This window comes from Euleptes europaea, chromosome 11, assembly GCF_029931775.1.
Source record: "Euleptes europaea isolate rEulEur1 chromosome 11, rEulEur1.hap1, whole genome shotgun sequence".
Lineage (NCBI taxonomy): Eukaryota > Metazoa > Chordata > Lepidosauria > Squamata > Sphaerodactylidae > Euleptes > Euleptes europaea.
The window spans coordinates 5,746,254-5,817,912 of record NC_079322.1 but is presented as its reverse complement, the minus strand read 5'-3'; the positions used below and the strand labels follow the sequence as shown (position 1 = coordinate 5,817,912).

General features: G+C 45.5%; 1 protein-coding gene across 1 annotated transcript; it reads left to right on the top strand.

Moving 5' to 3' along the window:
* Positions 1–30,611: 30,611 nt before the first annotated feature.
* Positions 30,612–61,051, top strand: SLC20A2 (solute carrier family 20 member 2). Its single transcript, XM_056857387.1, has 10 exons — positions 30,612–30,989; positions 38,779–38,919; positions 42,687–42,772; positions 44,868–44,964; positions 50,521–50,637; positions 52,004–52,207; positions 52,748–53,339; positions 55,129–55,314; positions 55,895–55,979; positions 60,879–61,051. The coding sequence occupies exons 1-10, from the start codon at positions 30,701–30,703 to the stop codon at positions 61,041–61,043; spliced, it is 1,962 nt and encodes a 653-aa protein (XP_056713365.1). The 5' UTR covers positions 30,612–30,700; the 3' UTR covers positions 61,044–61,051.
* The last annotated feature ends 10,608 nt before the right edge of the window (positions 61,052–71,659 follow it).

The following is a 71,659-nucleotide window of genomic DNA, read 5'->3' as shown; positions in this document are numbered from 1 at the left end:
GGTGGTGGTGGTGGTTTTTGCTTTGTTTCCTTTATTTTTTTTCTAGTCTGGCCAGTCTTTGTGGTAAATCTTCATACGTGGTATAGTGGTTAAGAGTGGTAGACTCTAATCTGGAGAACCGGGTTTGATTCCCCACTCCTCCACATGAGGCTGGTGAACTGGGTTGTGAGAGCCATTTTTTTTTACTGGAGAGATAATCACATCTATTGGAAGCCCTGATGGCAACTCTCCAGATTTCTGAGGAGGATGAAAAAGAAGAGGAAGAAGAAGATGATGATGATTTGGTGATATTGTCCAAAGCACAGTATATGGCTGGTATCCTGCCAGGACATCATATCATGGCAATGACTCCACACAAGGCCACCGTGAAGGCTATTTCTCCCCTTTCTGATACAAATGGCAAACTGCAACAGCACCTTGTAACCGTCCTATCCAGCCTGCACAAGGAACTTTCAGGTGGTGAACTCAGGACAAACTGACCCAAAGATCCCCTCTGAGACTCCTCTGTAACACTGGTCTCAGCAGGTACCAGCTTGAGTGGACGGGGGAGCCCATTCAGTATCAGTGGACATCCATAGAATCCCAGATGTCCATCAGTCACTTAGACCTCAAGACAATTACCTGAAGGAACTTCTTGGATTGCAAGAACATGTTGCAGAAACTGACAAATTAACACATATAGAAAGCATGTCAGCCACAGTGTATATCAGTTGAGAGAGAATCACCCTTGAAGTCTCTTCATGTCATTGTGACTGAGATCACAGAGTGGGCAGAACAACATCTACAGAATCAAGGCAGTACGCATAACCAGGGCATCAAATTCAGCAGGAAAACTGGATCAGCCCCACTGATGATGGCACTTCACGGTCTTTCAGGAAGGTGACCAGTGTGCATCCCCAAAAAACCAGCAAGTGGTGAACTTCTCAAGGTTCGTATCCAGTCAGGTTCAAGGCATCAACACTCCTATGTGTAAGTGGCCTCAAGGTCTAGGCAAACGTTTTTGTCCCAAGCGTTGAAAAACGCACTTTGCAACCTGGGAAGATGGTGGCATGCTGGGAAACAAAATTGGAGGGTGAGGAAAGGGCGAGAGATTAGGACTGTACTTGAAGAGATGCTTGGTGCAATCCAGGCCCCGGTGGCACTGCAAGCATCTCCTGGATTTGCTGGGACTTGGCTTGTCCAACCAGATCTCCTACAGAGGGTTGCCTCCATTCTTTCTCAATCAAGCTTGTATGTGAGAATAGGACTGGCAGTGTCTGGATGTTAACAGAGCCCTCAGTTTTTACAAGTTTTAAGACCAATGAATTCAGGAAACCTGAGAAGGTTTGTATCTTTTAGGAAATCTTTATTAGCAACCTGTGTCAGACTTGACACTAGGCGGGTGGCTTAGGAGTTGTAAAATCTCTGTTTATCAGTCTGAGAGAATTCTCACCCATGCTCTGAGGGAGCAACTACCCCTGGGGCACTACCATCAGTAGATTCTGTATGTAAGGCAGTCGCCTGGAAATTAGTTCATTCTTTTGCCTTTGCCTCATCTGATGTGGCATTTGGCAGAAGGGTTTTACAGCATGCAGTTCCCGTTTAAATTTCTCATATTCCCACCCTAGAGGGGAATGGCTTTCCCATGTCCCAAAAGTACAGACTGCCTCACCTCTGAACCAACCAGAGAAAGGAAAATTTGTCTATGAGTTTCCACTCTTGGTCATTCTAGGGTGAGGCAGTCCCTATATCCTATTTTGCTGCATTTAATTGGTGCTTCAGGAAAGATAATTGTGAGAAGGTTGGAGGTGGCTTCTGTAGGGATAGCCTGCATAAATCGGGGGATCCTTCAGTAGTTTGAGTCAGGGGAGATGTTCTTCTGTCATCTTTTCAACATTTAGCTTTTTTATTACTGAATTTCCTAAAATAATAGCTTAGGAATGTTTAGTTGAGATCTGGAAGCATTAAAGGAAGTCCTTCTCATTAGGGTTGTGTGAGCCTAGCAATTTTGCTGGGATCAATGGAAGGTGCTTTCCCAGGAGTACTGGCTGCCTGACCCCAGAACCACTAAGTATGGATGTTCATGGTATACAAACAAGTTTTCCTATATCAGCTTTGATCTTGAGGGGTTCAGATGGACAGGTAAATTTGTGTCATATCCAAAGGGATATTTTCTTGTATTAATGGCCATAGGGTAGTCAGGCAACTAATCCATTACCTGTCCCACTCTGATCTAGCCACTGTGATCCATGCCACGGTCTCCTCCAGACTGGATTACTTTAACTTGTTGTACTCAGGGCTGCCCTTGAGATTGCTCTGGAAATTACAATCGGTTCAGAACGCAGCTGCATGGGTCCTTATGGGAACCCCATGGAGAGCATATATACGACCAGTGGTTCACCAGCTGCACTGGCATCTTGTGCAATTGAGTACTGGATCAGGTTCAAGGTGTTGGTACTTACCTTTAAAGCCCTAAATGGTCTGGGACCTTAATATTTGCAGGACTGTCTCTCCTGATATATCCCCCAGAGAGCCTTGCACTTGGCTAGAAACAACCTCCTAGTGATCCCTGGCCTGAAGACTATCTGGCTGTCCTTGACCAGGGCCAGAGCCTTCTTGGCGGTGGCCCCTGCCAGGTGGAACTCACTGTCCATAGAGACCCAAGTCCTATGGGACTTAGCCCAATTCTGCAGGGCTTGTAAGACGGATATGTTCTACCAGGCTTATGATTGTGTATAACGATGGTGTCATACATCGGCTGGCCTCCCTTGCCAGACCTTCCCTTGGACTTCCCCATTTCTCCTGAAGTCTCCTCTAGTAATCTTACTGTCACCATCACCACTACATGTTAGGGTTTTATTGAGTCCTGCTGGAAAATATTGATTTTAATATAATATGTGGAGTGAAATTTAGATACAGGCCCCGTTTTTAATCAGGTTTATAATATATGGATACTGATATTAAGATTGATTGGTATCTATTTTTGTATGTTTTATGCACTTTTATCTTACACTTATTGTATTATTGATTGTTGTAAGTTGCCCCTAGCCTGGCCTAGGCCAGAAAGGGTGGGATATAAATCTAATAAAACAATAATAAAAGTTCTGCAGACAGAGAGCCAGGGTGGTGTAGTGGTTAAGGTGTTGGACTAGGATCTGGGAAACCCAGGTTCAAATCCCCATGTGCCATAGAGGCTTGCTGGATGACCTTGGGCCAGTCACACACACTCAGTCCTGCCCCTGGCTAGATTTTGGATGACAGACCTCCAAGGAATACCAGGGTGATGATGTGTAGGCAGGCAATGGCCAACCTCTTCCCAACATCTCTTGCCTTGAAAACCCGATGAGGTTGCCTTGAAAACCCAATGAGGTTGCCATAAATCAACAGTGACACGATAGCAAAAAAAAAAAAAAGTTCTGCAAACAAGCTTGTTGGGAGAGGAGAATTTATTTGCTTGTGAAGTTCAGCATGTAGTACAGTTTAGAGAGTATGCTCTGAACAGTGGCATCTCTGGTTCCATTCTTGTCTCAGTTCTCGATCTGCAGTATCAGGGCATTGCTGACCTGGGTGTTGAGATTTGCAGAGATATTGGGGGTGGATCCAGACTATAAATTGTCAATTTCCACCAATTTCCCCCTTTCCCTATATTGTTCCTCAGGCCTCTATCCTCCAGGAGCGCCATTTTGGGGAGATCAGTAGGCTGCGGTGTGAGGGGAGAGGTAGGAAAGTTCCATTCCACTAACAGAAATATTATGTAGTCTTAGTATATGAAGCGGTTAGGCGAACTAATGCAAGTTACAAAGAGACGTAAAGGTGTGAAAAATTCTAACTTTTCCGAAGAAATAAAATGCTATGGGAGAGCTGACTAAATGTCACCCACATTATTCCAAAAATAGAGATTGCATTGGGTTTTTGACTGTGCGGGTAGGGTGTCAATTCTGAGTTCCTGAGTCAGAAAGATGCATGCTGGCTGTGCGCGGGTTCCATGTGACGCTATTTATGGAGCTTATCTCAGATGTTTCCCAGAATAGACCAGCTGTCATGAACTTTGACCGGCTTATAGTAACAAATTGCTTGGGATAGGATATGAATCTTGCAGTATTTGGGGAAGTTTTGTTGGCTGTGTGAACTCACAAAGCCCAACTATTTTGCGATTTTTGTTTCTCATGGTGAAGTTTTGGTTGTCAGCAAGCTGGTGACCCTTAACCTGTGCTTTCCCTCCTTTTGTAGATTTTACCATTGTAGTGAGAGCAGGTCATATATAATGGCTTGTTTTTAATGGGCGGGTTTCTACATTGTTTTTAATTGTAAGCTGTCTTGGGCAGGACTCTAAAGAGGCAGCATAAAAATATCCTAAATAAATAAATCTTAAGACCCTCCTGATTCTGTCACACAAACATATTTGTCACGGCAGAGTAAATCTTTATAGAAAGAAGTTTAAGTTTCATACTGCGGCGGAAGCAGTTACAACTATAGATACCCATGCTGTGAAGTGCATTGACTCTTGGGTTAGGCAGATATGAGTTTAAATGAGCCCTGTCTGTCACCTCAACAATCCAGGGATGGTTTAACCCACTAAGTTGATGGAGCAGCAGCTTAAACTAACACAGTTGTTGGAATACAGGGTGAAAGTGGCCATTTAACTTGCAGGGAAACTGCAACGTGGGCTGCTGCCCTCAAGGACCGCTGCCAGCTAGGAGCGAACAGAGCCCAGCCCCACTCCCTGTGCCTCGGGGGTGATTTTTCTATGAGCTTTTAGTGGCTGTGGTGATCAGCTTCAGCTCACCAGTTGCCTCCTCCCGCGCTGCCGCCAGTTTGTCGGAGGAGACAGTGGCTGCTGCCGAACCACGGGGCCCTGCAGTGCTGGCTTGTTGTACTACAGTACTCAGCTGGACTTACTCCACAGCCTCTTTGGTCAGGGATAAAATGGAATCAGCTACATGTATGCCACCCTAAGCTCAATGGAGAATAAACAGTATGACGTAATAACTTGTAATTTCTTATTTGAATGTATTGCATTGGTTCTAAGGAATATTCAACAGCTGTGATGGCTGGAACTGTTTTTCTTGGAGGTGTCCACATATAGCAGCATAAACGGTAGCATAGTTGGCATAGCCATATGCATGATTACAGTTTGATTAACTTTCAGAGTTACTACATTGTATTGGGAACGCTGCAGCAGGGTCTGTGAGACCACTGACTATTTGGGTGGCTGCTGTGACAGTGGGGGAGCCGCAGCATCTGAGTGGAGGTGTTTCGGGGGCTGGGCAAAGTGCAAGGCCCTGGTAGTGCCATGGGAGCAGCCTGAATGGTGCCCGAACTCTTAATGAGAAGGGAAGCTACTGTGAGAGGCTGGAAGGCCTGAGGCGGCCTGCATGGTTTGCAGAGCTTTTGTTCTAAAGGGCCTGTGAAGAAGGGGCAGAGGGGTCAGTCACCCACTCTAGGCTGCACGGATGGAGGAGAGTCAACAGGAAATATGGGCTGAGGGAACCTATGAGCCCCCTCTGCTCTGTGGGACCAGCCAAGGCAAGAGAGGGGCAGGTGAAGAGGGCAAGGCGTCGACACCCCTCCCCACACACACATTTTTATTATGGTTAACATGACCAGTGTTTGTTGCTTAGCAAAGAAGAAAGGGTTTCTAGAGACTGTTGGATCGGCAAAATCCTAGTAATGGCCAACAAAGCAACTTCATTGCAATGTGTGGCATTGGTAGCCGCATCCTTGACAGTAAGTTTCAAAATAATGGGTAACTTTTATGTAACTTCTAATATGTTCTAATATGCATAGGATCAGTCCATGTGTCTCTGGATGTGTTCATAGTTAAGCAGGCTGCTATCCTCTGCATGCTGACTTTCCGCATGTCTCAGTATTCCCCAGCTTAAAATGGTATTCTCTGATTTAAAATGCTGATGCAACTTGCTTTGCCTTAAAAATTGCAAACGAGAAAAGAACGATCCATCATGGATTCCGTGGCTGGCCTTGGCTGAACAGGCCCTCAGAAGCAGCTTGTTTCTTAGTTCTGAGTTTGTCCCACAGGGAAAACATTGAGCTTAAACTTCTGTTGTTTACACACACAAAAAAGGTTTAAAGAATTATTTTCCTCTTTAGCTAGCATTATTAAGCACAAGGTCTGCTTAGCCTAGGAAGTACCATGTTGTTACAGATAATATTGCAATGGGATTGGACTTTAATATAAAGGTAAAGGTAGTCCCCTGGGCAAACATTGGGTTGTTACTGACCCATGGGGTGACATCACATCATGACGTTTACTAGGCAGACTATGTTTACAAGGTGGTTTGCCATTGCCTGCCCCATTCATCTGTTCTGTATCCCCACTTTAACTTTAATATGGGCTTATACAAAATAAAGTCCCCATGCCCAGCCACAATTTGCAGACCTGTGGACGTATGTACTTTTATGATAGTAATTAAAATTAGCTTGCTATACATTACTCTCAAACATGAGATCCAGGTAGGGTGTTTTTTGTAAGTGGGACTTAAATAGCTGAGGATGTAAATGAAAAACTAGCAACTTTAATGCACCCTTGTTTTCTCTTTGTTAAATACCTACTGCATTAAGTACTTTCACACATTGGTAGAAATATCAGAAAGGCAATTCAAAGTCTCCTTTAGTGTTTTGTTTAAAACTGTCTTACTGCTTCCTGTCCCAGTAATATTAAGTGGATGCTATATCTGTGTGGTCCAGTGTTCTGGGAAACTGACTCAGACCCATGTATAGTTCTGGTAACATCTTATCCCTTTATATGTTATTTGGAATAAAGGTTTATTTTGCGACTGCAAGACTAGTTTAATCGAAGGCCAGAACAGTATTTTTTCTTGTTATGATGCTAATCTGTACTTCATGACAAACAATTTGGGGGGTGGGGGTGGAATGTACCGTCTGGGCATAGAAATTAGTGTAATATTGTCTCTACTTCTCTCATTACTGTGGCTAACATGTAACATTTGCCTTCATAATCACGCTTCTGGTTTTATAGCAGGACCAGAACCAGAAATCTGATGATCCTTTGTGTTGGCGCTCTAAAAACATGGCCACGAAGCCAGGCACGTTACGTGCTTGGCATGCTCGCCTTTCCATTTTGTTTTCACTGCTTGCAGAGAAATAACGAATAGAAGGGATCATACAGAATCTGGGTCCTGTTCAAAAGTAATATGTGGGGCTGGGTTAAGACAAGCTCAGCTGTGCCCCAGAGCATTAAGCCTCAAAACGTGTAGTGTTCTAGTGGTGGTTATTTTTAGAGGCTCCTGAATAGAGGCCCTCAGCCGTAGCTCGCTTAACTTGTGTGTGTCTCCAGCTCTGGCCCATTCCTTGGATGACATGTGAGCCTTAGAGATGTTCTAAAGGTTAGTTTAGAAAGGGGATGTGGTAGGACATCTTGGGGGCTGAGGAATCTGCTTTGGGCTGTGTGTAGCCCCCCCACTTTTAAGTTTATGATTGGTGCAGTTCCAGAGAGTGGACAACTATACTTCAGGCCAAATTTAAGTCATCTTGTATTGAGGATTCTTAACATAGAGTTGCACACCTTATTGTAGTGGCTGCCATGGGGGAGGGGGGACTCACTGTATGGCAACTGTAAACATGTGGGAACCCAGTTACTTGTATCCTCCCACTGCAAGATAATTTAAGGTGGACAGCCAAGTTAGTCTGCTGAAGGACAGCAAGATTCTGGTCCAGAAGCAACTTAAAGACAACACAATTTCCAGAGTATAAACTTTTGAGAGTCTAATCTCCCTTCTTCAGATACTGCAAGTGGATTAAAAGATACACTAGTATGCCTCCCTGTATTCTTGAGCATTTATGGGAGTGTAGGAATACTCAGCCTTCCATGTAGCCAGAGTGTAGACTGTTAGAGCTGGAATGCTTTTAGGTGCTTGTTGTATGATGTGGTTTCCTTCCTATGTCTTACATGATAGCATTAAGGCCTCCCTCTTAAAACGGCTGTGTTACTCATAGTATCTCACACCCTTTTGCTTGGTACCCAGGCCCAGATCTCTGCCTCAGCAGCTGAGGCACTGGCAGCACTGTTGTGGGAGAAGGCAAGAGGCATGTCTTATGCCCATTGTCCCCTCCCAGACCCACATGGCTGTCAGCTGAGTCCAAGATGAATCGATTAACCACTGGTAGCTCTGCTATGGCGTGGCTGTCTCCAAGCATGTCTGGCCAAGTACTGCCTTAGTCTCCCCCCCCCCCCCCCCGTTTCTGGTGCACTGAATTTTTTTGGTACTGGAGCAAAACACGTTGCCCACCTCTTCTCTATGGCAACCTCAAACTACATTCAGTAGCATTCCTGTAGTTTTTGGTTGTTTTGTGGCATGCGGGAGGCTTCCTTTCCTGGGGCTTCAGGAGGACATCCTTCCGCACTGGAGAGTAAGAGTAAAATCCTTTTGCACAGCAACAGTGAGGATGGAAACTCAGGTTAGGAAGTTAGTAGTGAATGTTAGAAGTGTGGGGTTCACTTTATCGTTATCTGGAGATCTTCAAGTGAAAGTTAGAGATTTTTGCAAGAATTCAGAAGAAAACTATTATCCAAACTTCACTCCTGTGATGTTTCCTATTTTGCTTCTTGAGATACAGGTGTCACGATGGGGAGCACTTCTGGAACAAGTTGGACTGAATCAACAAAATATCAAGATGCTGGTCAAGCAGTTGTTATTCACATGGGCTATCTCTGAGATCGGTGTGAGAGGAAATCAGCAAAGTAGAGCTATATAACTCCAGTCTCTGTGGGTTGAAGGAGCAGGGACTTCATGATTTGAGACACGGCACCATCTTCAGTGGTGACATTTCCCTGAGCATTCTAGAAGACTTAACAGCTGTCATTCCATCTCTGCTCTCCGTACAATCATTTGTTTCATCCACTATTGCTTCGGGAAAAAGTATCAGCTGTTTCCTTGTATATGGGACCTCTTATGCAACACACTTCGTAAATCTCTTATTAGACACATGCAGGATCCAGAGAATTTCAAACCATCCCAGTTACAGATGCAACCTGAACATGTGTACAAGCGATAAAAGACATTATGATCCAAATGATTAAATCCACATCAAGAGCTGGAAGCATAACTATGTGGATATTTTGCAAGTGCTGTGTGTATCTTCAGAACTCATGATTATATGGTTCTCAAGCTTCCGTTAACAGACTGTTAAACAATGGAGCTTATCAGCTGCCTGGACAACCCTGAAATAACAATCAGCAATTCTTTTATTTCTGTATTATTGTGTGTGGAAATACTCATGGCATTAGATCAGGGCATTAGAGCTTTAGACATCTGTGTAAAAACAATTGCCAGGGCTCCAACCTTCAACAGAATTTTACTTTTTCTAGTACCTTTTCTGATACTGTGTTACTTGTGGCATAATATTGTGGTCAGCTGATGTATTAGACCTAACCCTCTAGTCTAGAAGTAGAAAGGACACATCAGGTTTAGTAGACAATGCGCTCGCCATCCAAACCTGTTGGAACTTTTCTGTTGATAATAGGGGAAATATCTAACATTATAACACTGAATGAAATAACCACAGTATCCTGTAGCAGGAGTTATGATCAAAGATACTGTAGCTCTGAGTGTTTAATAATGTATGGAAAAATAAGGTTTTGTTGAAGTTGGGAGCCCTAAAAGATTTTCCAAATGCAGTAGCGTAAGCTTAGATTTTTAATACCTGGATTGCAAATTTATTTTTGAAAGCTGGGTTTTTTCTCCTGTGGAATTTCTATGTGACGTGTTATATTTTGACTCTGGGTACGTTTACCAGAAGCTTTAAGTAAAGCTGTTATTTATTCAGTATGTGACTGGACGGCTGTGTATTTTGCCTGTAATGTCTTGCACTTGGCATCTAGAGGCTAATTTTCTTCATATCAAGAATTCAATTTCAGAAAAGGGTATAATTGTTAACATACAAATATATTTATTGAGGTACCTATACAATTAGTAACTGATGGTACCTTTGCACGGTACTATAAAGGGATAGATATTTTGCATGCATTGTGAGTTTGGCATATGTTTTGACTACTACTTTTTGATCCGTGAAGACTGTGAAAATTACCCTTTGTTATGTTCCAAAATCAGTTTTTGAACTGAAGATATTCAGGCAATTTAGCAGTGTAATCCTACTTCAGTCTGAGCCTCTTAAAATGAATGGCCTTAGATTGGAATAACTCTCTGTATTTGTTGGCACTTTAAGTCTGTTTTACTTGTTACACATTCATGTTAAACATGTAGGGTTGTCAAAACCAGGAATGAGGATCTGATGCTTTTTTTCTTTTTTACAAAGTGGCTTTGTACACTGGAAGTAGTCTATAAAGATGGCTCATCTTGCCTTGAAGATCAAAAACCTGCTCAAAATGTTGTTGGGAATAATATAACCCAGCTGCGGCTACACCAAAAATATTTAATTTGTTTGCTTACAGTTTGATGTTTTGATCTGCCATTAGTTTCATTTTAAAAAACACACTAATTTGGTTATCTATCTGGAGTCCTCTGCAATACCTGTGCCTTTAATTGTTCCATTCTGCTTGTGAGAGGCTGCTAACTTTTTTTTAATAATAATTTTTTTATTTTCTTCATTTAACATTATTAACAATATCCAATACTAGAAGTAATAGTAATAATAAAAAGAAAAAACAAGTAGTATCACTAATTTAACAATAAAATAACTTCCCCCTCTCCCCCTTCCATCTAAAAATAAATTGTATAAACTTTTGCTAACGGAACTAATTCCAATATTATTTTAATTAACCTGTTCTTATCTTATCCAACATTGTTAAATCAAAACCTAATATAAAATTAATACAAAGTATAAATAAGGGATTAGATCAAAGAGTATCCTTTAAATGGTCCCATTAAAAATTGGTTTTCACAGTAGATTCTCCACGCCTCCCATTCCCCCCAAAATTGTACATTATCATTCTGGTTTATCAAAGCTGTAAGCTTCGCCATCTCGGTCAGTTCCAGCATCTTTTTTGTCTGGCATCTCTACTGTCTTCCATTTAGCTGCATATATCAGTCGTGCAGCCGTGGTGGCATAAATCAAAAAAGTTCTATGAGTAAAAATGGTATCCGGTATCATACTTAATAGCATCATTTCAGGCGTTTTAGGGATATTTTGTTGTAAAATCAACCTTATTTCATTGTATATCATCTCCCAAAATTTCTTAGCTTTTTCACAAGTCCACCACATATGATGAAAAGATCCTATTTCTTTATTACGTTTCCAACAGTTTGGTGACATTGAAGCATATGATTTTGCTAATTTCTTTGGTGTTAAATACCATTTATACATCATTTTATATACGTTTTCTCTTAGTAATTGTGAAGATATAAGTTTCAGATCTCTCGTCCAAAGCCCCATTTTTGTAACATTATATCATGACCCAACATTTGTGCCCAGCTAATCATGGTAGGTTTTATTTGTTCTTGTTCACAATAAAGTTCTAACAATAGTGACAGGCTGCTAACTTGAATGTGCTTGAATTGACCTGTTCTGTTTTGATGTGCAGTTTTGTCTGTGAGGAGTGTGAACATCAGAAGAACCCTGATGGATCAGACCAGTGGTCTATCTAGCCCAGCATCCTCTTTCACGCAGTTGCCTGCCAGTTGCCCGGAAGGGCCAAAGAGAGGACGTAGAGGCCAAGGCCCTGTTATTGCCTCCTAGCACAAGTATCCAGAGGCCTCTGAATATAGAGGTTCTCATTAGTTGTCCTAGCCAGCGATGGACCTTTCCTGCATGAATCTGTTTAATCCTGTTTTAAACCTATCTGCTCATTATGTCTGCTGGCAGTGCATTCTGCAGTTTGTTTACTTGTTGAATTAAAGAAGTATTTCCCTTTGCCTGTCCTACATCTGATGACCATCAGCTTAACTGGGTGCCCTTGAGTTCTAGTATGGGAGAGGGAGAAAAAGTTATTTCCATCCACTTTCTCTACTCTGTGCGTAATTTGATCGCCCTCTGTCATGTTGTTGTCCCTGTTGTCTGTCTTTGGTAAGCTGAAAAGTCCCGAACTTTAGCCTTTCTCACAGGAAAGGTGTTTCTGTTCCTTAATCATCCTCTTTGCCCTTTTCTGTACTTTTCCTAGCTCTGCGATATCTTTTTCAAATACAGTGACCAGAGCAGTACATAGTATTCCAAGTGAAGCAACACCATAGATCTATACAAGGTATTACAGTATTGACCAACATTTAGATTTGGTTCTTGTAGGTTATCCGGGCTGTGTGACCGTGGTCTTGGTATTTTCTTGACGTTTCACCAGCAGCTGTGGCAGGCATCTTCAGAGGTGTAACACTGAAGGACAGTGTCTTCAGTATTACTCCTCTGAAGATGCCTTCCACAGCTGCTAGCGAAACATCAGGAAAGAAAATACCAAGACCACGGTCACACAGATCGGATAACCTACAAGAACCAATGAACTCTGACTGTGAAAGCCTTCGACAATATTTAGATTTGGTTCCTGAAGTATCCCTGCCTGTTTCCCTAGTTGTCAGCCTAAGCTGCGTGTGTGGAAGCTGTGCTAAGGGGGCAGTAGGACTTCCTCATAGCTCCCTTCTGTGGATAGGGGGGTGGGGAGGAGCCTGGCTCCTCCACCCCCTGTTCAAAAGGGCACTTGCATGTGAACCACTGACTAGGCATTTGCTGCTTCTTCATTTACATTGCATCTAGAAATGATATTGCTATATTTTCTGTGAAGTCTGTCACCAGTATCACCAACTACCACCATAACAATGGGTAGTTTATGACATGAAAGTATATGCTGTGACTCTTGTTGACTTTTGGTTACTTGAAAATGGTATATCATTATGATATAAATTTCCCAACAGTTAAATTTACCAACATTTAAAGTTGATGGACAAGATTATCAGTTGTTGATTACTGTTTTTGTACGTTCCCTTTAGTGGCAAACTTGATCTCTGTCTTCAGGTTATGTTGCTGGAAATTGTTTTCCCATGTCTGGAGGTCCATGATAATGATAAACATCTAAAATATTTCTATCCCCTGTTGCTCTTTGTTTGTTTTTTTGTTAGCATGGGCATGTAATAATTTAAGGATAAACTAACCCTTGATAGCTGTTCTCTGTGGGAACTTCTGAAAGAGCCTTCTTTTCATACTGCTATTAGAAGACTAAGAGGATTCATGTGGCTGAAAGTTGTCTTGTTTGGTTAACAGTAAACACATCCTTCCAAACCAAACAAATGTTTTTCTGATAGCACAGTCTCCTGTGGTGGCTGATTTAGTTATTAGGTTTAACTATCAGATGGGTGAGTTGGGGGCTGTGGGAATTTAAGGTCAGGATAGGGCTTTCTCACTCCCCAGATGGAAGGGTGATTCCATCAGGGATTTAGAATCAACTTAGAAAAGTTGGATAACTGTTTTCACTTCTTAGCAGGTTCAAGCCTAAAGTCTATAGAAGAATCAGTACAGTATTTCTGGTATTAAAACACACACACACACACACACACACCATATACCACAAAGTATTGGTTTTGAGTTTGTGTGTAGCAGCCTCTAAAATGGTCATCCCAACAGCTCTCCAACCTTGGAATGCAATCTCAGAACATACTTTGATAACTTCTGCATCATAAGAGGAAATATTGGCATGAGTATCTCTCTGCAGTGCAGTGGTAGGTAGGTAAAAAATTTATATGGCTAATAAAAACCTTACAATATAACAACTGCCCAAGCAGTGATACATTAAACAATAAAAGCACAATAAAATTGAAAGTTTTGGGGCCAAAACATAACATACTAAATATTGAGCAAAGATTTGGTGTGGATTTTTTTAGCAGCCACTAGAGACATCAGAAGGAACATGCTGCTAGTCATCAGAATGAAGATGTCATGGTGCAGGCAAGGAGTGAGGGCTGGAAGCATAGTCTGGGGAACAGTCCAAGGTCATTCACAGTTCAGGCAAAGTCCAAGATCTCAGTACAGGCAAGGGCAGACCAAGGCGTTAGTCAAAGTCGGTCCAAGAAGTCAGGATACCAGGAATCCAAAAGGGAAACAAGGCCGGTACACGAGGTTGGCGACAAGTTGCTTGCACAACAGCCGAGCCTAACTGATGGCTTAAATCCCTTCTCCTGCTGCTGTAGCAGAGCCAGCTGATGCTGATGAGGCTGAGTTCACAGGTGGTGCTTCAGCCCTGCTCTTCTTCATCACTGCTCCTGAGGAGGTTCCTCTGTAAAGCTTTCAGTCTAGCACTCTGCCGTCTCTGCTGCATTGCCAGATGGACCTGTTTTCTTCTCTGCTCCAGTGGCCTTGGTGAGGCCTCTGGAGACACTGCATGTTGCAAGGGGTCAGGTCCAACTGGAGTCCTTGAACTGGCAGGCTGCAGGCATGGTGAGTCATCTCCTGACTTTGGCCGATCCTCTATTCTGGCAGGCTGTAGGCCCTGTGGTTGTTCCTGCGGGACTTCTGCCTGAGGATGTCCCTCTGTTCTGGCTTCTATTTCCCCTTCGTCAGAGGAGGTCTCTGCAGGCTGACTAATGACAGAAGATAACCACTAAGTGTGAAGCTAGCCGGGCTGAAATGGTTGCGAGAAGCTTGGACCTGGAAGCCGAGTAACAATGGCCCAACAGGACGTTGTGTGGGAAGTCCTCCTGTTCTAGAGCTCCACAAAGACACTCTCACTGAAAGACTTTTTGCAAAAAGCAGCCGGCAAATGTGACAGCTGGCATTGCTTGAAACCGAATGACAGGAAAAGCTTCTCTGAGTTTATGAAAGTTGAAGCTAAACAAGTCCTGCTTGATCAGTTTAAACCAAAAAACAAACAAACGAGTTCATGATAATTCACCTGTCATCAGTGGCATCTATGTTAAATATCTGGTTGTTCTTTTTAGGACCGTCCGAAGAGGGAGTCAACTGGTACCAAGTAGTGCCAAAAATGCTATTATAACCAGCGACCCAGGGGGTCTTTCTGTGACTGGTTGAAACACAGCCTTGATAGGTGACTAGATGGAGAATTCTTCAACTTTCTCTATTAGCTAATTAAAGCAATATGGGCATGAGCCCTAACGGAGGGCAAACCAACTGTAGCCAGCAGGAAGGCAGCTGGCATATTGAGAGGCAGAGTCAAAATTCTCCTTAAAAGAGTTCTGCATTATCTCCAGACTCGTAACTGTGCTGCCATCCCAGCCCCAGATCTCAACCCCGTACAGAAGATGAGCAGTAATCTTACTTTGGAACAGTTTCAAAGCCAGATCTAACAGGCAAGCACCTTTTGGATTAAAATAGCCCCAGTCATTCTCGTGATGGAAGCCTTCGTTATTGCCCGATGGACCTTCCAGGAAAGGGTTTCAGAGAACGTTACCCTGGGGTACTTGAAACTACGACACTGGTCTGTATGCTGCCGGAACTTAGGAGACTTCTTCCTGAAAACCATCAGTCTTAGAGTAGTTGATACATAATGATTCTTTTTTACAGAAGCTGCTGAAGCCTATTTGACATCCTCATGAGGCCAAATTAAGTAAGACAGTAGAACCAGGTCAGCAGCATTCTATGAGAATAAATAATTTATATTGACCAAGTGAGGGCAGAAAGAACTTTAGGCCTGATGATCTCATTGCTGTATTGTTGATGTATAGATGGAAAAGCAATGGAGCTAGAACACACCCCTGTTTTATCCCTGTGAACATTGGGATTTCCTCAGTTGGGGATCCAGAGGTGCCCCTGAGACTGACTCGAAGACTCCAGCTGGTACAGAATGCCATGGCTCGGCTTCTTACTGGTACCTTGCCGCAGTCATATATTACGGCAGTGCTCTGTCAACTGCACTGGCTCCAGCTGGAATCAGGTTCCAGGTGCTGGTTTTGACCTTTAAAGCCATACATAGTCTGGGACCGTCGTATCTATAGGACCGCCTCTCCTGGTATGTTCCCCGGATAAATTTACATTCATGTAATACCAACTTACTGGTGATCCCGGCCCAAGGAGTATCTGGCTGGCCTCGATCATGGCCAGGGTTTTTTTGGCCCTGGCCCCTGCCTGGTGGAGTAGCCTCCCTAATGAGATCCGTGGGAATTCCGCAGGGCCTGCAAGACGGAGCTATTCCGCCAGGCTTATGGTTGAGGCCAGCGACGGTTCTCATTATAAATACTGGCCTCTCTAATCCTTCCCCCTCTCCCGCTGCAGAGCACCATCCCTGCTTATACCATCTTGTGGGTGGTCAGATTCATCGACCGGCTGCAGATGGCTATTTTTTGGATTTTAGCACCATCAGGGGCATCATTGTCTTGTTTATTAGATTAATTTGGGCTATTTTAAATTGTATTTTAAAATGTTTTACTGTTTTTATTCTGGATCATGTAAGCTGCTCTGAGCCTGACCTTCCGGTTGGGGAGGGTGTGCCAAAAATGAAATAAATAAATAATGAGGCTAATCATGTGGTAGTTGCTGGGACCTGTTTATTACCATTTTAAAATATTGGGATCACAATACTGCACTTCTACCCAATGAGAAAAACCCATATTCTGTTGGTCTGTGTAAACAATATGCCAGGACTGGAGCCCACCAATCAGGGCAATATTTAAATATTTCTGGGGGAATCATATCCTTCCCTGGCACCTTGCCAGAGGAAAGGGAGGCAGTCAGACCTTTGATCTCAGAAACTGATGCAGGAGGCCACTGGGGCAAGGTGGGTGAATCAGTAGGAGGAACCTTCTCAGGGGACACATTAGCAGAAGCAAAAAGGGTTCCAAAGATCTGACTAATGAGTGGGTGCCAGACTTTGGCTGAGACCTGGGCCTCCTACCCAAAAGCCTCCAACAGAGTGGAGACTTTACTCAGAACTTTCTATGATGGCCAGACCCAGCTCCTGCTACTGAAGTTTGGCAAAACATGCATCTTTTGCCTTTGAAGCTTGTAGGCCTGACCCAAGAAAGAGAGGGAGGCTCCACTTTCATGGTTGCATACCTGTCGTGCTCAGAGGGCAAGCTCATTCCAAGCTACTCTGCACTGTGGTTGAACCAGCCTGTAGAAGTTTGTAATTTAGATTTTAAAGGTCTATAAACTAGAGGACAAAGGTCGGAGATGACAGACAATTTTTGGTGTAATGATTGAAAAACACCATCCTCCAGGGTTTGTGCAGTGGGAGGATACTGGCAGATTTATCATCTAATTTGTCTTGCTACCTCTGTTGGACCCCTTCCAGAAGGTTATTAAGAAAATTGCATCTTGGAAGGCCAGGCTTAAGAGGCAGTGATTGCTCTCAGGATGGTTTCCTACCTCAAAGCAAAGAATGTGTTGTTATAAGATGATGAGGCTGAGATGTAGCACGGGCATTCTGGGTAGACATAAATGTTTTGGTGCCATTAGAGGCAATTAGAGGCAATGTAGGGGATAAGAGGGAAGTATTTCTCATGCCAGACTTATTTAAAAGCTTATCCTGGGATGGCTTAGCCAGATGACATACATGTAAAGCGACCTGGTTGATTGCATTCATTGAATCACCAAGAGAACCAGTCCTGGCCCTCGCATTAAGGTCTCCACATAAAACAATATGGGAGTTGGGAAGCTGGGAGTCAGGGTGGACTGATTGACCCGGATGATATCCTAGCTCTTCACCTTGGAGATTTTAGGTGGGATATATATATCCACACAGGAGGAAAGGTCTAATGTGTTTGCCTTGAAATCTCTACCAGGTGGTTATAATGTTGGGTAGGATACTACTGAGAGACCCTAAGAGTGACAGAAACGGAAGTTACAATACTCCCACTGGCACAGCCTTCCATGTGGATTTTAACAGCAGGCACAACTTATGCACCATGCCCCTGGAGAGCTGTGGGGCTGGGCTCCTAGGACCGGGTTTCCTGCAGGCATGTTATGCCAGGTTTTTGCAGAAATGAGAAAAAGGCTGAATCACAACATTTATTCCCCTGTCCCATGAGGTTCCAAGGAAGTAAATATAATTGTCAGTCTGTTGTCTCTGTTCTTTCCAGTTCCCTGTTGGTGCCTTCTAGAATGGATCTGTTCTCAAATAGTGGCACTGGAACTAAAATAGAGGCATTGCCAGCACCCCCACGGGATGAGGCCCTACTGTACCGAGCTCAAGGTCCTCTAAAAACCAGTTTAAAAGCCCTTCCTTGGAAATCTTTGGTTTGCTAAGGAGCTGGGTAAAAATATCCACTTCATTAGAAATCGCTTCTGGGGGCCTAAGAGTTCCTAGAGAAGACTGAACTGTTGAAGGTTTTCTTAAAGCCATCTCTTAACTGACTACAATTGTAAAAGAAATAGCGGGAATGGGGCTGGTGGCGCAGCCTGATCCTCAAGCATTCCAGCCTGTTGGTGATAGATTTTTGCTCGTTGGCTGGTAAAGCTTTAAAACAGAGGGTGTTGCAGTTTTGAACACACATGAACACATGAAGCTGCCTTCTACTGGTCCATCGAAGTCAATATTGTCTACTCAGACTGGCAGCAACTCTCCAGGATCTCAAGCAGAGGTCTTCCACATCACCTACTTGCCTAGTTCCTTTAACTGCAGATGCCGGGGATTGAATCTGGGACCTTCTGCATGCCAAGCAGATGCTCTACCACTGAGCTACAGTTTTGCTATCCTTTTCCCTGACATGAGCGGAAGTGAGCACTGGGGTGGTTTATTTACTTTGCTTATAAGCCACATTCTCCATTACAATATTCTCAAAGAATCTTCTAACACAATCAGTATTTAAAATGTATGGACTGCTGAAATTACTCAATATATTGGTGAAAAAAATCAACAGAGTAAACAGCAACATGAAAGGCTCTTTAGAAAAACTCAGTAGCACCAGTCAGTTGAATTAAGCATATACCAGAAGCAAGGTAAATTAACACTGTGCTACACAGTCAGTAGGATGCCAGGGTTGATTAAAAGGGTTTCCTCTGACTCATAAAATGTAAAATTCAAGAGGGACAGTGTTGTAGCAAGACTGCCCAAGAGAACAGTAGCACCTGGTTAATCTTTGACTTACAATTGAACTCCTTTTTCAGGACAAAAAACCTCTACGGAAGGGCATTTCAATCTTAACTGGTGGGCGGGTTCATATGAGAGAAGCTGGTCCCTCCAGGATTCTGCTCCCTGGCTGTTTATGGCTTTAAAGGTAAGAATCATCACTTCAAATTGTGCCCAGAAATTGATTGGCTGCCAGCATAGTTTTTAAAACCAGCAGAATATGATCTGTAACTCGTGCCACTAAGAAACCTCACTGCTGTAAACAGTTTTTGAACATTTTCCAAAGGCAGTCCCACACATAATTTGTTATAATAATCTAACCTGGATGTGAATGGAATGTGACTAACTAGAGAAATATAACTTGACAAGGAAAGATCATAGTTGGCACACCAACTAAGATTGGTGAAAGGAGGCCAGATCGACCAATTGTAGGCATAGATCTAATAGCACCTCTAAACTCCTTCAGCGGAAGTGCAGCCCTGTCTAGAAAGGGATAAGCATTTGACCCTACCACTGACCCACCAGTTAAGAAGGAGCTAGTGTTGGACTAGAACTTGAGAGCCCCAGGTTCAGATCATCACTTGGCCATGAAGCCCACTGGGTGAGCCAGTCACACGCTCAACAACCTTTTTCACAGGATTGTTAGGGAGATAAAATGGAGGGGGACATGGAATGTCAGTGTGCCAGGTGTGCTTCCGCGTCCATCTCCCCCCCCCCACCTTACCGCTTAGGCTGATATTCATAGAGGTGAGGGAACCCGGGTTCCTGTTGCAGAGGTTCCTGAGGTGTGCATCTCAGATTGTGCACTGCTTGTGTGTTCATTAGAAAATGTTGCACATATCACTCTGGTGGTAGAAGAGGAAGCAGAGGAAGGCAGTGGACAGAGAATTGGGTCTGGTGTTAATTCAGATGTGGGTGCTGTGTTGCACGTGTTGTTTAAATTAGGCCCCAGGTCTGGAAAGATTTAAGGTCACCTCCTTAGAAAAAGCAGTATAGTATTAATGATTACAAGCAATCCTAGTATATAAATACTTAAATAAATATAAATAGTATATAAATAGCTTAACGTCTGTTCCGGGTAAATTGGTGGAAAGCATTATTAAAGATAGAATTGCCAAGCATATAGAAGGGCAAGGTCTGCTGGGCAAAACCCAACATGGCTTCTGTAAGGGTAGGTCCTGTCTCACTAACCTATTAGAGTTTTTTGAAAGCGCCAATAAGCATGTGGACAGGAATGAGCCTGTGGATATTGTGTATTTGGATTTCCAAAAAGCTTTTGACAAAGTCCCCCACCAAAGACTGCTAAGCATAGTCACGGGATAAGAGGACAAGTCCTCTTATGGATTGAGAGCTGGCTGAAAAATAGGAAGCAGAGAGTAGGAATCAATGGTCAGTTCTCACAATGGTGGGATGTGTTGGGACCGATGCTTTTCAACACCAAATTATTTAGGGCGGTTAAAACAAAATCGGACTGTGAAGAGCTCCAGAAGGATCTCTACATACTGGAAGAATGGGCATTAAAATGGCAAACGAGTTTCAATGTAAGTGTAAAGTGATGCATATTGGGGCAAAAAACCCCAACTTCACATATACACTGATGGGATCTGTGCTGGCAGTGACAGACCAAGAAAGGAATCTTGGGGTGGTAGTGGATAGCTCAGTGAAGATGTCAACCCAGTGTGCAGCTGCTGTAAAAAGCAAATTCCATGCTGGCCATAATTAGATGAGGAATAGAGAATAAAACTGCTGCTATCATACTGCCCTTGTACAAATCTATGGTGAGACCACACTTGGAAGACTGTGTACAGTTCTGGTCACCACATCTAAAAAAGGATATTACAGAGCTTGAGAAGGTGCAGAAAAGAGCAACCAAAATGATTAGGGGACTAGAGCAACTGTCCTATGGGGAGCGGTTGGGACGCTTAGGGCTGTTTAGCTTGGAAAGAAGGCGGCTGAGGGGAGATATGATAGAGGTCTATAAAATTATGCATGGTTTGGAGAGAGTGGACAGGGAGACGTTTTTCTCCCTCTCCCATAATACTAGAACACGGGATCATCTGCTAAAGCTGGAGGGTGAGAGATTCAAAACAGATAAAAGGAAGTATTTTTTCACACAATGCATAGTTAAATGGTGGAACTCCCTGCTCCAGGATGTGGTGATGGCTGCCAGCTTGGAGGGCTTTAAGAGGGGAGTGGACATGTTCATGGAGGAAAGGGGTATTCATGGCTATTAGTTGGAATGGATGCTGGTCATGCTGCATACCTGTTCTCTCTCGTATCAGAGGAGCATGCCTATTATTTTGGGTGCGGTAGAACACAGGCAGGATGCTGCTGCTGCAGTCGTCTTGTATGTGACTTCCTGGGGGCACCTGGTTGGCCGCTGTGTAAACAGACTGCTGGACTTGATGGGCCTTGGTCTGATCCAGCAGGGCCTTTGTTATGTTCTTATGTTATGTACTTACGCTTTCAGTTCCATAATAGTGTCTGTGGATTTAGTTTCATCTTTGTGTGTGCTATACACAAAGTGTGAGACAGGCCTTTCATGACCAGAATCCACATATGATAGGGAACCTTTGAATCCGATGCATGGTTTAGAATAAAGCTCATGCTATGTCTGCTACAAACTTGCTCTGGTTGTTATTTATTAAATAAACTTTACCTTGGCTTTCCAATATACCACATGGTGATTTATAATAAAAATACAAATATATTTATGCAACAAATAAACTAACAATAATCCATAAAATGAAAAATAACCCTTCTAAAATATTAATTTAGTCCTCGTCTAAAAGCGCTCTCAAAAATAGATTATTGTTCTTCTGGAAGCTCATTTCCACAGCTTGGCATCACTGGCTGGAAAAGGTCTTTAATTTGTAGCCTTAAGCCCTTTGTAATGAGGCACCATCAAAAGATGTTGAGATGACTTCAGCTGGCACCTATGTTTGCCGGTAGTGTTGGGGGCAGCCCCTCAGATCTGTGGACCCTGGGCTGGGAAAGACAGTTAATAAACCCCAGTGCCTTCAATCGGGCTCGAAAGCAAATTAAGAGTCAATGCCCCTATTTCTGGTATTAGCTGAATGTGAAGCTAGTGGCTGGGCCCAGTCAAAAGGGATGGCTGCCAAATTCTGTACCAATTTAAGCTTCTGTGTCATCTTCAAGGGCAGACCCAAGTTCAGCTCTTTATAACAGCACGAGTTTATCCGAATTGTGTACATTGAAGACAATGTAGTTAAAGGCAAATGTTAAATCATGCAATAACTTTGTCAAAAAAATAACCATCCTTAAAATTGCTGCATGCTGCTTTTGAATATATGTTAATTGGATAGCCAGGGATTTCATATAATGTTTGTTAGGATAGAACAAATGCTTCTCATTGGAGAGCAAAATGAGTGACTTACTTTAATGATCATTGACTAAATAGTGAGTTTGTGAAACAGTGCACTGGAAAATTGGTAGAGTACCTTTAGTCATTCCCTGACCTGGAAGGCCCAGGAAAGCCTGATGTCATCAGATCTCAAAAGTTAAGCAGGATCCGCCCTGGTTAGTAGTTGGATGGGAGGTCACCAAGGAAGTCCAGGGTTGTTACCCAGAGGCAGGCCTTGGCCAACCACCTCTGTTAGTCTCTTGCATTGAAAAGCCCCATGAGGAGCACTTTCCACCACCACCAGACTCAGTCCTGAGAATTCCACTTCCTGTAGAATTAAATGACAAGGATGACCTCTAAAGTCAGCACTACCCATTTACTTCAGAGACTAGGGTTTCTAGTATTGATTTTAAATTGCATTGCATGCCTGTAGATTCAAGTACAGCAGCACCTAATAAATCAACAAGATTTTCAAGGTAGAAGCTTTTGAGAATCAAAGCATCAGAGCATAAAATTACACACCCATGCTACTATTTTACTCCATATATTAAACTGGAAGGATTTTGCCTGTTCAGCACGAAGGTTCATTGTGTATCTGAATCTTCTGCAAAGACAGCTGTTCTTAGTGTAATCAAATTCAAGTACTGTTCAACTTGCTTTTTCTGCTTTGGTGTATGTCAGTATTGCAATTCGGAATGTATTGGCGGTTGTGTTTTTCTTTGTGTAAGTGGACTTTAAAATGATTAATACTGAGAGACAGAAACCAGCTTCCAGCTTGCGTTCATGTGCTGAAGTCAGGGAAGGGGAGGCGTGGACTGCTGAGAACCCTCTTCAAAATAGGCTTCGCTGGGATTGGCTTGTTGGACTCATGTAATCGCGATGCTGGGCTGTGTTGATCCATGCCCACCCTTGGCAGAGCTTCACCTTGTGTATATAAAGCTCTGGTTGATGTGTTTGAGTTTTGTCTTGTTTGCAGGTCTCTGCTTGGGAGTGTTGTGTGCAGGTTGCTCTGAGCTGTGGAACTGTTTGCTTCACTTTGAGCTCTGTGCTGAGTGTGATTGGACAATCTATTTTAGACGGAGGAACGCGTTTGTGACCAGCAGAGCAGAGTTGCTTGAAGAATTAAACGGGCTCCTCTCTGTCTAAAACAGCTGGGAGGCACAGAGTGAGTTTAACATATGTTTTTTCCCCCTTTTTTTAAATCAAAAGTCCCCCCACCCCCGCTGGAATTTTTAATATTTACTTGTAGTGGAATATTATGAAGATTTTGGCTCAGATTATGTAGTGGCTGGTAACACCTCCCTCCCCGCAAAAGTACTTTATATTGTTGTTGGCATGGAGTTGCAGGGAAGTGGTATCTTCAGATACAGTTCTGCGCTTGAATTGGGGCAAATAACCTCTCTTTTTAGTGCAATGTGAAGTTCTCTCTAGCAGCACCCAAGTGGACGTAATCTTATGTGTCATCTAAACTGGGACAGAAATTGTTGACTCACAATATAGGGCTATGTTTAAAATGTGAAAAGTATGTAGTGTTTGAGGAAGGGTTAGAGAGGCTGGGCAGTAGAAACAGGCAGAGGCGTTCCTCTGACTGATTTTGTAGATGAAGATAGTATCTTAGAATCATAGAGTTGGAAGGGGCCATACAGGGGATCTAGTCCAAACCCCTGCTTAATGCGGGTCTAAGTTTTTAAAATGCAACATACCAGTGTTTGTCCTGTAAGATGACTTGCTAGTAAACTACATGAGGCTGTGTAGGTGAACTTGGGAATTGGCAGATGATTTTTTCTGTGTGACTAATTTTATTCTCTTTATATGTTGGACTCTGAACTTTGCATCATTCTTGTGCTTGTAAGTAATTAAAAAACATATAGAGACGTAATTTGGCTAGAACTATTTTAATTATCCTGCCTGCTGTGGTAAGTTAAATTGAATTACTTTACTGTGACTTCAACCTCTTAAAAGAAAAGAATAACCGCGTATCTTGTTTATTTGTGTCTGACATTAGAATCCAGATTTGATTGCTAAATAATTCTTTAATACTACCAAAATAGAATGCAAAACATGATACATAGGTAATATTTGAATATGCAAATTAAACACAGATTGTATGCAAACTTCTGAAAAATAACCACCAATTTTAATTCCAGGGTGCTTGGGTTTAGATGGTTACTGTCACTTAGAAAGAAGGGTCGTGATTTCTTAATCTGTATGACTCTGCATGGTTAAAGGTTGGCAGTGGAAGAGAAATCCTGCTGTATTCTTTGTGTCTGGGGACACGTGCATATTGGTAACTTTGCTTCTTAATTTTTGCAGTTTAATAGTGATTTCTCATTAGGTTTCTACACCGTGCCTGAATAGAAATTATTATGGTATGAAAAATAAGGAAACTAACGTTTTCTGTTTGACTCTCCTTGCCATTGGATATTTTATTGTAATAAATACCTGAGGGTGTATTCAGATGCAACTTGGAGTAGTACTCATTGTTTTTTCAGGCAAAGTGTAGAAATTAAGATCTTCCAGCATGGAACTTCTGTTGGTGCCCTGTGGGGTGACTGCCAAACCCTAGCAAAGATCTGCTGGGCAAGCTGCCACATAACAATCTCTGTAGTTTAGCAGGGTTTGCCCTGGATTCCCTCAGAGGAAATTTAAGGATAAACCATTAATATTCACCACCCTCGGTCTGCTTGTTTCCTTTGTGCCTGGCATTCTGCCCTTGGCTGGCAATCGGCTGCCGTCCCCATTGACTCTGGTCTTGGCTCTGCAGCCGCCCCACTCAACCCTTCCCCTTTGTGTTCCAATATGCCCTTTCTCCTGGAACGTCCTCCTGGGTGGTCAGGAGGGTAGATGTTTCAACTCTAAACCTCTCCCCAGTTGGATAGGACGGTGCAGTTTTACATTTCTTGGATTTCTTGAAAGTGTTGTTTTCCTTTAATGAAAGGTCTCCTCTATCTGGCTTCTATACTAAAATTATCACCAAAGCATTTCTGAGTTTGAGGGACTTTTATAGAACTTAAAATAAACGGAGCACTTTGTGTACATTAGAAAAACAAGCCCCTTCCCAAAGATTTACAATGTGAATAATACAAAAAAGATAAGGAGGGACAGAAAGTAATATTAGATTTTGTAAAGTAATATAAAACCATTACAGCACAATGCGCTCCTAAGAGTGGAGAACTGCAAGTTTAATTAATTAGAAAATATTCTGGAAGAATATCCAAAGCCCCAAATAGAGTGCAATATGAGTTAGCATGTTTATTTTGACATATCTAGTATCATATTTTAAAAGTGCTTGGGGTACATTTTATAGCCCTTTAGCAACATGTACTTGAACTAAAATATGTGATTAGGGGGAAAAACAAATCAGATAGGTCTAAATGTTGAAAACAATTCAGAGCTTTATGCAGGAATTTTTTTATTGGAATAATGCTTTAAAAATTAAAGGCAATTTAATTAAAGCTAACCATAGAATCATAGATTTGGAAGGGTCCATACAGGCCATCTAGTCCAACCCCCTGCTTAATGCAGGATCAGCCTAGAGCAGGGGTGTCAAACATGCCACCCACAGGCTGCAGCCGGTCCCCAGAGGGCTTTTCTCCGGCCTGCAGAGCCAGGGCAGCTAGTCCTCCTTTCCCCACTCCCCTAACCCTTTCTGGGCTTCCTGGGGCCGTGGCGGCCCCACGCACCAGCTGGAAGCCTTTGCCCCTCCCTCTCCGGGCGCACACGGGCCGCAGTGGCCCCGCACATCCAGCCTGAAGCCTCCCCCCTTCCTTCCCGGGTGCTCACAGGCTGGAGCGCCCTGCAAGCGCAGCCAAGATCCTTCCCCCTCCCTTTCTGGGCTTCCCAAGCTTAGCCAAGATCCTTCCCCCCCTCCCTCTTTGTCTTTCTGTCCCTCTCTTTCATTCTCTTTTTTTTTCTCTTCTCACTTTCTCTCTCTTCTTCTTTCTTTCACTGTCTTTATCACACTTTCTCTAATTTCTCCCTCTTTTTCTGACACTCTCCTTTCTTTCTCTCCCTTTCTTTCTCTCCCACCGTCCCTCCCTTTCCTTCCTTCCTTCCTTCCTTCCTTCCTTCCTTCCTTCCTTCCTTCCTTCCTTCCCTCCCCTTTTCTTTCTTTCTTTCTTTCTTTCTTTCTTTCTTTCTTTCTTTCTTTCTTTCTTTCTTTCTTTCTTTCTTTCTTTCTTTCTTTCTTTCTTTCTTTCTTTCTTTCTTTCTTTCTCCAGCAATTGGTTTTAATGGAAAGACTTGCGGCGGCCCTCAGGTGAGAGGCAGTCCCGTAGGTATGATGGTCCCAGACAGTGTAAGGCTTTAAAGGTCAAAACCAGCACCTTGAACCTGATCCGATGCTCCAGCTGGAACCAGTGCAGTTGTTTCAGCACTGGAGATATGTGCTCTCGCAGCAAGGCCCCCGAAAGGAGCCTCACTGCAGCATTTTGCACCAGCTGGAGCCTCCTCATCAGTCCCAAGGGCAGCCCTGCGTAGAGCCAGCTACAGTAGTCTAGCCTAGAGGCAACTGTCACATGGATCACTGTGGCTAGATCAGGGCGGGAGAGGTAAGGCACCAGCTGTTGGGCCGGCAGCGATGGAAAAAGGCCGCCTTGACCACAGCTGTGACCTGGGCCTTCATAGATAAGGAGGCATCCAGGATCACACCCAGACTTCTGACAGCGGATCGTGTTAAACTCATGCCGTCAAGAGCTGGGGGCCGGCAATCCATCCCCAAACTGCCCCTACCGAGCAACAGGACCTCCATCTTTGATGGATTCCGTTTCAGCTGACTTTTCTTCATCCATCCAGTCACAGCATCCAAGCACCTGGCCAGTGTGTCTGGGGCGGAGTCCGGATGGCCGTCCATCAACAGGTAAAGCTGGGTGTCATTAGCGTACTGATGACAACCCAGCCCAAAACTCCTAACCAGCTGGGCAAGAGGGCGCATTTAGATGTTAAACAGCATAGGAGAGAGGATCGCACCCTGCGGCACCCCACACACCAAACGGTGCCATTGCAAAATCTCTTCCCCTAGTGCCACTCTTTGTCCCCGACCCTGGAGAAAGGAGCACAGCCATTGAAGGGCTACTTTCCAGATCCCAATGTCAATGATGTGGTGGTCTAGGAGAGCATGATCTACCATGTCGAAGGCTGCTGACAAGTCCAACAAAATCAGCAGCCCCACCCACCTCGATCCAGCTGACGGCGGAGATCGTCTGTGAGGGCAACCAGAGCCATCTCCATCCCATGGGAAGGGCAGACACCCGACTGGAATGGATCCAACACCAACGCATCATCCAGGAATCTCTGCAGCTGCTCAGCTGCCGCTCTATCAACTACCTTGCCAGAAATAAAAAGTTCGAGACTGGGCGGTAAGTTGGCTAGATCTTTAGGATCTAGAGATGGCTTTTTTAAGAGTTGTCAAACCACGGCCTCCTTTAACACCTCCAGGAAGGTCCCAGAACTAAGGGACAAGTTAATAATATCTCCCAGAGGGCCCCGCACCGCCCCCCGACTGGCCTTCACCAGCCAGGAAGGGCATGGGTCAAGGAGGCACGTGATAGGCCTAACAGCCGGCATTGAGAAAGCCGGCTGAAGTGGTCCAAAAACAGATCAGAAGACAGGCAAGGGGCCTCTAGTTCCCTAACCGTATCACTGCCATCTCATAGGCTTTCATAAACATCTTGTAAGCTGATCTTGCAGCCTCGTTGCTGGTTCAACACCAAACTCTCTAAGCTCCCGCTTCATCACCTGGAGGTCCTCAGTGTACCAAGGGCCCCGAGTTCAGCAGGGGCAAAGAGGGCGTCTGGGTGTGATTTCATCTATGGCAACAGAGAGCTGGCTTTGCCAGTCATTCACTAACACATTGAGAGAATCGTCAGGGGGAATAGCATCCTGCAAAGCCCTCTGGAATCGAATAGGATCCATAAGTCTCTGCGGGTGAGCATGAATTGGCTCAACACCCAAACAGGGAGGAGGCGGAAAGTCAATCCGGGACTTCAAGACTATGTGGTCTGACCGTGGAACTTCCTCTTTCGGCATCAGGCCCAGACTTACCCCCGCCATGAAGATCAGATCTAGCGTGTGGCCTGCTTGGTGCCTAGGACCCAAAACAACTTGGGAGAGCCCCGGTGCCACTATGGATGACACCAGGTCTGAGGCATGCGAGAAAGGAGCAGCATCGGCATGAACGTTGAAATCCTCCAGGATCAACAACCTGGGGAACTCCAAGACCAGCCTGCCGCCATCTCTAACAAGCTCAACAGGGTATCTGCCGGTTCGTTGGGCGGCTGTATCCCAGCTATATTGAGTTGGGAAGCTGGCTCCCTGCTTGTAGATGCCTGATTTGGCCACGCTGATCCATGCTTCAGTTACCCCGAGGCTAGATTACTCTACATGGGGCTGTCCTTGAAGACAATCCAGGAGCTGCAGCTGGTGCATAATGCAGCAGCCTCTCTGTTATTGGGGCTGGCCGACAAAACCGTCTCCTTCCTATTCTGAGGTCCTTTCACTGGATGCCGATTAGTGTCTGGGTCTGATGCAGGGTTCTGGCGCTCACCTTTCAAGCCCTTTATGACCTGGGCCCGCCTCTCCCTGAATGTTTCCAGGTGGCGGCTCTGTTCTTCCCAGCCAGGTCTGTTATTAGAGTTTTGCCTTGATCCAGGCCGGGGCTTTTCCAGTGAGGTCCCCTTGCCTCTGGAACAGTCTCTGGAAGAGGTCAGGAGGGCTTTCCTGCCAGCCATAATAGCGTTTTGGGGGCTGCCTGGGCAAAGGGGGAATAAATACCCTGCAAGTGGAGCAGAACATATTTTTAGTTTGATTTTAAGGTCTTTCTATAGCTGTTGTTTTAATGCTCCCCCCAACCCAAATCATGTTTATATTGTTACCTGCCTTGGGTCCTGGGATGTCCTGGAAAAAGGCAGGTTTATAAATATTTTAAATAAATATTTTTAAAAGTAGCAAAGTTTTAAGCATTTATAGGAATTTGGAATTGCTGCAAATCCTGCATCTCCAGCTCAGACGCTTCCAGGCCAACCGGCATGTTGTGGAATGGAATGATTTGCAGACTGTAATGGGAAGTCTGGGGCTGCGTGAAGAGCTGGGCACCCTTCAGCCAGTGTGCTGCAGAGCCCTGCACGGCCCCGGGCCCCGACGCAGCATCCTCGTTCGGCTTGCTGCTCGTGGCCGTGCAGAGGGAGCAAAGGGGCTGGGACGGAGGGAAGAGCGAGCCCCTTGCCCCAACTCCCACCAGCTGGTGACCCAGTGTTATGGGCTTGCCGTTGTGCTGCAGAGACCCCTCTTCCCAGAGCTTGCCTTTTTGTAGAAAATGTGCCTTGCTCATATATAAGGTTGCACCGATTTCTACCAACTTCCCCCTCAGGACTTGGGAGAGGGCCCCCCAGGTGCTAATAGTATTGGTGAGTACCACCACCACCACCACCACCACAAAAAGCCCCTGCCTCTTCCCAAGATGTTTGCAGTTGTGGTTGGGGGGGGGGGAAGGATCTTTACCATAAGCTCTGGAGAGCATCATTGAATTTGACTGTCATGGTGGCCCAGCTTAGGAGGGGGAAGAGCAGGGGAGATCTAGGAGGGGAGGTTGGATTCAATGACCCTGGTGGTCCCTTCTAACTCTATGATTCTATGGTTCTATGATCCATTGTTCATGCTGCTGCCTGTGGGAGTGGGGGGGGTGGCTGTGCAAAGGTTGAAGACCACTGTAGTAATGGATTGATTCCTATGCAACTGAATCAAATAATGTCAGCTACACTTAGGATGCTAAAGATTACGGGGGGCTGTACTGTGTGTATTCTTAATTACTTTAGTCTCATTTCATAGGTAATGATTATAAAAAGGGTATTTTGTTCTTTACCAGCACTAGGGCAGAAGTTCCACCCACTTCTAGGCACAGGGTGGGCTGATAAGCCGCCCTCTACTTTCTGACAACTCCATCCGGAACAAAAGCGTTTTAGGGAAATATAAGCTAACTCTACTTTTATAAATATAGTTTTTAGGGGGATAATGAAGCAGAACTCGCTGCTTTTTGAGTAGGCTTCATTATAATCTTTTCAGAACAGACTGACTCTTAGCAGCGCCACATATCACTGTTTGATCCCAGTATTTGATTTAAACAGTTTGCACTTCATAGTGTTCTTATGGCTTTTCCCCCCCCCTCTGTTGCAGGAGGAAGCATCACAGCCATAATTCCATCGAACCAAAATATGGAATGCATTTTATTGATGACAGAAACCAACCAAAGAAGCAGTACTGACATTACTTTGAAAATCAACAGTTAGCAGTTTCTGCGCAGTCTAGCACTAAACAGCACTTTCCAGAGACAACTCACTGTTTACAAGGAATTGGCTTTCCAAAGCTGTTTTCGTGCTCTACGAATTTGTACAGTTCAATATTTACAAAGAGGAAACACACCTGGGAAAATGGCATTGGATGAATACCTATGGATGGTCATTCTAGGGTTTATAATTGCTTTTATCTTGGCATTCTCTGTCGGAGCAAATGATGTTGCCAATTCTTTTGGTACAGCTGTGGGCTCTGGGGTGGTTACTTTGCGCCAGGCCTGCATTTTGGCATCCATTTTCGAAACTACTGGGTCAGTGCTGCTGGGAGCCAAAGTTGGAGAAACCATTCGTAAAGGTATCATTGACGTGAACCTCTACAACAGTACAGTAGGCTTATTAATGGCGGGAGAAGTCAGCGCGATGGTTGGTAAGTAACCCTTGTTTTTTAGAAGTGCTAGCTGGGCTGCCCTTCACCCCCTTTCGACAGCTACCTGTGTTTCACTCTTGATTGTTTCTTCTTGCGGGACCCCTTTGCTAAATGAGGTGATGCTGCGCTTGTTATCTCAAGCATCCACTCTTTGTAGGGCAGAAGCCTGCTCTTGTTCTGGGCAGGGCAGATGTAACATGCTGATGCCTTAACCATAGCTATGAAGGCAGGAGCAGACCCTGGGAATTTACTCTTCCTCTCCTGCCTGCCTTTTTTTAGTACCACTGTCTGTTGTAATTGATGCCAACCAGTTTCCTCTTAACAAGTATTGAACCTAGTTAAGAGAGAGTGATTTGAAGCTGGTTAGTGTGACTAAGATCTGCGCTAATGTAGCACTTAATTGTGGTATGAGAAGATGGGTCTGAGTGAGGGAGCCCAGAGTTTCACCTTCTCCAGCCATGGTTAAAAGATTGAGGAGGGAAGGAACAGGGTTACTAGTCTCAAGAGAGGCCTGGAGTTCTCCCAGAATTACAATTGATCTCCAGATGACAGAGATCAGTTCACCTAGTGGTAATAGCAGCTTTTCAGGGTGTACTCTGTGGTATACTGTGGAGTCTAGGAGAAATAAAAGTCCTAGAGTGGCTACAGAGGATGGATGCTTAGGACTTTGGCTTGTCTTATGGTGTATCAGAGACTAGGAGCGATTTATCGATTGTTGCCTATAAAGGACAGAAACCGTTTGAGGATTGAGAGGGGGATGAGACTGCTGTTGGCTGTTCAGAGTGGCATTGTCTTCTTAATACTTCCCCTTCTCTTCCCCATTTCAAGCCAAACTTCTGGCATGTGATGGAATTAAACAAGAAAAGCTTGGTTGCAGCCTGGTGACTGTCAGACTCAGGCGTCTGCCTCTAGTATCCCTCAAACAAACTCATCCAGACAGGTAGATATGAAGCAGTAATACATTAGTTCCTAATGAACTAATAGGCAAATTAAAGAACTGACAGCTCACAGGCAAGCAAGGTTAGCATTAGAGATCTCTAGGAGGTTACTTGCTTAAAAACACTAGTGCAGAAGAATAAGATAAACATTGCTAGGCAACAGCGAGATGGTGGTTCTCATGAGTGGAGACAAAACACTCTGCAGCTGTGGCACAAACGAAAGTATACACAGGAGCTTCAAAACCCTGGGAACCAAGGACTTGACTTTTGGCCAGACCTTGGCCTGAACTTATGTCAAGAGCCTGACTGGACCTTGCATTCAGTTAGGAACCTGACAGTGACATGGAGAGCATCTAAGACAGCAGAGCTTATTTCCAGGCCAGGGGTCTTGTTCCTCTGCCACCTCCACCTCCACCTGGGCAGCATGGTGCGGTCACTGTACCATCACTGTGTTCACGCAAGTTGACGAGCCCACCGCTTTTGGCTGGCTTGAGTGTGCTTGCCACGACTGCATCTGAAATCAGGCGGATGTCAAGAAAAGCACCTTTGTAGCATAAAGTCCAAAGTCATTTATGCATGGGAGTTTTACCTGAGGTTCATTGCTTGCTGGACCAACACTTTCCTGTTGGGAGTCTATGCACCAGCAGTCTCCAAGCTCAAATCAGGAAGTATTTCAATCCCCACCCCTTGAAATGCTGCTTTGTAATTGGCTGTAAATGGGAGAAAAGTCCCCACAAAACCCAGTTGCCACATAAAAAAGCATTTTAAGAACAAAAAAAAAATGAAACTATTTGAAAGGGGGGACTCAAGCCTTGTTTTTAAAAGCCTTCTGCTTAGAAAGAACTCAGAGGAAGCAGGAAGTATTTGAATCCCCACCCCTTGACATGCTGCTTTGTAATTGGCTGTCTTCTTGTTGTGAGAGAAATCAAGCTTCTGTGTCCCACGCTTTGCCTTATCCATGGGAATTTCAAGTGAGCTGAGCTTAGGGGAGAGGGAAGAATCAGGTTAATAAAGGGACAGGAAGTCCTGGGATTTGTGAGGGCTGGCAGTGAGGTCATCTCAAATGGAGGGAAAACTCATGCATAACTCCAAGGAACAACCAAGACAGACAGGGTGTGTGTGTGAGTGTGAACGTGAGTGAAAGTACCAAGTGGATCAAACATGCAGCTCCAAACTTGGAGAAGAGCAGCAGATTGCCTTTGTTATGCTGGGCTTGGGAGGTATTTCCCAATGCACTGTAGTGTTACACGGTAGATCCTCTTCCTGCTCTCCTGAACTTGGTGCAGAGGGGCATGGGGCTGAACCTTCTCCTGTCTATCTTCAGTTGCTACTCTTCCCTTCTCACTGATTCACTTGTCAGCATCATTTTCCTCTCTGCTGGTCTCCTGGTTGCAGTCCCCTGGCTGTTGCAATCCCCTTGTTGTGTTTCTCCTCCCACAGCTGACAAGAAGTTAGGTAGCCTGGTTTTTCAGCGGAGAGAGTAGCGGGGGGGGGATTAAATGCCCCTGTCCAATGTCATGGCCTCAGTCCTAACACTTTTTAGCCCTAAGAAATATGACTGGCTCTCACATTGCATCCTAAGTCAGCCCAACAAGCTCTGCTGTGACTGAAGTCCTGGCTGTGTTGGAGCTTGACTCCGCTTGGCTCCATTCAGCTGCTCTTTCAGGCCCCTACCACTCGTGGCCATGTTGGGCAACTAAACTCCCCCGTTCATGTATGCTCCATGCATAATTTCACTGTCCGAAATCAGAACAGCCCCCGTCCTGTTTGCTTCAGTGGCTTCAGAAATGCCACGAACCCCTATCCACTGTCAGCCCTCCCTCTGCCAGTGTGTTTCAGGGGCTGGCTGCTTCTCAGCCAGCCTCAGCAAGAGCTGAGTCATTTGCCCACCGAGCCCGGCCCAGTCTCCTCCAGGCAAGAGAGGGCAGCCTTGTGCTCTTCCTCTGAGTGCCCCCTCCCCAGTCCTCCTCCAGGATCTGCTCTAATCTCCTTTTAACGCAATCCAGGCCAGAGGCCGTCACAGCATGCGGGGGAAGTGAATGCCATTCAGTAGGCATTGTGTGCAGAAGGACTTTCCGTCCCGAGTCTCCTGCCAGACTTTCAGTGGGTGACACCAGGGACTAGCTGTATGAGAAGAGAGGGACAGAAAGTTCTCTCCCCACCATGCATAACTTTTTAACCTTTCACCATCCCCCCCTCATTTTTATATTATGTTTTTGAACCAAGCCCCTCCCCAAAGGATTTGACCTTTTTTTGCAAGAAAGGTTCTCCGACATATTTTGGTTGCCCGTTAGTGTACCCTTTCAAGCTCTAGAATACCCCTTTGCAGATGAGGTGACCACAGCGGTATACTATGTTCCAAGTGTGGCTGAACTATGTATTGTGCAAGGACCCTGAGATGCTCGCTGTCTTCTTTGAATCCCTCTCCTAAAGATCCCAGACACAGAGCGGGTCCTTCCCTGCCCCCATACTCTGAGTTGACAGGCTGAATTCTCCCCTGTCCTCCTTTAGGTTACTTGGGACATTTGTTGGTTCCTCCTGGTCAGCTAAGGCCCCAAGATGGGGGAACTGCATTGATATTACGTAAAACATCATCTGATTTCATAGCAAGTTTGGGGACATGTTGATATTTAAGCAGATAATTTTGCTGAAAGAACCCTTAAAGGAAAACCAAACGGATATTACTACAGGCGAACCAATCCAAAGCAATAAGTTCAGTTTCAAGCTCAGCAGAGACTAGCAGAGAGAGGCCCTATATCTGTTGTTTAAGTGCTGAAGCTACCATCAAAAGCACCAGTCTAAGCACCCTTAATGTGCAGCTATGGCTGTTACCGCACTAGGTATTCCCAGTGATGTATCAAGAGTTTGGAAATGTTATAAAAAATTCTGTTTGCACTTTCTATGTATTCCCACCGATGTATTAAGAGTTTGAAACTGTTATAAAAAATACTGTTCACACTTTGTTTAGCCCCTTTAGCTGTGAAGACGTCTTCCAACCATTTTTTAGCCGTGGCATCCAAAAACCCTTTTAAAGCGATGTTTTTTATAACATTTTCAAAGGGGGTTACCGCACTTTGTATTCCCAGCGATGTATTAAGAGTTTGAAAATGTTATAAAAAACATTGCTTTAAAAGGGTTTTTGGATACCACGGCTTATAACTGGTTGGAAGACGTCTTCACAGCTAAAGGGGCCAAACAAAATGCAAACAGTATTTTTTATAACGTTTTCAAACTCTTAATACATCACTGGGAATACAAGTGCGGTAACCCCCAAACTCTTGATACATCGCTGGGAATACCTAGTGCGGTAACAGCCTATGACTTTTCCCATGTGGTTTATTTCCCCCTGTTTCAGTGCTGTTGGGAAGTGGCGGTTTGTTCTCCCTGTTTCCCCACCGCTCCATGGTGCATTTCTGCACCTTCCAGCAATTGATTCCCTGGCTGTTTGCCAGTCTTTTCCAAACCCGCTTCGCTGTGAAGTTTTGGGAAAGATCATGGCAACGCCTGAAGGGCTGCTGTGTAGCTGTAGGTGTAGTTTGGTTTTTCCCAGTCCAGCCCACGCATCAACCAAGTCTCCTCAGCCGCCAATTTGTCTCCCCACCATGTGGGGCTTTGTTGTTCTTGTTTTTAAATCAGCAATTGAATATTCAATCTAAATTTCCAGCTTTCATTTTTTAAAAAGTCGCTTTGGAGCCTTTTCCCTTACATCTCCACAACAAAAGGACCTGGAGACTTACTATTCAAAAAGGAAAAGATGAGAATTCAGAGAACCTGATAGATTGTTACAACAATATTAAATTGCTGATTAAAAAAAAAAAGCTGAGAAGGCCCTGGCAGCCTGTGGGAATGGGGGGAGACTGGGTCAGAGAAGCTACGGGGGAACTTGCCAGCCCCCGTGCTGTGCTGTATTTGCTGCTGCAGAAGCAACAAGGAAATCACACAAGACTGCCTGTGTTAGGAAAATGCCGAAAAAGCTACTCCCTTTTACTCAGATTTCAGGCCAAGCTACACAATGCACACGTTGTTTTTAAAGCCTGAGGGCCCCCGATTTGGCTTGGGAGTTTGGTGTGCCTCCCTCATTTTTTGAGCTAAAATCACCCCGCTAGGGCTCTCTTTGCGTAGCTTTACAGCTGGGGGCTGGAGTGTCCAGAAATCCTCGTCTACACGCTTTCAGTGCTGTGGCGAAAGTTGTTTCCAGTGCCTTTACTGGCCTTTTATGCACCGGTAGTTGCATTGTTGTTCACCACTGGACTACTTCAGGGCTTCGCTGGATTTATACATGATTTTTCTGACCTTGAGAAGTCACTTTGCTCTCCCTCTGGGTTTGTCCCATGTTTTCAGGATGCTGTTTTACTGCAAGGTTAAAGTCTGTGTTGAGCCCAATTCGATGACTAATCCTATGCATAGGCTTGCTTTGGGTTTATCTCCCCATGCCCATTCTCGCTTCTCCCTCTCACTTGTCTTTCCTCCTCATCCAATTTCTCCCCTCAGAAGCCATCTTTTTGTTTGTGAGTGCAGAAGAGAATGCTGAAATAGTCACAAATGATCTATAAGGATGCTTATTGGGTCAATTTCACAGCGAGTGTTGGTCAGTTTCAGACCTTGGCCGATCCAACAGGGTTTTTTTGTTAGTGAATGCAAGACCCCTGCATTGAGGTAGCCAGAAACAAATTGGTTGGGGGAGGGGTTGTCGAGCCCCTTCTCTGCTTTGGCTGTAAAATGGCCACTTGGTTCAGATCAAATGAAAGAATCCTGCTACAGGGCTGGTGGGGGATGGTGACGCATTTCAAAAAAATACACTACAGCCAATTACAAAGCAGCATTTTCCAGGGGAGGAACTCCCGCATGGTTCAGAAGCTCCGCATTGTCTCTGGAGATGCATAATTGATCATAACCTTGCTTACAAATTATTATTGAAAGGGAATGACTACGGAGCTCAAAAGCATTCCAGGACAGGATCCTTTAGTTTAGGATAAAGATAGATTACCAACAGCTGTACATTACACAGCCTGATGGCCCCAGTTTTATGGTTGGGGGTTCCACTAAGGGCAGAAGTATCAGGAAAGATGAGCTTTTTGGGGTTGTATGTGATGCCAATTCCTTACTCACTCTGCCTTTAGAATAGGTCAGCTATTAGAGAGGAACTTGGCTTCCTTGCTTTTCGAGTAGGAGACCTGCCCTGTTCAGCTTTACCTTGCATGGCACCATCATATGTGATCATTCATTTGGCAAACCTCCGGAGTTACTTCTAAGGACACCGGACCCTTCCCAAGCATGCCTGGGCCTCCTGGGGGGTGTGAGCAGGGGCACTGCCTGACCCTCTGAAGCACGCCGTGGTCTTCCGCAGCAAATCTAGCCCCTACCATTCATGTGTTTTTGCCAGTCTTGTACGGAACGAGCCTCTGTCATCCAAGGCAAGTCCAAGCTGGCTGCTGCCGGGGTTGCAGGACTGCAGATAGGGCTGTTGTCGTTGGCACCCAAGTTGTCATTTGCAGGCCAGCCATGTGGCATGGCTGTGCTTTATCCTTGTGTATTTTTTAATTTATTGCCGTTTTCTAGAGGTCCCGATAATATATAAATGCAGAAGCCATGTCATGCCTTTTATTGAAACTCACCAAAAAACCCCAACTCTTTGTGCAAGTGGTTAAGTAAATAGAGAATTCTTCATCAAACTGGATATTTTAAAAAAAAAAAACGGGGAGAAAAATGCTCTTCCAGGTCCTGATCTTTGCCAGCATGTTGTGCAGGATGCTTTGCTAGCTCCAGGAGGCCAATGGCTGGTGGGCCTCAAGTTGAACCTTTGGTATGCTGGGCAGAAATGGAAGGCATCTGCTTGTACACATAACAACCATGAGACGAAGCAATGTCTCTTGGATGCCTCCTGGCACACACGAGGCTTCCTGTGGTTTCCCTTTGCTCTCAGCCAGTGATGTGGGGCAGAAAATTTCCCAATGCTATATTTCTCCACTGAAAATTGTCTGCCCATGTATGATACTATATCTGTCAGGGCTGTGGTGCTGCAAATCAATCTTGTTAGATGGGGTAAATGTGAGATATGAAGCCTGAATAATGCCCAGTGTTGGTACATGTTCCACACTTGTGCATGGTTATCTGCATTCTTTTGCTAGTATTGAAATTTTGCTAGCATTATTTTTAAAGAAGTTCTAGTTCATCCCTGCTCTCACCCTCCTGAGGCACTGCTGTGTTCTTATGGGCGTCAGATGCATGAAGACTGAAGTGTAATGGTTACAGATGCTGTTGTTACTGGTTTGCTGGTAAAAGATTATTTGCTGAAAGCCCTTTGGGGAGCAGCACGGCCGTAACCAGAATGTTGCTGACATTTTTCACCTTAGTTTGTTCCATGGCTAAAGGGCTTTTTAATCTTCCTTTCCTTTCAAGGATATGCTGAAACCTTGAATTTGTGGTTGCCCACTTTGCTAAAAATTGTAGTTCCTTATTTTGTAGTAAGGATTTAAAGTTGGAAAAGTAACACAAGGGAAATGTGGTTTCTTGTGAAACGTAGCAGAGTGACACTCTTAATATTACATCAGCATGCACAGAATCGGGCCAGCACCAATGAAAGCAAAACCATTATGCAGTTTGCACAAAGTCTACATTTATTAGAAGTGCTGTTTACTTCCAAAAATAAAGAAAAGCAGCGTTGGAGGAAGCTGGTACTTCAGCTGTGTATTCCTTTCTAGAAATCTAGTGTCTATGAACAAAAAACCCTCCTGACAAAGAGCTTATTATAGGATAGAAAGTGGGTGCTTTGGAACAAAAGTGCTGAAGTGGTAAAAATGTTTCCATCAACATGTATTGTTCATGCTTCCCTCCCCCACCTTCCATTTCAGGCTCTGCTGTCTGGCAGCTGATTGCGTCTTTCTTGAGGCTCCCGATATCCGGAACTCACTGCATTGTGGGTGCGACCATTGGATTCTCATTAGTTGCAATTGGCACCAAAGGAGTCCAGTGGATGCAGCTGGTCAAGATTGGTAATTAGCATTTCTCTTTATCAGTGCACAAAACACAAAAAGCCACCTCTGGTTTCCAGTCTTCAAGACTAAGGGCTAGCAATAATAATTGGGCATGAAAAAATCAAAAGGAACCTTATTAAATATAAATAGAAAGCCGGGGTCCTTAAGGTCTGATCAGAGCAGCTTAATTTATTTGCTCATGTAAAACATTTATATGCCATCTCTTCAGAGACCTGCTCCAGGTAGCTCTCAAAATAAAATCCATAAAATTAACAACCATTAAAAACTAGCCAATAAAAGCCCAAAGAATTAAAAATACATAAAAAACCCAGAGCATAAAACATGCGGTGGCCTACTGTCATCCTTAGATCTCAGCCTAGAAACAGATTGTAAGAACAATTAAAAGATCAACTCCCTTGTTCAGTCATGAATTACAAGGAAATGTTTTGGCCTGGGACTTCAGAGAGAGCAGCACAGGAGCCAGGTGAGTCTCAAGGGGAGGGCATTCAGAAGGCTGAGGGGCCACCACTGAGAAAGCCATGCCATTGGTTGCCAACTGCCTCACCTCTGAAGATGGGCACAGAAACCAAGCTCATGGGGAAGGTTTAGCAGGTGGGCTGGACAGTATAGGAGGAGGTGATCTAGACCTTCCGGTGTCCTGATCCCAAACCATTTAGGGCCTTACAGATAAGAATCAACACTTCAGATAGTGCCCAGAAACAAATAAATAAGCGGCCAATGCTGAGATGTCAGCATAGGGTGATACACAATCCCTGTATCCAGCCCCTGCCGGTAGCCTGGCTTCCACTTGGCTTCCACATAGAGCGCATCATAGTAACCTAACTTGGATGTGATCAGAGCATGGATCACTGTGGCCAGATTGTGCTTTTTGAGGAATGGTCATAGTTGGAGTACCAGCCGAAGCCGATAAAAGGTACAGCGTGTTACAGAAGAGATCTGGGCCTCCAGCCACAGGCCAAAATCCAGCAGTTCACCCAGACTGCTAGGCTGGTCCTTAAGGGGGAAAGGGAACCCCCTCCAGTACAGGCGGACAGCTTTGTCATTGACCAGCAGCACTGCAGTCTTGTCTAGTCTAAACTTCAGTTTACTGGCCCTCTTCTATCCCATTACCTTCTCCAGGAACTACCGAATTCGGAACTACCCCCCACACCCCAGTGAACCCTACCCCATGCCCAGAAGATGGCAACCCCCTCCAGGATCCCTGTCCAATCTCGCCTGACCCCAGAGTGGCGATTGGCATTACCCTGGGCATGTAAGAAAGGGCAACGAGAGTCAAACACTGACACAACCCTTCCTGCCCTCCCTCTCATGATCTGCCTAAGTTAATAGAATCAGCATTGCTGACAGGTGGCCATCTAGCCTCTTCTTAAAAACCTCAAAAGAAGGAGAGCCCACCACTTCCTGAGGAAGCCTGTTCCACTGAGGAACCGTTCTTCCTAATGTTTAGCCAGTGTTTGATTTCATTTCAGCCCATTGGTTCTGGTCCAACCTTCTGGGGCAACAGAAAACAACTCAGCACCACCCAGTATATGACAGCCCTTCAAGTGCTTGAAGATGGTTATCATATGACCTCTCAGTTGTCTCCTCTCCAGGCTAAACATACCCAGCTCCTTCAACCTTTCCTCATAGGACTTGGTCTTCAGACCCCTCTCCAACCTTGTTGCCCTCCTCTGGACACGTTCCAGCTTGTCTACATCCTTCTTAAACTGTGGTGTCCAAAACTGAACACAATACTCTAGGTGAGGTCTAACTAGAGCAGAGTAAAGCGATACCATCACTTTGTGTGATCTGGAAACTATAGTTCTGTTGATACAGCCCAAAACTGCATTCACCTTTTTAATTACCATATCACACTTCTGACTCATGTTCAGTGAACTAAGACCCCTAGATCTTTTTCGCACACACTGCTGTCAAGATAAGTCTCCTCCATCCTATAATTATTCATTTAATTTTTCCTACCTAAATGCAGAACTTTACATTTATTTCTGTTGAAATTCATTTTATTGGTTTTAGCCCAGTTTTCCAGCCTGTCAAGATCATCCTGTATCCTGCCTCTGTCTTCTGCTATACTTGCTACCCCTCCCAATTTAGTATCATCTGCAAATTTAATCAGCATTCCTTCTATTCTTTCATCCAAGTAATTTATAAAGATATTGAACAACACAGGACCCAGGACAGATCCCTGAGGCACTCCACTTGTCACTCCAAGAGGATGAGGAACCAGTAACAAGCACTCTTTGGGTGTGATCTGTCAACCATTTACAGATTCACCTTTTTACCAAGATTTCTTCCTTTGTACCCAGAGCCTCATAATCTCTTTTGATGTGTTTTGTGCTGTGCTGGGCAATAACATTTGTTCCCACATGGATAAGCAAGAAAGGATAATAATATGTGGGCTTGATGAGTCCTTCTATCCTTTCTGTCACATCCTGGATGCGTTCACCTTGTAAAAGCATACCTCTCAAGGCAACAAATCTGGTCAGGACACTTTAGCCTCTACCCCTCTCAGTAGGGAATCCCCAATTACCAGCACACGCCTCCTCCTATATTGGGGCAGTGGAAGCTCAAGTCCTCTCATCCACAGGGGCCTGAGAATTTTCCTTCAAGCTTCAGGGAGGCTGGGGGAGTAGCCCTTGTTCCAGTGGTCCAGAATCAGTGTCTACGGAGAGATCCTGGAACTGATTGCTTATCAACAGAGGCTCAGAATGTCTCCTGATTTTCCTGCTCCTGGTGGTATTGAAAGCCACCGAAAGGTCCAGGAGGATCAATAGAGACCAGCTCCCACTGTTGTTCTCCTGGCAAGCCAAGGCTGTTTCCCCAGATGAAGGCCTGAATCCCATCCAAAATTGTTCTAGATAAGCCGCCTCCTCTGAAACTGTCTGAGACTGCCCTGCCACTAAACCGAATTGTCACTGTTGTGGGCAATCAGGTATCAGAAGCCATGAGAATTTCTCCTAGATGGATCCCCGGCAAATAGGTAGGGGCCTTCCCAAAGCAGTATGTGTCCCTTTGACTCTGCAACCAATGATGGCAATGGAATTAGTTCCTGGAAATTATCATTGGGGACATACAGGAAGGTCTCCCCACACAACTGAACCAAATCTTGTTTTAACAGCAGCCCGGGGCACACTTTGTAGTAATCAGCTTTAAAGATCTGAATGTTCATTTGCAGCATAGTTTGATTATGCCTTTTGGAATTTCCTGGTGTCGTTTGGGAGTTAGAAAAGAGTTGTGAATCGATTTTAAACCAATTCCCACATTAAGGATTTATTTGTGGTGTTTCTCATAAGCAGTTATATTGTCTGCCTTTCTCAGTGCTGGACTGGATGGAGAAGAAAGCATCAGTCCCTTTTGAGAATGCAAATAACTGTTCTCAAAATAGCCTTTTGGGGAGGGGAGGAGCTGCTTCGGCTTTCATCAACAGTACATTTAAGTGTGCCGGGGCTTTTGAAAAACACCTGGTGTGACCCAGGTAAAGCTAAGAATTTTTCAGCCAAACTGATATCAGCGGGAGTGATACAAACCAGCGTTTCTCCCTGCCACTGCTGTTGATGGGACACAAGTTGTTGACTTCAGCTGGATTAAGGTCCATTTTGATTTTGGTTTCTGTAACTATGAGCACCGTTTCTGCAGTAGCCAGGATTGTGAAACCATAAATATTGTCCATTGTTAGTTTGATTGGCGTTTTTCTTTGCAGTGCTTTTTCTTTCTTAAACAGGACTGTGCCTCTTAATGGATGTTGCCTCTTTCTTTCTTTTATTCAGTTGCCTCTTGGTTTATCTCCCCACTGTTATCTGGTATGATGTCTGGCGTGCTGTTTGTGCTGATTAGATTTTTCATCTTGAGCAAGGTTAGTGGCTGAGTGGGCATTTCCTGTTCTTGCTGTTATTGACTAAGGATGTCATACAAGCGACAACTTTTCACTGTCACTGACTCAAGACATCTTGGCATCCAGCTGGAGCTGAGTGCCTTTAGGTTCTCTTTAAAGTCTGCAGGATTTAGCAAGTCTGAAAATTAGTTTGGGAGAACCTAAATTTATGTTGCATTAAGTAACAATCCTGTATGCAGAAGGAGCTGGATCTCATCATGGCTCTGGCTGAATTCCAAGGCACAAAATAAACCATCTCCAGCCTAGGAGACAGTTGTCCAAGGCGAAACCTGCCCCATCCTGTACTCAGGCAGGTCGAACCCCTAGAGCCACACCTGGCCGGCCCTTCCTCCGTTGATGGGGACTCTGCAATGTGTGCTCAAAGAGGGCCTCATCACACATGTGTTCTCTCATTTCTGGGCCACTCTTCCTCCAGGGCATTCATGGATGGGCTCGTCCTGCTTTTCCCCTCACAACAACCCTGCAAGGTAGTAAATGCAAAGCAAGAGTGACTGGCCCAAGATTACCCTTAAACTAGTTTTATTCATAAAACGGACTTTGGAGTGGCTGTTCATTCTAACATTTTTTTTTGGATAAGGTGTGAGAAATATCTAGTCTGTCAACCATTATGAAAGATGGAAGCATCTTCTGTAGGCCTCTCCAAGGGATGCAGCTTGAGATGAAGACGCCGGGGCCTGCCGGAAGGGCAGCTGCATTCCGGGGCTTGTCCTTATGGGCAGTGTGAGTCTCCTGGGACCTTCAAGAGCCCTAGTCTAAAGCTCACTAGGGGGCCTCCGGGAAGCCATTTTCTCTCTCAGCATCCCCTCCCCAGGCCATACAGGAATAATATTAGTTTACTTTACAAGGCTGTTGTACAGATTACCAAATCATGCAAATTAAGTGCTTTGAGCACTATGCAACTGCAGAATTGCTCTTGTAACTCAGAAAGAGATTCTGCAAGAAAGGCAGAATATAAATGAAGTTCATAAAAGGAAAGGGAGGGAGACTGAACCAGACTGCTTTGAATGCAGCTACGTGCCCAGAAGTGCTGAGGCATCCAGGAGGGGCTGGTGTGCTTCCAGCCCCGCTGCCGAGTCAGTCCTTCTGGAACATTAACTTTGCTGATCAGAAATGCCTGTTGCGCGGCCTTTCGTTTGTGCTTGCCAGTCAGCATGCCAGGGCTTCAGAATAAAGGCATGGCATGACGCAGCTGCAAAACCGAAGGCCGCAAACGTCAAACAGACCTGTGTTTCACATTACAGCCTGTAACCATCTGTAAGTCTCTGGGTAAAGGAGAGCCAAGGAAAACAACAAAATGTATGTTGTATATAAAAGTTTTTTTCTGTGTTTTCCAAAATTTCCCAATATTTCCATTGGGAAAATTGAGAAAGTGTTTAGATTTTTCATGCTGTACATTTAGAAAGGGTGAAATGCTTTATAAGACAAGGGTTTTCTCAAAATATTTCACAGGAGCTTTTTTCCAGTGCTCCTACAAATATTTGAATTTTTCCATCAGAAAAGTCCTTCAGGAAAAAGTCCTTGGGGAAAAGTCCTTCAGGAAAAAAAATTGGGTTCTTCCTGCCCCCAACACTCCCCCCAAGCCTTCACATCTCTCCTCTGGTTTACCACAGCCCATGCGCTCAGCTGACTGGAGTGGGATCAAACCCAGACGTTTTGAATTGAGCTCTGCATGGGGAGAGAAGTAGGGGAAGGGAGCGTGCTGGCCCAGCCTCAAGTTGTTTTCATGCCGCTGGTGGCATCTGAACATCTCCTGACCCAGGGAAAACCGTTGTTTAGGTGTGAGATACAGAGGGAGAGGAACATGCATATCTCTTGCTGGTTCTCTCCAGTCTCCCCACACTCCGACTGAGGGCTGCCTAGTTTGGTTTTAAAACTCCCTCACATGACTGTTCAGAGTATTTCTGCCTTTGTGCCTGCAGTGACTGAGTCAGAACTCAGGTCTTGTGAACGATTACAACCCCCCCTAGTTCCCCCACCCCCTAGCTTTTGTCTCCTGGGTGGGCACACGCATTCTCTCAAGTTGTGATGGTTTCATCTTGTTTTTTGTTATATGCAGGAAGACCCCGTGCCCAACGGCCTTCGTGCCCTGCCAGTGTTTTATGCTGCTACCATTGCCATTAACGTTTTCTCCATCATGTATACGGGAGCACCAGGTGAGTAGTATCTGGCATTAAAAGTGCCACAGGACAATATTACACACATAGGATATTCTTCATGCGGTGTGCTTGCTGATCATTAAAGAACATCTGAGTGGTAAGTGAGAGCCAGCGCAGTGTAGTCGTTACGGTGTCGGACGAGGATCTGGGAAACGAGGTGGGGGAGGTAGTTATGAATTTCCTGCATTGTGCAGGGGGTTGGACTTGATGACCTTGGTGGTCCCTTTCAACTCTATGATTCTAACCCAGGTGCGAATCCCCACTCTGCCATGGAAACATGCTGGGTGACCTTGGGCCAGTCACACACTCTCAGCCCTGACCCTGGCTGGTATTTGGATGAGAGACCTCCAAGGAATACCAGGGGTTGTGAGGCGGAGGCAGGCAACGGCAAACCACCCCTGAATGTCCCTTGCCTTGAAAACCCTACAGGGTCGCCATAAGTCAGCTGTGACCTGATGGCAAAAAAAAGGGGGGTAGGTGGCTGAGGCTGGGTGTCCTTTGTATCATCCTGGGGCTTTCTCAGGGACTGATCCCATTTTATGGAATAGCCCTTTGTTAGGAAAGCTTCCACACTGCTGCGTTTCTGCAAGCTGGTGAAGGTGGTGTTATTTTGGAGGGCTTTTGATGCTGGCAGTGGGCCAAGTCTGGTAGGAGGTCACCACCTTGAAACGCTGGAGGGAATGAAGGACGGGTCAGTAGCCAGCCTCTCAAAGCTGTCTGGGTGAGGGGGTGATCTTATTCCCCATTCTCCGTGGTCGGCTTGCTCTCTGCTGGGTGCCCTGACTCTCACCACCTGGTCCGCTAAGCCTCATGCTGAGAGAGCGGGAGGCCTCGAGGGAAGCCCTCCCCCTTGCTCCAGATGCCCGAGGGCTGGCTGAGGTTCAACCGTGGTGGGGAGAGACAACCCTTCATGCTTGGAGATACCTTAGAAGTTTATTGTTATATATTTAATATTAACAGCTATGTCTTGCATGATTTTGTGTGTGTGTGTGTGTGTGTGTGTGTGTGTGTTTGGTGGGTGGTGCACAGGGCACACAGTAGCCACGTGTCTCTTTTGGCTGATGGGAATGTGAATGTGGCTCTCAGAGAGCTGAGGAGTGATTTTAAGCTTTTTGGTCCTGGAGCGCACCGGAGTTCACTGAACGGAACCGTATCCCTGTAATGGTAGAACAGCAAACGCTGGCCCAGCTGCAGGGTCTCTCTGACTCTTATGAATCAGGCTCTTTCCTCGCTGCTGCTTCTGAATCACCAGGATTTCTTTTACTAGACTGGAATGATTAATGACTGAGACATTCTTTATAAGGCATTGCAGCAAAGCCTCATTTTTTCTACGTTGCATTAAGCAAGTACAAAGGCAAAGAAACAAATGGTGCTGAGGGGAATGAATTCTTTAATACTTATTACAACCCCTACACGTTTCACGTGCAGCTGTCGGGGCATCTAATAAATGAGAAAATAACACAAAATAATAATATAAATATATGTGATGCATGATTAAAACATTTTAAAAATTATTTTAGATAATTATACATAGGACAATTCAGAGAGCATGTACAGAGTGCAATATCTAATTACATCTTAATAGTGAGAAAATTAAATGGACAACAATGTATACTATGTATTGTAAATTTACCAAGAAATCACATTTTAAATTAACATTAATTAGTACTGACCATTCAGATTTCTTTTAGTGATGTCCCCACGCACACATTTGTAAATTTACAGTACATGGTATACATTGTTGTTTATTTAATTTTCTCAATATTAAGATGTAATTCGATATTGCACGTACATGCTCTGTGAATTGTCCTATGTATAATTTTCCAAAATATTTTTTTAAAATTTTGAAACATCTTAAAATGTATTTAATTCCTCCTGATGAAGCTGCACGCGAAACACGTAGGGGTTGTAATAATTATTAAATAATTAGTTTCCCTCTGCACCATCTAGCAAGCACACCAGAAGACAGAAATAGAGTTCATTGAGATCCGAACACACTGTAAAAGTGGGTGGATGTGAACAAGATGCAGTTCAACAGGATAAGTGCCGAGTTCTACATCTTGGTAACAAAAATGAGGAACAGTGGTGGGTAAGCAGTGTGTGTGAACAGGATCTCAGATGGACCGTAAGTTAAATATGAGCAGCCAGTGTGATGCAGCGGCAAAAAAAGCTAATGCGAACTTGGGTATCACATCCAAATTGCAAGATGTCATAATTTCGCTGTACACTGCATTGGTCAGGCTGCACCTGGAGTACTGCGTGCAGTTCTGGAGGCCTCACTTCAAAAAGGATGTGGACAGAATAGAGCGGGTGCAGAGGAGGGTGACGAGGATGATCAGGGGCCTAGAGCAGGGGTCGGCAAACTCATTAGTCAAAAGAGCCAAATATCAACAGTACAGTGATTGAGATTTCTTTTGAGAGCCAAATTTCTTAAACTTAAGCTATATAGATAGGTACACTGTTTATTAACTTAATAAAATTTAATTAAAGTTTTAAGTCTTAATTAAACTATAGGTACACTGAATAAAACTTGATATCATACTTAATAATGATCTTATTTATTGATAAAAAATTAAATTGTAAGTCCCTGCCATTTCCCCCTCCCCGACCGGAGTCCTCGTCTGGAGGCCTGGTCTACCGTCATAAAAGCCTATTGGTAGACCTGGCCTCCGGCTGAGTCCCATTGGGAGGCCAGGTCTACCCATTGGCTTTCTTGGCAGTAGACCTGGCCTCCGGAGGCCCATAGAAGCCAATTGGTGGACCTGGCCTCTGAAGGGGGACTTTTTCCCCTCCTCGGAGTCCAGGTCTACGCCAAGAAAGCCAGTGGGTAGACATGGCCTCTGAGGAGGGAAAAAAGTAAGTAAGGTATCCATAAAATTAAATCATGACAATGACTGACAAACACTTAATGTGAACAATGTGAGCAAACTTCTAGATTCACAGACGCAGTAAACACATGAGAATATAAGAAAGGCCATGCTGGATCAGACCAAGGCCCTTCAAGTCCAGCAGTCTGTTCCCACAGTGGCCAACCAGGTGCCTCCAGGAAGCCCACCAGCAAGACCAGTGCAGCATCATTGTCCTGCCTGCGTTCCATAGCACCTGATATAATAGGCCTGCTCCTCTGATCCTGGAGAGAATAGGCATGTATCATGACTAGTATCCATTTTGATTAGTAGCCATGGATAGCTCTCTCCTTTATGAACAGGTCCACTCCCCTCTTAAAGCCCTCCAAGTTGGCAGCCATCACCACCTCCTGGGGCAGGGAGTCCCACCATTTAACCATGCGTTGTGTGAATAAATACTTCCTTTTATCGGTTTTGAATCTTCCACCCTCCAGCTTCAGCAGACGACCCCGAGTTGTAGCATTATGTGTGTCCTGGGTCAGGGGCCCCATGCCACGCCCCGGGGCTTTCCCGCCACCCTCCACTTACCAGAGAAGCCCGTGCGCTGGCTCCAAAGTGTGCCTCTTCCCGGCTTACAGGGACCCGCAGGCCCAGAAGACGACGGGGGAACGGAGTCTGCGCCGCAGAAGACAGGGCGCCGCGGCCCAGCGCCGCTGCTGGGGACATACCGCCAAAAGAAGCCTGCCCTGCCCAACAGCTGATAGGCGGGCGGGCCCGGGCCAGGAACCGCCCAGCCGCCCGCCCAGCAATCGCACGGCTAGAGGGGAGGGGAGGCTTTAGCCTCCCAACCATTGAGGGCAAGGGAAAGGGGGACCCGGCCATTCTCCGCGGGGGGGGGGGGGAGACAGCCCGCTCGTCTGCTCTCTCACTCTCTCTCTCTGTCTCTGTCTCTCTCTCTCAGGCGTGCCGGCTCCACAGCCCGGCTGCCGGCGCGAGCGGGCGCAAGAGCAGGGGCTCTGAACCAAGTTCGGAGAGCCGTACTCAAGGGGCCAAAGAGCCGCATGCGGCTCTCGAGCTGCAGTTTGCTGACCCCTGGCCTAGAGGCAAAGCCCTATGAGGAAAGGCTGAGGGATAGGGTTGCCAGGTCCCTCTTCACCACCGGCGGGAGGTTTTTGAGGCGGAACCTGAAGAGTGCGGGGTTTGGGGAGGGGAGGGACTTCAGTGCCATTGAGTCGAATTGCCAAAGCAGCCATTTTCTCCAGGTGAACTGATTTCTATTGGCTGGAGATCAGTTATAACAGCAGGAGGTTTCCTGCTGATACCTGGAGGTTGGCAACCCTGTTGAGGGAGTTGGGAATGTGTAGTCTGGAGAAAATGCGGTCGATGGGGGACATGATTGCTCTCCTTTAAGTATTTATTTATTTATTTATTTATTTATTTATTTATGTTTAAATTTTCCAAACCCGCCCTCCCCAGCCCTGTCTTGTTCGCTCTAATAGCAGCCTTTGTGACCAAATGCCTTTCAGGAAGGCAACAAAAGGGGCACACCTGCATTCAGTTTTGAGGTTTCTGCCTACTCAGAGACCCCTCTACGTATCCATGAAATTAAAATAAGCACACAACCTGATGAGGGTGAAGCCTGCTCACGGCCCTTGGACAGTTCAGAGCAGGCGAGAATCAGTTAAAGTAGGGAGGGGGGGCAGGAAGGTAAGGCGGTGCAGAAGGTCTGCTCAAGCCTTTCTAGCATCCTTGAGGGGGAAACATCTCAGCTGTCTGTCTCCTCCCTCGGTCTGTGTCAGCCTTCACGGGCCCCCAGTTTCTATGACGGAAATTTGAAGTGTATTAGATTATCCCAAATGTCGCTGGACATTTTCTCGGGCAAGCTTTAATGCCCTCCCTTCAGCCTTATTAGATGGCAGATATCATAAGCTACCAGTTGATCAGAGAATATGCCCATGTAGCACAGATGAGATCAAAACAATTGGTCACGTTCTCTTATACTGCATGTTTTATTGTGATATCCGAAGAGAGCTGATCCAGCCACTATTAAGAAAGTTACCTGGTCGCACAGAGGAATTTAATGTTAAATATCTCCTCTCAGATAGACCTGAAAGTCACCAAACTTGCTGCAAAATTCTGTTTCATAGCAACAAGGATAAGACATGCTATGGTTAAAGCAACAGAAGGATGAATACTAATTCTGATTTTAGATAAATCTTAGATTTTAAAACAATAATTTAATGTAACTTAATTATATATCATGTACTGTATTTTGATTTTATTTATTATATTTGCTTCTGTGATGTTATTTTTTATGCTGGTCTTTGTAATAATAATAATAGTCTCATGTGTGTGGTGGCAGGGGGATCTATTCAAAACCTAATGGTCATGCCGCTTTATGAAATATATGTCGCTTGAATTCTGTGTGGAATGCACTTCAATAGTAGTTGGTTGTAGCAAATAATTGTATGGAATTCACAAGGTGACACTTGTTATTGTGTCATGTGCCAACCACATTTTTGGCTTATGTATTACACAGAAAGAGACTTGGCTTCAGGACTTAAAGCGTACGCTCCCAAAACAGTGCTCAGGTCACTTCCTTGTCCCCGCAGCACGGAGCATTTGGTATTTTGCTGTAGAAAATGTAGTATTAATTGTTGCCAACCCCGATGCGCAAGAATTTAACATTATACTCTTTCTTTTCCAGTCCTAGGAATTGTTCTTCCTATGTGGGCAATAGCACTAATTTCTATTGGTGTATCATTGGTCTTGGCTCTCTTAGTCTGGATAGTGGTGTGTCCGTGGATGAGAAGAAAAATAGCAAGTATGTCTTTTGGGGGGCAAAAATGTATCTGATTTTTAAAATGTTGCCGAATAGAATGCCTTTTATCTAGCTATTTGTAAATCTATGAAAAAACTAGTTTCAGAGTACTTTAATAAATGGATTGTTTTTTGCTGAGAAAATATTTTGCATTTAGTTGCTTGTATTTTTCTAAACAAAGAGTGAAACCATGAGCCAAGGGGCACAAAGTAGCTTGCATGTACCTGTGGGACTTTTGACATATACACACCCCACACTTTCCCATGCCATGTCACACATTTGCTCTCATTAGTCTTCTCGTCTTCTCTTACCCACCGGTGGAATGAAGAAGACACCAGATAGCTCTATCCTGCCCTGTACAAAGCAAATTGCAAGCTTGTGTGACTTTGATTTGCCTTGGGGCCCTTTTGAGAAAGCAAGAAGAAGTTTGACTCTTCAGCCTCTGTTTGATTTTAGTAATCGAAACCAGCTTCTCTTCTCTACTATGAGTATTTTAAAGGGGAAAAGAAGTACACTTTAAAAATGCATCCTTTTCCCATTTAAAATAATAATAAAGAACATGGTCATTATTAGAGAAATGAGGTGGAAGTTTAAGAATTAAAGCTGCTCGCCTTTCCATACACAGCCCTAAAGGCACATTGAGTCTCCAGTTTATATTTCATAGACTCAGAAAGCTGTGTGAACTTCATGACAAATGTCTGAGTCCTGAGCTGCCTTGAGCTTGGGGATGTTAATTAAGGCTTAGGGGGTGTATTAAAAATTCGTAAATTAAGGCCTACGTGTGTGTGTTTATACACAAAAACAAAAATTTACGTTTGAGCTATTTAACAAGAGAATTAAGTATGGGAAGCACAATCCTGAAAGGGGGGGTGGGGCAGATCCGCGGCGGCTGGGAGCGGTGCAGTTGCACCTCCTCCTCCTCACAGGCTTCCCGGCTGCTGTCGAGGTGAAAAAAGGCTTTTCAAAAAATAAAAAATGGAGAAAGGGAAAAATCCCCCATTGCCTCCAATGGGGCTGCACCACCCAAAAAAGGTGGGGGGCACCACTGTAGCGCGAGGGGGTGGTTCCCGGGGTGAAAAGGGTGAGGAAGCTGCCTAACAGCAGCCCCTCCCCCAGGAATACCCTGAGACTGCCTCCGTATGCTGGCGTGGGCTTCCCCTTCTGGGAAAGCCCTGCCAGTGTGGCTGTGCTGGAGGCGTTTCCCATGGCTCTCAGACCGCCAGTGTGTTTGCCCCTGCACCGGCTCCTAAGGAGCTTCACCCCCCCTTCAGGAACAGGCTCTTAGTAAACCACCCTAGTCAGTAACACCAGTAACATCTAATACAGATCAGTGACCGTACAGATGATAAAAGCTCTGAGTTTTCCTTAGGTCGGTTAAAGAAAGAAGGTGCGTTATCAAGAATATCTGACGAAAGCCTTGACAAAATTCAAGAGGAGGACGCAGCTGTCTTCAAAGAGCTTCCTGGTGCCAAGGCGACGGATGAAAGCACGATCCCCCTCACTGGCTCCGGAGCAGAAGAGGCTGGAGCATCAGACAGCGTGGCAAATGGGAGTCATCCGCGTGTTCCGTACGGTAAGAATCTATGCGAGGTGCAGGAATTAATTAATAAACAACGTGTTTATCTTTCATAATATATTTTTTTCTATCCTGTTCAACCTTTCCCAAGACCCCCTTATTCCAGTTCTTTCTATGATGACCCAGTTAATTAAAAATGTCCTTTCCTGCCCCAACAAAACTCGGCACAAAGCAAAAAGCACAAAGCGCCGCCCAGTTGATGTCCTTCGGGACCTGCTCTTTGACCGCTTCCTACTTAGCAGGTCATTTTGAGGGCCTGAGAGGTTGGATGAGGAAGGGCTCGACTGACTCACCGGTCCTGCAATGATACATTGAAGAAGACTTCATCTGTCACTCATCCGATTCAGGACCCCAAAGCATTTTACTGCTGTAGTTAAACTAAAGGGTAGAATATATACAATTAATTATATTTTGGAGCATAAGTGTTAAGCTAACTCAACTACAAGAAAAAATAGAAAAGGTTACTATTTTCTGAAGTTTCAGCAGCCATAGATCTGGTTTACCTCTGTAATAACACTTTTCTCTCTGTTGTTTCAGGGAGGGCATTTTCAATGACTCACAGTATGGTGAAATCTCCCATTTCCAACGGTACATTTAATTTTGACGGACACATGAAAAGTGATGTTCATGTGTATCACACTGTGCACAAAGACTCAGGATTGTATAAAGATTTGCTGCACAAAATACACCTAGACAGGGGTAACAGCAGCGACAGGCCAGCCCAGGAAAATAACTACAAGTTCCTGCGGCGTAACAACAGCTACACCTGTTATACGGCTGCCATATGTGGGATGCCAGTCCATTCCTCCTTCAAGGTAGCTGATACGTCCACTCCAGAAGACAGCGAGAAGCTCGTCGGGGACACGGTGTCCTACTCCAAAAAGCGGGTTCGCTATGACAGTTACTCCAGCTATTGCAATGCTGTGGCTGAAGCAGAAATCGAAGCAGAGGAAGGTGGCGTGGAGATGAAGATGGCGACAGAGTTGGTCGATCCTAACAATCCCACTGAGGATCCTGCAGAAGAGGAGAAAGATGAGAAGGACACCTCCCAGGTCCACCTGCTTTTCCACTTTCTTCAGATCCTTACAGCTTGCTTTGGATCTTTTGCACACGGAGGCAACGATGTTAGGTAAGTATGGGAAGAAGAAGAAGAGTACCTTTTTATGCCCCGCTTTTTCTCTACCTCAAGAAGTCTCAAACTGGCTTACGACTTCCTTCCCTTTCTCTCCCCACAACAGACACCCTGTGAGGTAGATGGGGCTGAGAGAGTTCTGAGGGAACTGTGACTGGCCCAAGTCACCCGGCAAGCTTCATGTGGAGGAATAGTGGGGAACTGAACCTGGTTCACCAAATTAGAGTCTGCCGCTCCTAACCACTACACACTGGCTCTCCACTTGTGTGGCTTGTGTATGATATTCAGCCTTGTGGAACTTTCCCATTTACTGTGGAGTGTTCATGAGAGGAACGCTGCAGAATTTTACAAGTGTCATTCTTTAAAAAACAAAACCCGGAGGCTGTTCAAATGATTGCCTTGTATAATCTGCACTCTTGGCTTATGCACTGCTCGCCTGTGCTACGTTTCACATCTTAATGAAAGCAAGTCCCTGGGACAGCATCTTTTGAAACAGAAGCTCAAGGCAAAGGAGAGACTTGAACTTTGCCAAGTTCTTCCTCACTTGGTCACAGTGTCCAAGCTAGCAGGACATCTGTATAAGCCTTAGGGGGAAAGTATATAGGATTGTGACCAGTGACATACGCTAACAATATGGAATGGCCAATAGTGAAGAAAAGGAAGGTCTGCGGGGGCTTCTATATCAGTCAGGCATCTGTGGCTGGGGTCTCCCCAGACTAAGAAGTAGTATGCAAAACTTACACCAGAATTGTTCCCCCCCCCCGCTTCATGTTTTATGGGTTTTATAGATAGCTGTCCTAATTTAAAATGTCCTCCTTTCTACTTCTCGAAATAACGATGAAAGAACCTTGAAACAACAACTGAATTAAACTGAATTAAATACTCATCATATTACTACAGAGAAAGCTGAAAATCATTGGGAGATTATTTCCCTCTTGGTCAAAGATAGAATGCCACCACAGATTTCAAGCCAAGTCATTTTGCAGACACACGCAACACATCCTCTCCTTTTCCAGGGTGGTTCCCTCTGATTTTATTGGCAATCAATGTAACAGAAGCATAAAAGGAGAGAAATTGCTAGGATTGAGATGGAGATGTTTTTCACTTGACTCTAAGGATTCAAAGACTTAGGATGGTATGAGCGGTCAGGCAGCCCCACGAGGCCTGGACAGTGGAGGAGCGGGCCCAGTGGCTGGGCCAGAAATGAACATGGCTTGGCTGGAAGAGACAGACGGCTGCCTACAGAGGGGTGGGGCTGTAAAAGAGAAAGAGATTTATTTATTTATTTATCTGTACTCTGCCTTTTGCATAGCTCAGGGTAGCTTACAAATTCAGTAACCCCCACGTAGCCCCCATCCCCTAAAAAGAGGGGCTTTTTGAGCAGGACATCCCCTGTAGCGGTTAAGGAGAAGGTGTCCCCTGGGCTGAGGCTCCTTAATTCATTAAAGGCTGAAAACTGGCACTTCGAACTGTGACGAGAACCATCTGGGAACCAAGGGAGCTGTGTTAACACTGGATTAACCCTCAGTCACTACATTTTGCTATAATCTTGACACAGATAGCTGTACAACAGTAAAGGAGGGGGGAGCCAGTCTCAGAGGTATCTGAACTAAAATAAATGTAGGAATAGACCAGTTGGGGAAATGGGCAGAGAGCTAGCATCTGTGGGAAAGGATATTTTCATTCATATACCTCCCCTCATTTAGCACGTTGTAAGCAGTAGGAGATTTAACAAAAGGGGTTAGGTTGTGATAATATAGCCCCAATGTGCTGTTCTGTTTTCCAGCAATGCTATAGGCCCTCTGGTTGCTCTCTGGCTTATATATGAACAGGGTGGGGTCATGCAAGAAGCGGCGACTCCTGTCTGGCTGCTCCTGTACGGAGGCATCGGCATCTGCGTGGGTCTCTGGGTCTGGGGGCGAAGAGTGATCCAAACCATGGGGAAGGACCTCACCCCCATCACACCATCAAGGTAGGAACTGTCCTGTGGGGCTTGACCGCCCAGCCTCTCCCTGGCCTCCTTTGGAAAATTCTGCCGTAGCATCGCGTGCCTAACAGTGTAGATTGCTGCTTTTGATTTTAACAGCGACAAGTGTTGCGTCCTTTTTTAAAACTAACGCAATGCATTTGAATAGTTGAGGTCTAGTCGAGCAAAATATTCTGCCAAAGACTTGAGTAGAGTAGAAAAGCATAAATAAATGGCGAAAATCAAAGTTGTTTTTCACGAATTTTTAAGTCTAAAAAACAGATCTGTGGTGTTCATTTGCTTTTTAATGCATATTAGACTTCTGCCATTAAGCTAATTACTAATTGAGCGTGATTTCTTGCCAAGTAGAACAGTAAGAGGGCCAACGCTTAGCGTGGAGTAGTCATGTGTGGACAGTTTCCATCCTTCAGCAGCTCCTTGCTCCTCACTCAGTGTCAAATAATATCTATAAACCAGTCAAAGAAGATGCTGGTAAGAGGTTGGCGTGTTGCCTGGCACCAGCCCAGACTGATGATGTTTTTTTTTAAAAGTGTGACTGTGAAGTGTTTTCTTCTGCTTCCTGCAGTGGATTCACTATTGAGTTGGCTTCGGCGTTCACAGTTGTGATAGCTTCCAATGTTGGACTTCCTGTCAGTACTACACACTGCAAGGTATGCCTTTGCCATGTGACTGCGGCCAGGCCGGTCTGGACTGTTCTTCCTTTAATTCTGCCGCTCAGATCAGTTTTGTGGTGGCATGACATCTTAAGAGGGGAATGGGAAACGGACACCCCCACCCCCCATTTACAAAATGGGCAGGTCTTACATTTCTTTCACGCTAAGATTTCACATCTTTCTTTCATTTGTTCTTGGGGAACAGAAGATGTGAGAATATTTGGAAATAATCCCCTCCCCATTAAATTGACATAGTTCTGCATCCCCCAGGAAAGGGATCTATCAGCTGTCGGTCCTTTGCTAATCCTGTGAATTTCAGTTGGTCTTGTGTTCCTTAGACTGTGCGGCTACCACTTCCTGTTACTCCCCCCCACACACACACACACACACCAGTTATTGAACAAGCATGCAATTAGGAGAGAGAGCTCTGAGCAAGAGTAGACCTCGCCTGGTTAAAAGCTTTCAGGCCAAAATACAAGACGCGTGTGACATGAGTCAGGTTGCGGTTGCCAAACTTAACTTGTGCCACGTACGATCGGGGGAACTCACCTTCAAAGCATTCTGTGGCTTGCTTTGGCTCAGGAGCACTGCCGGGGGAGAAGGGGCTTCAGGCTTCTCTCCTGGGTCATTTTCACCAGCAGAAATGGATGTGGGAGAGGGGCCTGTTTGCCTCTTCTTCAGGTCCCACCCAGGGGCAAACAGGGCCTACTACCAGGGTCAGCCCTCTGTTGCGGGAACTTCTCCTCTGGTCATGCCACACGACACTCTGATCTGTAGCACCATTCTTTGTCCAGAGGTTCGTCCTTCATCCCTTCACTCGCCTGAGGAATGCATGGCATGGGATTTCCTGTGTGTCACTTTACGCTACAATCTTCCATTTGTCTTCTTTTTTATTTCTTCACAGTGGATTTTGCATTGAAGTAATGTGTGCGCTAACCGTACTTGTAGCCTCAAATGTGGGTATTCCAATAAGCTCCACTCATTGCAAGGTATTGGAGTTTGCCGTGGTCACACCAATGAACTACACGCTCAGAACTTTTAGAAACAAAGATCCAAACCACTAAGTGCTGGTCCCTCCCCCCATTTTGCCTTCATTGTGTAAAACATTAAGCAGTTTTTTTTTAAAAAAAAAATGAAACAGAATATGGACTTCAATTTAGTTTCAAAACTACCTGGAAAATTGTTTTTGTGATTTTGTGATTTCCCGCCCCCCACCCCCCCATGTTAGGATGCTGAGAGATATTTATTACATGATTTTCTTGGATGAAATATAGGTAGCTGATTATTGTTGCTGCTACTTATAGACCTCATTGTAGTGTTCATTTGGTAGTCAACAAGTAACAACCATCTTAACTTTAAAAGCGCCTTGCTTCTGTGCATTAACTCCTTCCGTCTCAGCCTTGCACTAACGTGTGTGTGTTAAGTGCCGTCAAGTCGCTTCCGACTCATGGCGACCCTATGAATGAAAGTCTATGCACTAACATAGTTTTATATAAATTGGGTTTATTTCCCCCCCCCAAAAAAAAAAAGATTTGCAGGGCTTTTCATGTTGTGGCTCCTTTTGAGGCACATGAAGGCTCGGTCCAGAATTTCAGCACTTGAAGGCAAACAGCACTTGGTTCCCAGCCAATCAGAGCACAGCTCTCCCTTGTCCAGGGGGTGGGGGCAGCACAGCCGAGCAGCTGACCGGGGTTCTAACCTGTATTTTCATCAAAACGTAGATAATGTTTAGAGATGCACTTGCCAATGCCAGTATTATTGATGCCCTTTTAAACAGAGGCAAAATTCGTGAAAGGAGGAGGTGCATTTTTTAAAAACAATTATTAAATAAAACTGTGGTGCGTTTTAGGCTCTATTTTACAGCAGTGTTTTTGTTTACCCTTTTCAGAGCCTGACCCAGCTTTCCTCCCCCTCTGCTAGGCCCACTTGGTTTTTATGGTATCTTAATACCCCTTCCCTTTTTTGCTCTCCGTTCGCCCCCACCACCACCACCACTGCTCTTCATACAGCCCACCCACTGAGAAAGGGAGGCCTGTTCAAAGCAGGAAATGGGAGAGGAAGGATGGGGAAGACCCGGCAGAAATGTCCCGGAGCTGATAAAAGCTCATGCTTCTTTACAGAAGTTCGCCAGATGTTGAGGGGGGAGATAGGTACCCCAGCTAGTAGTCTAAGGAACCCACCTTTGCTTTGGATCCAGAAGAAGGAGTGGCACCAGTGCCCAAGAGGCATGTAGGCAGCACGCCTGGGAGAGGAAGTGGGTACCCAGGGTACGAGAGTCAGTGCCGCACGGCGAGCAAGAGGGGGGAGTATGGAGGGTCTTGGTAAAGGCCTCCATTGATTGTGCGAGATTCAGCAGGTTCAGGGAAGAGGGATGATGAAGAAGAAGTGTTGGTTTTTATATGCCGACTTTCTCTACCACTTAAGGAGGAATCAAACCGGCTTACAATCACCTTCCCTTCCTCTCCCCACAACAGACACCCTGTGAGGTAGGTGGGACTGAGAGAACTCAGAGGGCTGTGACTAGCCCAAGGTCACCCCACTGGCTTCATGTGTAGGAGTGGGGAAACCAACCCAGTTCACCAGATTAGAGTCTGCCACTCATGAGGAGGAGTGGGGAATCAAATCCGGTTCACCACATTAGAGTCCGCTGCGCCTAACGACTACACCATGCTGGCTCTCTGGAATCAAAGGGACCTTGGAAAGCACAGAGGTGGGAGTTCGACTTAGGATGGGGACATGCTGCAGTACATCTGCCAATACCATAGCAAGGAGGGGCAGTTAATTAGCCTGATCTCATCAGATCTCAGAAGCTATGCCCCAGGGTCAGCCCTGGTTAATACTTGGATGGGAACCACTAAGGACTTCCAGGGTTGCTGTGCCTTGGCAGGCAGTGGCAAACCACCTCTGAACATCCTTTGCCTTGAGAGTCCTACGGGGTCACCATTAAATTGACTGTGACTTGATGGTAGAAACAAAATTAAACATGGGGTAGAGATGGTGCTGTATAGTCTGCTTGCAAGGCGGTGGAGTCCCTTGATTAACTTTATGCCGCCTGCGATCCAGAGAGGCCCGTGTGTGTCAAGTCCTTGTGCAGGTTTTAACACCTGTTTTACATGCAGAGCTTCCGATTCCCCTTGGAAAAGGAGCTGAGGTGGTGGTGGGTGGGAAAAACCTTTACTCTGCCTGCAGACTTGGAGAGCAGCTGCAAGCGCTAGTAGGAAGTGCTGGAGAGATGGACCAATAGTGTAACTTGCTATAAGGCAATCATTCATAGTTTGCCAGGTTAAGCGATAACTGGAAAAAAAGTAACAAAATACATTGTTACAAATAAGTATGTAGTTAAGTGGTAATATCAGATACTTCACCATCTGTGTGATTCTTGGTCACAACCCCAGCTCTTGGGATGAGAACTTAAACCATTCTCATTTGGTGCCACCACCTTTTGCGCAGTTTACTTACCCTCGAGAGGAAAAGCCAAAATAAGGGACCAAATTCTCTCAGGTACTCCAAAGCAAGCTAGTAGCCCAATGTGTTTCAATCCAGAAGTGTAACTTAAAATGAAACCATTTCTCATGAAAAAAATACAAGAATACTCACAGGAAGTTACTTATACTATAAGCTGTTTAAAAAACAGCTCAGCCAAAAGACTACCAGGCCCTATCTGTTGTCCGGCCCCTTCCAACTCTGTGATTCTAGGATAACAGAGAAACGGGACGTGAAATTGTCTAGGCCAGTGATTCCCGTGTGGGTCCTGGTGTCTCCTTGCTTCTTTCCCGAAGCAGAGAGCTGGTCCAGGCTTTTCTCACCCCAATGGGATAGCAGCTGCTTTAGAAGCATCAGCTTTGGCTCCGCAGGGAGTGCCCACTTGGGAACGGCTGCCCCCATCATAGAAAAAATGTCCCAGTGTTTTTGTAATTCCACCCCATGGCAGCCATTTTGTGGCCAGGCTCTTAAAAGTGCCCACAAGCACCGCAAGACCTTGGTCTACATTGTACTCAGTCCTTGGCAAGCAGGAGAGAGGGCTGGCCAGTACCCACCTCCGTGTCCCTTCTCTTGACGGAACGGGGTCACAGAAGAATATGCGTTCAGGAGGGGAAATGGGTAAAGCAGCTGGAAGACATGCCAGTGGAGAGAAATAAGCATTCCTTGTAGAGAAGAGCGTTGGGGACTGGAGGCGTCCTCTTTGAGCTCATAGGCCTTGTGAGAGAACTCCCCTTCCTTTGTCCAGAGATCTGCTTCAGGCAGGCTCTAAAAAGGCTATCTGTGAAAGGGACCTCCTGCATACTGCGTGCAGCCCCCAGCCCTGTCGGCTCTCCATGTGTGCTGCTGTGTTGTGTGGAACTGAAGCAAAATTCAGATTTCATCAGTAAGCTATGTCAGATGCTTTGTTAGATTCGGGGCATCAGTTGACTGGCATTGGTTTGGTCATTGACAGGGGTCCACGAATGGAGTGCCCAGGTAACCAGCGGTGGCCATTAATCCCCTGCCCAAGCACAAAGAGGAAGAAAAGTTCTCCTTCCTTTATGTTTTCTTTGCATCACAAAGAACTTGGAGGGGAGACGGATTTGTCGCCACACCTGGTCAAAGAAACAAACTTCACCTGGAATTCTCTGGCATGTAACAGGGAATGTGTGGCCAGGAGCAGTCTCATTTTCTACTGAGCTTTGGAGATAATCCGAAGCAGCAAATAACCTTTGCTTCCACTTCTGAGCATTGTCAAAACCTGACATAAAGTGAAAACCTAACACAGCTAAAAGACTTTGTAGGCGGGGAGGGGTGACTGCCGATAACATCTGGTTACCAAAGGCGATGAGAAATTCATGTACTCCTTGTCATAGATATCTGTTATGTACGTTATGATGCATTCAGTTCTAACTTTCTTCTCGCATTTCCAAGGTTGGCTCTGTGGTGGCTGTTGGTTGGATACGATCCAAGAAGGCAGTGGACTGGCGCCTGTTCCGCAATATCTTTTTAGCCTGGTTTGTGACTGTTCCCGTAGCTGGCTTGTTCAGCGCTGGCGTCATGGCAATCTTTATGTACGGTATCCTGCCATACGTCTGATCTTTTGTTCCTTCTGGGAAAGAGGGGAGTTTCTCTGGCCAGGATCACTCTCTCATAGTGGGGAGCTCCCTACTTAAAGTCTATGTTTAAAAACAAAACTAGTCAGCAAGGATTTCCATCCTCCATATCTAACTTATCAACTGTACAGAACATCAGTGTCATATTGGTGACATCACACATGGTGCCGTTTCTTATATCTTAAAGAAATATATATATATATATATGCTTATAGTATATATATGCTTATAGTAGGTAACACTACCTTAAATTTTAAGTGGGGTGAAAATAATAGCCTAGAACTTTAGTGATATGTGTACATAATGTATCATTTAGTGGTAATTTTTAATCTTAAAGCAAGCAGCTTACTGTTTGGGATGTGTGTGCGTGTGCCAATTTGAGACGGTGAAGTGAGGTGCAGAATGGATCCTATTTTTGTAAAACCGTTGAATGATACTGGAACAAAACAGTGCAGAAACACTTTCATAAAAGAACTTGGTTAATATCTTGTTGCTGTGTATAATAGTGTATGAAAATGGCTTTTGTAAATACTTTCAGAACTGTAACTTTTTAATGGTGCATTTCCCTCATATATTTTGGATAAGAAAGTTTTGAAAGTACCAAAGAAGAAGGGGAATAGCTTGTCAGTATTACATTACTGCCTCTGTGTGTGTGTGTGTCTTTGTGCCTGCACCTCTTCATAACTTTTTAATGAAAAATTGTTTTCCATCTATCAGTCACCAGCAATGCTGGATAAAATCACTCACATTTTACTGTAATCAACTTGGAACTTCACTGTTAAGTATGTCCTGTGTGTTGTGTACGGTCCACCTGGGACTTCAACAAAACCCCAACTTTATTATGTGTGGAACCTTAAAATCCGCGTAACATGTATTCACCACTCATTACCTGAAAGTCCAGTTCCATTCCCAGAAAATCCAGTTCAGAGGAAGGGGCCGAGGGTTGCCATCCGTTTGCCATTTCTATTTCCTCCAATACATATCAGCCAGGCGGGGTCAGAACCAGGTGGATGGTTAGCAATAGCCTAAGGAAAGAGGAATGCGCACAAGCATTTCACTCTACCCTTGTAACCCAGGGGGAAGAGTTGGTGGAATTCGGTGGTGTGGACTCTTCCCAGAGGGAAGGCAGAAGAAGCCCAGTCAGTCCTCTGAGGAGACACATTCAGCGAGGCTGTGTGTGAAAGGAAGACACTACTGAACAGAACCACGGGGCCCTTGAAGTGCAGTTAGTTGTTTTGTGGATTTGCACAATTCCCAAACAGCATGAAGAGGAATCACATGTCAGGCAGCAGAATCCCCTTGAGGCAGGTCCCCTGCGTTCCCCTGGGGTTGTGCCAGAGAGCTTCTTAAGGGGGTCATGTGTCTGTGGCTTTCAAGTACTTGACACTGCGGTGGCTTTCTGGATAGCTTTATTGCATGGGGCTTGAGAATCGTAGTCCTCGGTGATGCTGGGAGTCCAGGACTGTTGAGATGCTGCTAAAATGCTGACTGATTCGTGAGCTGTCGTGGTACTCCATTTGGATTGTTTTTCATTGGTCATTCATTCTCAATTTATAATAAAAGAATAATTTCCCCCTAGACCTATACTTTTGTTGGGAGTTTTTTTATTGCTGCTGGACTATGCTCTTTTTACTATTTAAAGCCAACTCAGGTGCAGAGGATTTCTTACCACGCAGCATTCCTCCATGCTTTTTGTTTGTTATTATTTAAATGTGTGCTCCATTTGGGCTCTTTGGATTTGTAACAGCTGCGCACATCCCAGCGTCAAAGCCCAGCATCAAAGCCTTTGGGCCAGGGAGGGCAGGGTAAAAGTGTAATAAAATAAATAAATAAGATAAGGCCAAGCTCTGTCAAATGCACACAAAATATCCAGCATGTTCCTTTTTCATGGATTGTTTGTCCTGGGATGTTGCTTTTCTTCCTTTTCTGATTGAGAAAATGCTGTCATGAGCTAAGGGTCAGAAAAAGAAGAAGAGTTGGTGTTGATATGCCGACTTTCTCTACCACTTAAGGAAGAATCAACCCAGCTTACAATCATCTTCCCTTCCCCTCCCCACAACAGACACCCTGTGAGGTAGGTGGGGCTGAGAGAGCTGTGACTAGCCCAAGGTCACCCAGCTGGCTTCGTGTAGAGGAGTGGAGAAACCAACCCGGTTCACCAGATCAGTATCCACTGCTCCAAACACCGCTCTTAACAACTGCACCACACTGGCTGGTGTTCGCTATGCCTTTCCTGTACATAAAAAGAGGTGTTTGCTGAGCCATTCCTGTACACATTTGGTCGACTGGACTTATGGCAACTTTAGCCAAATATAATTATAGGGCGTTATCACCAAAGTCACACATGCCTTGTAAAGCACAGGGAGACGAAAAGGCATTTCCAGTTCAGACAGTTTCTGCAAATACATGGAGAGAATGTGACCTTCTGTTTTCATTGATGGATTTGGGTCATTTACTGTCTGCCTTCCTCACTGGGGCTGAAGGCAGAGTATAGTTAAAAACCATGCAGTGAACACAGTATAGAGCTGCCCTTCCCCCGCTGGGGGTGGGGGATCCCCCTCCACCAGTAGCCAGTTTCCTGCTGCTGCCCAGCTGGCCAGCGGAGGGGGTGGGGGTGGTTCTGGGAACGGGGTGTTGGCAGCGTCCCAGCGTGCTGACGTCACTCCCCGTGTGTCTGGGGGTGTTGTCAGTGCATCACTGGGGGATGCCGGGATACTCGGGCACTTGGGCAAAGCTATGGTTAAACTGTAAAGTTTTGTCCAAATGCCAGAACACCCCCAGCATCCCCCGGCAATGAACTGATGTCATTTCCAGGCACATGGGGAGTGACATCAGCGTTTCACCAGCAGTATCATTACATCACCAGCGAGGGCCCCTACTGCTGCTAAGTGCCACCCCCCCACACACACACAAGTTGCCAGCTCCTGTCTAGCAACCCTAACACAATATTATACAGGCAACCAGCAATTACTCCATAGTAGTTACAAACAAAATTAGAGAATATTGCACTGAAAACACTGGATAATGGATACAGTAAAGCAAGAGTTACGAGACAGGAGAAGAATGCATACTACATAGAATAAACAATGTAATAAACCTTGATTACAGAATAAGAAAACTAAGCAATAAACACATCATAACAATGCCTTCAATTCCACTGTCATTAACTACAACCACATTCACTTTATAAAAATGCTTTTCTGAGTAATTCCATTTTATACATTCTGTGGAAAGACACAATCATGGGAGACTTCCTGCTCTCCTCAGGCGGGCCTGATCCCACCCCCTTTTCTTCCTGGTGCCCAGGCCAGCAAGTCTTCCACTATAGCAGGAGACTTGCCCCCCCCCCTGTTATCCCAGACCTCCTGGTTCCACCTTAAAGTTGGCAGCCTTATTTGGTATCCATCTATGAAAATCATCCTGCCTCCCATTGCTACCGGCTGCCCCCCAAAAAGTAGCTTCAGCTAGGGTGGCCTGGCACCCAGCAGGAGACCGAGTGTGTGTGTGTAATGAAGGAGCACCATCATGTCGATGGCATGACATCATTTCTGGGACAAACCCAGACGTGACATCACACTTCTCTAGGATTCCGCAGAAATGTCCACTGAATCCTAGAGCGGTGTGACATGACCTCTGGATTCACCCTGGAAATAATGCCACACCATTGACGTAAGGGCGGTTTTTCTCCTGGCAGCCTACCGAGTGGCAGCAGGGGTTGGAGGGCTGTTGGCGGTCCTAATCTTCACCCAACACCCTACCCAAATCATAGGCTGATACTCATAGGACTTAGATGCTTACAGCACCCAGAGAATCCATAAAGGCATTCTACAGATTAAAGAAGAGAGGAATTGAGGCAGTCATCTGCCAGAAAGTGTTGCCATGGTCCATTCAGAGGTCCATGCCTGTTCTGCCTTCCCAGTGTAACGTGGGTGGCAGATTCCCCCTTTCTTGGAGGGCAGATTCCCCTCCCCCCCCCCCAGCTGCAATGTGAATTTTTTTTTCTTTTTTCACATATGTGCACACCGACAGCAGGAGCACTTGAAGTGGCACGTGTAAGTTTTGGCTGATTTTTGTGTCATGCATATCCAAATGGAGGTTTTCCTTTTATGATGACTCCCTTTCTGGAGCCCCTTGCCTCAGCTGGCAGATTTTGGCACCGGCGCTACACTGGGGGCTTATACAACTGGGCCAGCAGGACCATCCTGTGTCTACTTGGTCACTTCATGAGGGTCAAGGGAGAGAGTGACTCCCCGTATAAACAGGCCCAGTTGGCCTTGACGGCAGAAGCCGGGCTGTGTGTTGGAAGTCAACAAACGCATTTGGCCTTCTGTCTGTCTACTTGGGCCCAACTGGTTCATCTTTCCACTTCCCCCAGAGAGCATTTGTCTTTTGCTCCATGTGACTCTGGAAGGGGACATTCCTGCTCGGGTGCGGAGAGCGTTCTTGCTGCAGCTGTTGCAGTGGCCGCACTGTGGTGGAACGGAAGCAGGCAGGCTGCAAGCCCAGGCAGTCTCGTGCCAAGTTGTGGCAGAACAGCTTTGTGATGGGAGATGCAGCCGAAGCAATTTCCACGTGCTTGTCTGTCCCTTCCTGGCAATGGAACACGTGCGTTGACTTTGCTGTCAAGGACTGGGGTGAGGTGCTAGGGGAGTTATATCTGTCACGGCCAATTCCCACCGGCAAGTCATCTCTAGATGTTGCAGCCATTGCGTGACTGCGACACAGCTAGCCTTCAAATCCTGTGGAAATCATTGACTCATACACTTGCCATCACCCTGCTGGGGGCAAGGGTGTTTCCCTTTGCCCAGCTCCATTGCCTGCTGCCTCTCAGCTTGGGGATGGGAGGAAATGTCTGGCGAAATGGGGGAGGGCGCTCAGCACGAAGACATCACTTCTGGTGCAACAGCCTGTTTGTGCTTTCCTTCATTTTTTTAACACACATTATTTATTTTTCTTTTTTAAAAACAGAAGGCAAGCTTCCCATCAGGTGGGCACTCCCATCCCAATGTGGCAAGGAGGGAGAGGGTGGGGCGCCAGCAGGGAGTAGCCCTGAAGGGGCACCTTGTGGGTGTGCCAGTCGGTGCAGGAACGCTGGTCCTTCGTGGCCTCGGCCTGAGAGGAGAGCTTTCGCAGAGAAGCAGCTGGAACGGCCGTCTCGCTGACCCTTGCCAGTTTCAGCTGATGCAGCGGAGCGCCGGGTTGCCTCACGGCAGAGTACCAACCGCTGTTCGGCGGAGGGGCTTCTTGCTTGTGATGCCTCTTTTTGCCCCCTGTACAGCCTGCACCAGAAGGACTCTCTGGACCGAGAGGCTGAACGCCCTCTCAGGGGGCGGAAAGGACAGCTGACCGGTTACAAAAGACACGCTGAGGGCTTGAAAGAGTATCTGTGGCAGCAGAAGGTCCTTCCAAAAGGCCTCATGGTAGATGTTGCGAAACCATGCAAAGCCCTCTAGAGTTACAGTCCTCTCAGGCCGGCGGTGGCTTCAGGGCCCTGTCATCGAAGTCCCTTGCGAGTTCCAGTTTAGTCGACAGAAAATTAAGAACAAAGCTCTGGCCCCCTCAGAGCTTCGCTCCGGCAGATGCCGTTGCTAAAAATAAAGGCGCACTTCGTGACCTAAAACATGACACCGGGTTTGCCCTCTGCCACCCCCCCTCGAGGGGAGGGTCATTGCACGTCTCAATTTATAGATGCCCACAGGGTTGCCAACTCTGGGTTGGGAAATATCTGGAGATTACCTGGAAGGTGGAGCCTGAGGAGGAGTGCACTGATGTGAACATAGGAAGGAACGCACCATTCGCAGTGTTCCTTCGGTAAGCCAAGTGCATTTAAAAAATGGGGATGAGCGGGGATACGGGCAATGCGGTGGGCGTGCACAACGGAGGGGCAGAGAAATGAATAGTGGCTCAATCATGTCCACACCTCGGGGGAAGTCATCTTGGAAGCAGAGAAAGGAAAAACATCGTCCTATAAGTGTTCGCAGATAACATGCCCATTCGACGATTCCAAAACAGCTCCACCCCCAAACAGAAGGAAAATAGTGCAGACAAGAATAAATATAACATTTCATTAAACTTTATAAAAAGTTGGCGCGGAAACGGCCCTAGTTTGTCATCTGCCCTTGAGATGGTAGCCTTCTTTAAAGAAAGATAAAAGCAGGGAAATTATACACATAATCTACTAAATACACAATCTACTCCTCCCCTGCTAAGATCCACTAGAAAAATGGAGAACTCAAATTTTTTCATACTACACATTTGAATTGAGTGAAATGGTTTTTAAGATATGAGTTTTCTGACTTGAAAAAAATATCTCATATGAGTTTTTTTTCCAGTGGTCCCCCAATTTTTTTCATAGGAAAAATTGAAAACTTTTTTCACGCTACACATTTTGAGTGAAAAACTTTGCTTTCACATGTGTTCCCTCCCCCCACAGTGTTTCCCAATATTTCCCAATTTTTCCATTGCAAACACTGGAAAAAGTCCTTGGAAAAAATTGGAAAACGTTTATTTTTGCAGATTTTTCTGGGTGCTCTCATCTCTAGGATCTGCCCTATGAATCCCATCAACAGCACATCAGCAGTTCATTGTGCAGTAGAGTTGCCAACTTTAGTTTGGGAAATTCCTGGAGATTTGGTGGCCAAGCTTGGCCAGGGACTTAAGTTTCTCCTCACTCAGAAGCTGCCGTTCCCCCCACCCAGGGGAATTGATCTCCTCACTCCGGAGATTAGTGGTCTCCAGGCCCCAACTAGAGGTTGGCAACCCTATTGTGCATTGCAATATAAATGGATTCCAGGGTAGCTGACCTAAGACTAGAACAAGCACAGCTGCCAACAGCTGTTTAAGTCACAATGGGTAGCCGTGTTACTCTGTCTGTAGCAGCAGTAAAGAGCAAGAGTCCAGTGGCACCTGAAAGATTAACAAAATTTCTGGCAGGGTACAAGCTTTCTGAAGAAAGGTGGCGAAGTGAGCTGTGGCTGACGAAAGCTTCTACCCTGCAAGAAATTTTGTTAGTCTTCAAGTTGCTACTGGACTCTTGCTCTTTTCTGCTGCAACAGCTGTTTAAATATGCTCGATACGCTGCCAAATTCCCCCCCCCCCTTCACTGTTAGCCTGAACTGGGCAGCAATCATGACTGCTCCGAATTGGAGAGTATTACCACCCAAACAACCCAGGACTGGGTCCCAGCACCAACCGATGGGAGTGACAAGCCCGGCCCCTTCCCTGAGCGCCCAAAGCTCCTGCAACGCCCAAGCAAGGCAGATCTCTAAGCTGTCATTCTGGCAAAGCACCACGAGATGCCCTCTGGTCATGCCAGCCCATTGCCACACACACCAGGGATGGTCGCTGCCAGGCCCAGGCCCCCTACCATGCAAGAGAGCTTGAGGGTTTCAGTGATCCAAAGCACCTGACAGGCCAGGTTCATGAGGTCTTAAACTACAGAGGCCTGGAGGGTGCTTTTATGCAGGGAATGGTCTATTCCACCGGTCATTATACATATTATCCTGCTCTTACTGCATTGTTTTCTGCTTTTGTCATTCCATTTTCTGCCTCGCTTGACATATGATGTATGAGCCTTTTTTTACACCGTCTCTAATTTTTGTAATCCCCACTGAGAATGGGCCAAAACGCACCCTCTCCCATCCAGGGGGTCTAACTGAACAATGAGGGCCTCTTCTGGCCGCCTAGCAGAACCTCCTTTTTCCAGTGGCATAAGTGGGGTGGGAGTGGGAGAGCAGGATCGCACGCGCTGCACTCTCCCTCCCAACGGTCAGAGCTTGGGGTGTGAGGGTCCTGGTGTTTGGCGAGGAGGACTCATTTCCCCACATGCATTTCTGGCGTTTAGATGAACCACAGCTCTGCAAGGCAGGCAAATAGCCTTCTGCCCCTCATCAAAAACAGAGGGGTGTCTTGGGCAGCTCTGTTAGTCTGCTGTACCCAAATAAAACGGAGACCCGGTGTCAACACTAACTCCAGCGCTCAAGCGGCTTGCTGTTCTCCTGGCAGCTTTCAGGCCCCCTTGGCAAGGCTGGTGCAAGCAGAGGTGAGGAAAGCACAGGAAGGGCCGAGCAGGGGCCCCCTCTCAGCAGGGCCCTGCAGCAAATGCAAGCAGGGGAACGTGCCGGGCGAATCCAGAATCACAGCAGGGTCAGCTTTCAGGCTGAGGCTGCATGTGAAAAAAGAGAGGAAAAGAGGGAGGCTGGGGGAGGAAAAAGGCTGTTGCACAGTGGAGCCACAACACACAACCAGTTGCCTTTAACTTCCCGACGTGTCTCTCAGGCCCAGCTACAGTATCTGATTGGAATTTGCAGTACCATCTCTGGTGGCGAAGGCCTGGATAGCACCCATTTCCCTTAGACTGAAAATCTGCAATTCAACATAGGGTTCCTATTTGTTCTATTTGGCCAATGACGGTTTCCAACGTTCATGGTCAAAATTGGTGGACGATAGACTCTTAAAACTGGGCCTCCCTCTGGAAACCCTTTTCGACCTCACACAGGCAAATTAAATCTAAGGTATTACAACTTGATATTTGGAGCATGTGCTGTAGAGCCTCTGTTTGGGCCTCCCAGTCCCGAAGTCTTTACCTGCCTATTGTGTCTGACGGTTCCCAAATACAGAATTTTATTCTCCAGGGCAAGATTATATGCTTTGCCATTAGGGTACAGGATCCCCTTCTCAAGTCGATTTTGCGATTGTAACTCAGGGGACCTAGATGCCATTTGGCACTTTTTCATCGCTTACAAGAAATACAAAGTGGCCCTCGAGAAATGGATCTATAGGTGTATTAAAAAATGGAGCCCTGATACACAGCAAGAACTTGCAGGTAAGTTACTAGCAGATGTTGATCCAAATGTGTCCTTGGCGGATGCAAAATTCTTGTCTATGGCATTAAATGGTATTACCTTAAAAAAAAACCTTTAATTTGTTTTCTCATATAGTTAAAATGAGAAATTTGAAATGAAATGTTACACATGATTTTAGTTATTTAGTTGTTAATTTGTGTACTATTTTACTTTTTGCTTGTGATCTGTTGGTCTTTGAGCAGTAAATAAATGATGATGATGATGATGATGATGATGACTTAATGGTTTATTAATAGGGTTTCCAGGTCCCTCTTCGCCACCGGCGGGAGTTTTTTGGGGGAGGCGAGGGTTTGGGGAGGGGAGGGACTTCCATGCCATAGAGTCCAATTGCCAAAGTGGCCATTTTCTCCAGGGGAATTGATCTCTATCGGCTGGAGATCAGTTGTAATAGCAGGATATCTCCAGCTAGTACCTGGAGGTTGGCAACCCTATATATTAATTCACACTGAAACTCCAGGGTAGATCACTTGGCTCGAGAGAGATGTGACAATACTTCACTGATGGCTGTTTCTTGTCTACGAGGCCCAGGGTAGTCCAGGCCTGATCCTGAACAGTTTGCGCAGGCACACCACTCCTGCGGCTTTACTCCCAGGGAAGTGAAGCTGTGTCCCTCCTGCTTGCTCCGAGGCCTTCTGGGTTAGCTCCTAAACAGGGAGGACAGAACCCAGACACGATGAGGAAGAGGCTGTGGGAGAAGTCCTATCTGTCTGTCACCTGGTACAGTATTTTCATGGCAACCGAGATGCTCTTGTGGGTGCAGAGGGGACAGAATGGTCCCCAGGGAGGAGGCAGGTGAGGCTGAGAGGGCTATCGCCACTCCTCCTGCTCTCCCCATCTGCCTCCCTGTCAGGGTTTCCATCCTGCAAGTGGGGGCCTGGAGATCTCCCAGAATTACAACTTCTCTCCAAGTGCAAAGATCCGTTTTGGGTTTGTTTATATAAATGGATTCAATGTATTGTGGAATTCAGTTTGTTCCAGTTTTGTTGTAAGCCACTCTGAGCCCGGCTTTGCCAGGGAGAGCGAGGTATAACAAACAAACAAACAAACAAACAAATAATGGTTCTTGGAGGTTATCTGGGCTGTGTGACCGTGGTCTTGGTATTTCTTTCCTGACGTTTCGCCACGGTCACACAGCCCGGATAACCTACAAGAACCGATGAACTCTGACCGTGAAAGCCTTCGACAAAACAAATAATGGCTGCTTCAGAGGGTGGACTTTGTGCCATTATACCTCACTGAGGTCCCTCCCCTCAGCAGACCCTGCCCTCTTCAGACTCCACCCCCCAAATCTCCAGGAATTTCTCAGCTTGAAGCTGGCAACCTCCCAGCCTTATTGGATCTTCAGCAGTTACCATTGAGTAGCACCTTTGAAGCTAAATAATGTGAAGGGAAGGGGGCTTTAGTCACGGCTTTGGGCATGCAGCATTTCTGCAGCGCTGGGTACAGAACTCCATTTCTGGATAACTTGTTTTTTTCATTAAAAATGTTCTACAGGTATGGCTGCAAAAAATACTTAAGGGGATGGCAGCACATGTGCTGAACTCTTGGTCATTCCAAAGACTGGCTGAATAAAATTCATGACCTTAGTTTGGGGGCTAAAATTATGGATCCCCCCCCCATTTTTTATACTTCCTTGTCCGAAAACCACTGAATTTGGGTGTGTGTGGTCATTTATGCATGGGTACTTGGACTCATGTTTGCCCCGTCTGACTCGGTTGTTCCTTGGAGTTCTGCA

Excerpts from the sequence above, each read along its gene's own strand:
- SLC20A2 (XM_056857387.1), top strand. The coding sequence starts at position 30,701 with ATGGCATTGGATGAATACCTATGGATGGTCATTCTAGGGTTTATAATT. Across the intron at positions 52,208-52,747 it reads TCATCCGCGTGTTCCGTACG|GGAGGGCATTTTCAATGACT; the intron begins GTAAGAATCTAT and ends CTGTTGTTTCAG. Across the intron at positions 55,315-55,894 it reads ACCCCCATCACACCATCAAG|TGGATTCACTATTGAGTTGG; the intron begins GTAGGAACTGTC and ends TGCTTCCTGCAG.